The sequence below is a fragment of the Triticum urartu genome, chromosome 6A (assembly GCF_056163025.1).
Source record: "Triticum urartu cultivar PI428250 chromosome 6A, HENAU_Tu73, whole genome shotgun sequence".
Classification (NCBI taxonomy): Eukaryota; Viridiplantae; Streptophyta; class Magnoliopsida; order Poales; family Poaceae; genus Triticum; species Triticum urartu.
In genome coordinates, this window is record NC_141878.1 from 545922315 (window position 1) to 545994403 (window position 72089).

Genomic DNA, 72089 nt, shown 5'->3' on the forward strand with positions numbered 1-72089 from the left:
GATGAGGCCGAGCAGTTCACTCGTCCGTGCCCTAACTTGGCGACGGAGGAGACCTACGGCGACGGCGGAGAGGATGATGTCCGCAGTCGGTGTGAAGACGGCGTTGGAGAGGTTGCGGCAGCAAAGCGCTTCGTCGCCGGCGTCGTCGAGAGCTAGCGGTGGCGCTAGGGTTCGTGCGAGGGTGGAAGAAGAGATAGTTACCGCTGTGAGTGTGTATTTATAGGCACAAGGGCGGCACTGTGCTATTACACAGGTGCCCCTAGCGATTCGCATCTGAGGAACGCGTGGCCAGTTTGCGGAAGTTTGGGGTTTGTTCCACGTCCCACGCACGCCTGGATTGTCGGGTGGTCGTTCCTGCTTCTCCGGATTTTATGTGGAGGAATGAGCATTGAAAACGGACTTTATGGTTGTCTCTATATCTTCTGCTGACAAGGACGCAGTGAAGACATTCGACAGTTTCAATAGAATGCATATGACTTAGAGAGATAGAGTTTGAGATAGAAAGCATAGAGAAGTTGGGGTCCGATCACATTCACTTAGTTCAAAAAATTCAACACGAAGATATAGCTATAAGTGAATGTTGTAGAGGACAGAACACTAGCATATATATATATATATAATCAACATAGTGAAGATAATCATGAAAATATGTTGAGTTCGAAGCCAAACCAAATGTGAAGACATTGCAAGGTAACGCCATGAGTGAAACACTTCAAAATAGAACGTTTGGTGGTGGCGTTACCCACCGTATAGGAAGTATTAGACCAAGACACGGCGCACAATTATCGTGGCGCTCCGAAGTCAAATTCCACATTAATGTATTCACACTTAGAATGTATGCCTTCATTGATTGAAGATATACTTTACTTTGTGTGTTGCACATCTAAGTCATCATATGTATAAGTGTTAGGATGTGTGCCTGATCACAGGACATTTGAGGATTCCAGGATATTTAGCTCACACCGTAACTTGCAAAACCTCTTCTCATCCAAGGGCTTGGTGAAGATATCTGCCAATTGCTCTTCAGTGTTGACGTGTATTATATCAATGTCTTCCTTCACAACATGATCTCTGAGAAAGTGATGACGAATTTCAATGTGCTTTGTCTTCGAGTGCTGAACTAGGTTGTTGGCAATCTTGATGGCGCTTTCGTTGTCGCAGTAAAGTGGCACTTGCTTCAGATGAATGCCATAGTCCTTGAGTGTTTGCTTCATCCATAGAAGCTGAGCGCAGCAAGATCCAGCAGCAATGTATTCAGATTCAGCAGTGGAGAGAGATACACAGTTCTGCTTCTTTGAAGACCAACATACAAGTGATCGTCCCAGAAAGTGACATGTGCCTGATGTGGACTTGCGATCAACTTTGTCACCAGCATAATCAGCATCCGAGAATCCAACCAAATCAAACTCTGAGCCCTTTGGATACCATAATCCTATAGTTGGGGTGTGAGCCAAATATCGAAGAATTCTCTTCATAGCTAAGTGATGCGGCTCCTTTGGTGCCGCTTGAAATCGAGCACACATGCAAACACTAAGCATAATATCTGGCCTAGATGCACATAAATAAAGTAAAGAACCAATCATGGAACGGTATACCTTTTGATCGAACTCTTTACCATTGTCGTCAGGACCCAGATGATGTTTGGCTGGCATTGGTGTTGTGAAGCCTTTGCAGTCTTGCATACCGAACTTCTTCAGGCAATCTTTGAGATACTTCTCTTGAGATATGAAGATGCCATTGCGTTGTTGTCGTATTTGAAGACCAAGGAAGAACTTCAGCTCCCCCATCATGGACATCTGATATTGCTCTTGCATCATATATCCAAACTCTTCACTGTACTTCTGATTGGTGCAGCCGAAGATAATGTCATCCACATATATTTGGCACACAAACAGTTCACCATCATATGTCTTCGTGAAAAGAGTGGGATCTAGGGAACCAGGTATGAAGCCTTTGCTCTTCAGGAAGTATTTGAGTGTGTCATACCAGGCCCTAGGGGCTTGTTTGAGGCCATACAGTGCCTTGTTGAGCTTGTATACCATGTCAGGATGTTTTGGATTTTCAAAGCCAGGCGGTTGTGCAACATACACTTCTTCTTCAATCTTGCCATTGAGAAAGGCACTCTTCACATCCATTTGATATAGAAGTATGTTATGATGATTTGCATAGGCCAGCAGTATGCGTATGGCTTCAAGCCTAGCCACAGGAGCAAATGTTTCATCGAAGTCAATGCCTTCCACTTGAGTATATCCTTGAGCAACGAGACGAGCTTTGTTTCTGACAACTTGACCATGCTCATCTTGCTTGTTGCGGTATATCCATTTGGTGCCTATTATGTTGTGCTTCCGTGGATCAGGACGCTTAACCAGTTCCCATACATTATTCAGCTCAAACTGTTGAAGCTCTTCTTGCATTGCTTGAATCCATTCAGGTTCCATGAAGGCTTCTTCAACTTTCTTGGGTTCTGCAATTGAGACGAATGCGAAGTGCCCACAGAAATTTGCCAGCTGAGTTGCCCTTGAACGAGTGAGTGGACCAGGTGCATTGATGCTGTCAATTATTCTGTCAATCTGCACTTCATTGGCAACACGAGGATGTACAGGGCAAAGACTTTGCTCTTGCGGATCTGTGTTGTTGTTGGGAGGAATATCTTCAGGCTGAGCATTGTCTTCATGTTGATCAGGTGCTGAGATGATAAGTTCTTCTTCAGGATGAGCTTCAGAAGGTATAATCTCTCCAGTTCCCATTAGCTTGATTGATTCACTAGCTGGAATTTCATCTAGCACATTTGGCAGTTGCTCTCTTTGTGAACCATTTGTCTCATCGAACTGCACATCCACTGTTTCAACCACTTTGTAATGAAAGAGATTGAAGACTCTGTAGGAGTGCGAATCCTTTCCATATCCAAGCATAAAACCCTCATGTGCTTTTGGTGCAAACTTTGAGGTGTGGTGTGGGTCCTTGATCCAGCACCTTGCGCCAAATACTCTGAAGTAACTGACATTTGGCTTCTTGCCAGTTAGGAGTTCATAAGATGTCTTGTTCAGAAGCTTGTGAAGATAAACACGATTGATTGTATGGCATGCAGTGTCAATGGCTTCAGTCCAGAACTTTCTTGGAGTCTTGTATTCATCTAGCATCGTTCTGGCCATCTCAATGAGTGTTCTGTTCTTGCGTTCGACGACGCCATTCTGCTGTGGCGTGTACGGAGCTGAGAATTCATGTGTGATGCCCAAGGTATCAAGATATGTATCAAGGCTAGTGTTCTTGAATTCAGTGCCATTGTCACTTCTGATGTGCTTTATCTTGGCGCCAAAATTGTTCATAGCACGATTGGCGAAGCGTCTGAAGACATCCTGCACTTCAGTCTTGTAAAGGATTATGTGCACCCAAGTATATCTAGAGTAATCATCAACAATGACGAAGCCATAGAGGCAAGCAGTAGTAGTAAAAGTTGAGTAGTGAGTGGGACCAAAAAGATCCATGTGAAGCAGTTCGAAGGGTCGAGTAGTGGTCATGATTGTCTTCGAGGGATGTTTTGCCCTCGTCATCTTCCCTGCTTCACAAGCACCGCATAACTGATCTTTCTTGAACTTGACGCCCTCGATGCCTATGACATGCTTCTTCTTCGCAAGGGTGTGGAGGTTCCTCATGCCAGCATGCCCAAGCCTCCGATGCCAAAGCCAGCATTCTGAAGCTTTTGCAAGAAGACATACTGCAAGTTGTGGCCCTGCTGAGAAATCTACCACATACAAACCATCTTTCTGATATCCTTCAAACACTAGAGACTTGTCAGATTCCATTAGTACAAGACAACGATATTTTCCAAATATTACGACCATGTTCAAATCGCAAAGCATTGAGACAGACATTAAGTTGAAATCAAGGGATTCAACAAGCATGACTTTATCCATGTGTTGATCCTTTGAGATTGCAACTCTACCTAGACCCAATACCTTACTTTTACCAGTGTCAGCAAATGTGATGTGGCTCTTGTCGCATGGACGTAAGGTTGAGTCCATAAGAAGGCTTCTTTTGCCAGTCATGTGATTTGTACACCCACTGTCAATAATCCATTCTGAAGACTTTGAAGACGCTGGTGTCGTACCCTACAGTGCAGTTAGGGGGATAGGCTTCACGAAGAGAATTGTGAAGCAAAAACATTTGACGAACCAGTGGGTTATGAAAACTTAGATCCAGATTAGGACTAATAGGGAGAGTGGCATGCGATTCAGGAACGAAGTACATAATGATGCCATTCGGGCATTTTATCTTGCGCCCTACAAGATTTTTAAGGTCCCCAGCAATAGCGTCAAAAGATTTTGTTTTTCTGCTGGAGACCTTTCCCTGCAAAAGAGAGTTAAGCTTTCTTAACCACCCACATCTTCAAGGGTGGCTTAGAAGCAATAAGTCTAAGTGCAGCATCTGAGAATTTTGGTTTTGGAGCCCTAGCAAACAGTCTAGCAGGCGGACAATAGTACTCATAAGAATAGGCAGAATAATTTTTGGTCATATGAACATGACGGTTTGATGAACCGCTCTCATATTCATATGCCTGAGTATGGTTTCCCTGCAAAACATTTGCGTTAGTGTGACTCAGGTGAGTCATCTATCTTCATGAAGCCTTTGGACTGAGGTTTGTCTTCTTCATGTGAGGTGTCATGAAGACATTCACAGGAAGATTTTCCAGACACTTTTTCGGAACCCAGATCTTCTTCATAGGCGGTCCATTCCTGCAGTTAGTACCAATGTACCTGGCAAACACTACACCATTCTGATTTTTAAACAGTACGTAGTTTGCATCAAAGGATTCATCAATGATAATGGGGTTAGCACAGGTGAAGCCAGATAAATTGGATGGATCTGCTGAAGGTTCCTTTGCAGCAACCCACTTGGTTTTGGGGTACTGCTCAGGTTTCCAGTAAGATCCATCTGCATTTATTTTCCTTACAAACCCTATACCCTCTTTCCTAGGGTTTCGGTTCAGAATCTGCTTTTTCAGGACATCACATAGCGTCTGATGCCCTTTAAGGCTTTTGTACATCCCTGTTTCAAGCAATGTCTTCAACCTAGCATTCTCATCAGCAATAGCAGTGGTATCCTCAGCAGAGGGGTTAGTTACCACATCAATAGTTGAAGATATTGCAACAGCAGTAGCAGTGGAACATTCAGCAACAGAAGTAGCATTATCACGCTCAATGCATTTAAGACATGGTGGTTCAAATCCTTCCTGAGCGGAACTGATCTGTTCGGCGCTAAGTGACTCATTTTCCTTTTGAAGATCTTCATGAGCCGCTCTCAATTTCTCAAGTTCTTGCTTCCTTTGAAGATAATCATAGGAAAGCTTTTCATGAGTTGTTGAGAGAGTATCATGACGATCTTCAAGTTCCTGATACTTAACGTGAAGATTTTTTATGTCTTCAATTAAGGATTCAGATCGAGTCATTTCAGCACCCAACAGATCATCGCTTCTGTCTAACAGTTTTTGAATATGTTCCATGGCTTTCTGTTGTTCAGTTGCAATTTTAGCAAGTGTTTTGTAACTGGGTTTTGAATCACAATCAGAGTCATCGTCACTAGATGTTTGATAGTGAGTAGTGCGTTTGTTTACCTTGGCACCGCGTGCCATGAAGCAGTAGGTAGGAGTGGAGTAGTCCTTGTCATTTGCATCGGTGTCGGTGATGAAGTCATTGTCTTCAGTGTTGAAGATGGACTTGGCGACGTATGCTGTAGCCAGACTTGCAATGCCAGAATCAGACTCCTCCTCAGACTCCACCTCTGCCTCCTCAGAAGCGGACTCCTCCTCTGAATCCATTTCCTTGCCAACAAACGCACGTGCCTTGCCAGATGAGCTCTTCTTGTGTGATGAAGACTTTGAGGAAGACTTGGAAGAAGACTTTGTGTATTTCTTCTTCTTCTTGTCGTCTGAGTCATATTCCTTGCTCTTCTTCTTCTTTCTGTTCTCATTGTCCCACTGTGGACACTCAGAGATGAAGTGTCCAGTTTTCTTGCACTTGTGGCATGTTTTCTTCTTGTAGTCATGAGCAGAAGCTTCATCATTCCTTGAGCTTGATCGTGAAGACTTTCTGAAGCCTTTCTTCTTGGTGAATTTTTGGAACTTCTTTACTAGCATTGCAAGTTCCCTTCCAATGTCTTCAGGATCATCAGAACTGCTGTCAGATTCTTCTTCAGATGAGGAAACAGCTTTTGCCTTCAAGGCACGAGTTCGCCCATAGTTTGGACCGTAGATATCTCTTTTCTCAGAAAGCTGAAACTCATGTGTGTTGAGCCTCTCAAGTATGTCAGATGGATCGAGTGTCCTGAAATCAGGACGTTCTTGAATCATCAGGGCTAGGATGTCAAACGAACTATCAAGTGATCTCAGCAGCGTCTTGACGACTTCATGTTTGGTGATCTCAGTAGCGTCGAGGGCTTGAAGCTCATTTGTGATGTCAGTGAGTCTGTCAAATGTGTGCTGGACATTCTCATTGTCATTTCGCTTGAAGCGGTTGAAGAGATTGCGAAGGACACTGATTCTTTGATCTCTCTGGGTTGAGATGCATTCATTGACCTTGGAGAGCCAGTCCCAGACCAGCTTGGATGTATTCAAAGCACTCACACGGCCATACTGTCATTTGGTCAGATGACCACAGATGATGTTCTTGGCAGTAGAGTCCAGTTGAACGAATTTCTTAACATCAGTAGCAGTGAAACCTTCTCCAGCCTTGGGAACGCCGTTCTCGACGACATACCATAAGTCGACGTCAATGGCTTCAAGATGCATACGCATCTTATTCTTCCAGTAGGGATATTCAGTTCCATCGAAGACGGGGCACGCAGCGGAGACTTTGATTATCGCTGCAGTCGACATAGCTAAAACTCCAGGTGGTTAAACTGAATCACACAGAACAAGGGAGCACCTTGCTCTGATACCAATTCAAAGTGCGTTATATCGACTAGAGGGGGGGTGAATAGGCGATTTTTATGAAAGTCTTCAAAACGTGGGAGTTATGAAGACAAACAGTGAAGATATGCCTATTACTATGCAGCGGAAGTTAGACTACACTAGAAAAGCCATGGTCAAGTATCAACAGAGTGAAAGCACAGTGACAAATAGCAGTAGTGTAATAAGGATCAGGTAGGAAGATACTATGAAGCCAAACAGATCATACACTCACGTTGTGAAGAAAAAAGATAGAACAGACACGCAATGACTTCACAATGAGTGATCAGTAAGTAAAAGGAAGTGAAGATGAAACCAGTGACTCGTTGAAGACAATGATGTGTTGGACCAGTTCCAGTTGCTGTGACAACTGTACGTCTGGTTGGAGCGGCTAGGTATTTAAACCTTAGGACACACAGTCCCGGACACCCAGTCCTGAACACGCAGCTCAGGACACCAAGTCCTCACCGTATTCTCCTTGAGCTAAGGTCACATAGTCCTCGCCCAATCACTCTGGTAAGTCTTCAAGGTAGACTTCCAAACCTTCACAGACTTCGTTCACCGGCAATTCACAATGTCTCTTGGATGCTCTGAACGCGATGCCTAACCGTCTGGGGATGCACATTCCTCAAGTGTAATAAGTCTTCAGATCACACAGACAAGAAGACTTAAGTGATGCCCAATGTTCTCTGGCTCTAGGTGGTTAGGGCTTTATCCTCGCAAGGAATTCTCTCTCTCAAAGGCTTCGAGGTGGGTTGCTCTCACACGACAAAAGCCGTACTCTCAATCTAAGCAGCCAACCGTTTATGGTTGTAGGGGGTGGGCTATTTATAGCCACTTGGCAACCCGACCTGATTTGTCCGAAATGACCCTGGGTCACTAAGGAACTGACACGTGTCTAAACGGTCAGATTTCAAACTCTCATGGCAACTTTACTTGGGCTACAAGCAAAGCTGACTTGTCCGGCTTTGGACAAGATTCGCTCTCAATGTCTTCACTCGAAGACATAGGTTTTTGGTTTAGGCATCACTTCAGTCATTCTGACTGGTTCTCCTGGACCCCACTTAATAGTACGGTGGTTCCTATGACTCAACACAAAAGAAAAAGAACTACGAAAGATCTAAGTCTTCGAGCTCCATAGGCTTCATAACGTGTCTTCTTTTGTCATAGTCTTCAATGTGAATATCTTCATATACCACCTTTGACTTCAATGTCTTCATACATTTTTAGGGGTCATCTCTGGTAGTAAAACCGAATAAATGAGGGACTTCTACCTGTGTTATCCTGCAATTCTCACAAACACATTAGTCCCTCAACTAGGTTTGTCGTCAATACTCCAAAACCAACTAGGGGTGGCACTAGATGCACTTACAATAACCCACAGTTCCATAGGATCGAAATCTGACTCTCCTGTACACCCCCTGTTCCCAAGGTTGTTCCTCGCGCGTGGCCTCGTATGTAATTCACGGGCCACCTTCCTAGTGATCTATTTTCGTAACAGACGCAATACTTAATCTCGTTGCTCTAGACCCCTTTCGCACTTGGTTCAGACGTCGAACCATTGCCTATCCGTTTGAAATTTCTCATGGTACCTTCTTACTTTGCTCTCGATATCTTATTAAGTTTCAATTCGAGAGATACTTATGCTTCTTCCCCTGAGTTAACCGTCTGATGCTCAATCCTGTTAGAATCCGTCCTTATAGAGTTTCCCCTCTTAACCTTTCGTAAGTACGGTGAAGGTCCTGAAGAAAGGACGTCGAATTCATCACGATGACCTGAAGCAGACAACTAAAGACATCAACGTAATGGACCAACCTCTTCGAGAAGAGCAACCAAAGACGAGAAGATCCGTTAGACCTTCGTAACCAGAACTTCCCCCCTTACACCCCTCTTAAATCTCGGGACGAGATTTCTTGTAGTGGAGGAGAATTGTGACGCCCGGATAATTAAGCTACAGTAAACCTCTGCTAAAGATGCCACGTCACCTCTGTTACTATCGCTAATCTCACGTTAGTTCAAAATGATTCGAAATCAAATTTGAATTTTTGTCAAACAACCAAAGTTTTAAAACATTAAAACAAAAATGTCCGGTGGGTTGCAACAATTCACTAACTAATTTTAATGAATAATCTAATATTATTTGGAATATTAAATTACCCCTAACCTATTTAGAACAGTACCCAAAACAGTCGATTTTAATCCATTGGTATTTAAGTAAAAATCAAATGAAATCATCTTGCCTCCAAACTTTTTGTGGCACTACTAAATAATGCTAGTATTTGTTTCGACAAGTTGCAAATTTTACAAAAGTCTTTGGTGGGCAAACAAATAGAGAACCGTAGCTAAATAAATTACAGAGAAGACTAAAGAGAAAGGCTCTCACTGTGCCCTTAGGCCTGCTAAGCTACAGTGTGGCCCAGCCCACTTGGAGTCTCTTCTCTCCTCTGTTCACAGAACAGAGGCGTGGAGGCCATCCGCGGCCTCCCCCTCGCTTTCAAGTGCTCCTCCAGCCCTCAACTCCCCCTCGGCCAAACCCTAGCCTCCCCACTCTTACCCCTCGCATTGTTTCCCTCGATCTCGAGCGCACCCGCAACGCCATCGCCATGGCCATCGTCGATCCCGCGGCCATCAAACTCCTCAGCGCCTAGGAGCGTGTCCTGCTGCTTCTTCTACGGCGACTACTTTGCCTACGAGGAGTAGAGCGACCGGATCCGCCCGAGCGCGGGCAAATCGGCCATCTTCTTCATCTACTGTCACCGCCCCTCATCGCCAAATTAGCATCACCCCTGCGCTCCTGCTCCTAAGCTAACACAGAGCCACCGTGTGCTCCTACGTAAGTGTCCGGTCCTTTCCTCTCTAGCCGTGCCTCGATCTTGTGCCCGTAGATAGCCTAGCAACTCACCGCGCCATGGCCGAGCTTCTGTCGCCGTCGTGTAGCTTGCCGCCATCGTTACAGTGCCTCATCTGACCGGACAAGCACACTGATGTGCTCAGTGCATCGCCTAGACATCGTCCGTGTCCGATGGTTGACGGATTTCCCCGCACAGCCCCGCTCGCCTCCTCCTGCTACTGCTTCTGCTGAAGCATGCCACGGCTGCAACTTGCTGCTGCCTACTGCCGATTCACCACGAACCGCGCCCCGCGCACTCCGGCGCCCCGCTCGCTCCCTGCACGTCGCTCGGGGCCGAGCCCCGCCATGCTTCACCCACGCCCCTGCTCCCCGCGCCCCGCTCGCTGGTCCCGCAGTCGCCGTCTGACTCGTCGCGCCCGCTTCGGCTGTCCCTTACGCCCTGCTCTCCCCTGTCGCGGCCGCCCGGAACTTGCTCCGCTCTGCCGCCGTCGCCTGCAGCTCACCTCCCGCTCGCCACCCACAGCGCTGCTGCCGCCGCTAGCCTCGCCCCTGCCACCCCCCATCCTCTCGCGACCGCGTCCGCCGCCACTACCGGCGGCCCCGGCGAGCCACCCCGCGCACGCCCTAACCCCCATCCGCTCCCTGGCCGTGCGCCGGTGTGCGCCACGCCACTTCCTGGCTCCTGCCGCTGGCTCTCTGGCAAGGGCTGCCGTGCTCGCTCGCGTGCGTGCCAGGTCGGCTGGGCTCTGCCCAGTAAGGCCGGCCCCTATTTGGACTTAGATTAGGATTAGTTAGTTTCTAATTAGCTTAATGGCAAATGACATGTGGGACCACTGCTAAATTAAAATAGATAATTAGAACCTGTTAAAAAATTTAGTGTATGACAAAGGGTCCCACTGGACCGTTGACTAGTCAAACGTGGACCAGTCAACTGCTGACTGGACAGTTGACTGGCCCCACCTGCAACCTCATTTACACTTTGGCTGGGTACACTTTTGGGTATCCTTATCCATTTAGCTATTTACTCGAATTATTAAACAAATCCAGGAAATCCCAGAATATAATTAAAAATTTTAAAATTCATAAAAATTAATCCATAACTCGGATGAAAAAGTGTTATACATGAAAGTTGCTCAGAACGATGAGACGAATCCAAACACGCGATCCGTTCGTCTGCCACATGCCCCTAACTACCTGAACATGCAACTTTTCCCCTCTGTTTCATCTGCCGAAAATGCTAAACCTGGGGAAACATTCCCGGATGTTATCCCCCTTCGCCGGTAATGTGTAGCACCGCGTTAGAACACGTCTAGCTCTGTCTGTTGTCCTGTTATGCTCTTGCTTGCTATGTATTTACTATTTCTCCCCCCTCTTCTCTCCGGTAGACCCCGAGACTACCGCTGATGCCGCTGTGTTCAACTACGTCGACGACGACCCCTCCTTGTCTGAGCAACCAGGCAAGCCCCCCCCCCCCCTTGATCACCAGATATCGCCTATTCTCTTCTATGCTGCTTGCATTAGAGTAGTGTAGCATGTTACTGCTTTTCGTTAATCCTATCCTGATGCATAGCCTGTCTTTGCTACTACTATTGTTACCTTTACCTGCAGTCCTATCTGCTTAGTATAGGATGCTAGTATTCCATCTGTGGCCCTACATTCTTGTCCGTCTGCCATGCTATACTATCGGGTCGTGATCACTCGGGAGGTGATCACGGGTATATACTATATACTTTATACATGATACATGTGGTGACCAACGACGAATCGGCTCGTAGGAGTACCCGCGAGTGGATCTTTGTGGCAGAGCGACAGGGCAGGTTGAGACCACCTAGGAGAGAGGTGGGCCTGGCCCTGTTCGATGTTCGCGGATACTTAACATGCTTAACGAGATCTTGGTATTTGATCTGAGTCTGGCTACTGGCCTATACGCACTAACCAACTACGTGGGAAAGATATGGGCACTCGGCGTCGTGGTATCAGCCGAAGCACTTCGTGACGTCAGTGACTGAGCGGCGCGCACCAGATTGGACCGCGTAACGTGACTTCCGTTGTACTGGAGGTTGCTAGGTCTGCTTCCGGCCGCCCTCGCAACATGCAGGTGTTCAATGGGCGATGGGCCCAGACCCCTGCGCCATAGGATTTAGACCGGTGTGCCGACCTCTCTGTTGTGCCTAGGTGGGGCTGCGACGTGTTGATCTTCCGAGGCCGGGCATGACCTAGGAAAGTGTGTCCGTCCAAATGGGATCAAGCATGTTGGGTTATGTGGTGCACCCCTGCAGGGAAGTTAATCTATTCGAATAGCCGTGATCTCCGGTAACAGGACGACTTGGAGTTGTACCTTGACATTATGATAACTAGAACCGGATACTTAATAAATCACACCCTTCCAAGTGCCAGATACAACCCGGTGATCGCTCTCTAACAGGGCAACGAGGAGGGGATCGTCGAGTAGGATTATGCTATGCAATGCTACTTGGAGGACTTCAGTCTACTCTCTTCTACATGCTGCAAGACAAAGGCTGCCAGAAGCATAGTCTTCGACAGGATTAGTTATCCCCCTCTTATTCTTGCATTCTGCAGTTCAGTCCACTGATATGGCCCTTTACACATATACCCATGCATATGTAGTGTAGCTCCTTGCTTGCGAGTACTTTAGATGAGTACTCACGGTTGCTTTCTCACCCCTTTTTCCCCCTTTCCTTTCTTTCTGGTTGTCGCAACCAGCTGCTGGAGTCCAGGAGCCAGACGCCACCGCCGACGACGACTCCTACTACACTGGAGATGCCTACTACTACGTGCAGCCCGCAGACGACGACCAGGAGTTGTTAGGAGGTTCCCAGGCAGGAGGCCTGCGCCTCGTTCGATCTGTATCCCAGTTTGTGCTAGCCATTTTATGGCAACTTGTTTAACTTATGTCTGTACTCAGATATTGTTGCTTCCGCTGACTCGTCTATGATCGAGCACTTGTATTCGAGCCCTCGAGGCCCCTGGCTTGTATTATGATGCTTGTATGACTTATTTATGTTTTAGAGTTGTGTTGTGATATCTTTCGTGAGTCCCTGATTTTGATCATACACATTTGTGTGCATGATTAGTGTACGATTGAATCGGGGGCATCACACTTATACCTTAAAATTTAGTGAGGGATCATCTTACAATGCTACTGCCGTACTAAGCAAAATAAGATGCATAAAAGATAAACATCACATGCAATCAAAATATGTGACATGATATGGTCATCATCATCTTGTGCCTTTGATCTCCATCTCCAAAGCACCGTCATGATCTCCATTGTCACCGGCTTGACACCTTGATCTCCATGGTAGCGTCATTGTCGTCTCGCCAACTATTGCTTCTACGACTATCGCTAACACATAGTGATAAAGTAAAGCAATTACATGGCGATTGCATTTCATACAATAAAGCGACAACCATAAGGCTCCTGCTAGTTGCCGATAACTTTTACAAAACATGATCATCTCATACAATAACGTATATCACATCATGTCTTGACCATCACATCACAACATGCCCTGCAAAAACAAATTAGACGTCCTCTGCTTTATTGTTGCAAGTTTCATGTGGCTGCTACGGGCTTCTAGTAAGAACCGTTCTTACCTACGCATCAAAACCACAACGATTTTTCATCAAGTGCGATGTTTTAACCTTCAACAAGGACCGGCCGTAGTCAAATTCGATTCAACTAAAGTTGGAGAAACAGACACCCGCCAGCCACCTTTATGCAAAACAAGTTGCATGTCTGTCGGTGGAACCGGTCTCATGAACGTGGTCATGTAAGGTTGGTCTAGGCCGTTTCATCCAACAATACCGCCGAATCAAAATAAGATATTGGTGGTAAGCACTATGACGATCACCGCCCACAACACTTTGTGTTCTACTCGTGCATATCGTCTGTGCATAGACCTGGCTCAGATGCCACTATTGGGGAACGTAGCATGCAATTTCAAAAAAAATTCTACACACACGCAATGATCTATCCATGGAGATGCATAGCAATGAGGGGAGAGTGTGTCTACGTACCCTTGTAGACCATAAGCAGAAGCGTTTCACAACGTGGTTGATGTAGTTGAACTTTCTTCGTGATCCACCGATCGAGTACCGAACGTACGACACCTCCGAGTTCTGCACACATTCAGCTTGGTGACGTCCCTCGCCTTCTTGATCCAGCAAGTTGTCGAGGAGGTAGATCAGTTTTGTCAGCACGATGGCATGGTGACAGTGGTGAAGTGATCCTCGCAGGGCTTCGCCTAAACACCGCAAAAAAATGACCGGGGGTGTAAACTATGGAGGGCGCCGCACACGGCTAACAATCGTTGTTGTGTGTTCTAGCGGTGCCCCCCCCCCTCATGTATATAGGTTGGAGGGGAGGAGAGGCAGCCAAGGTGGCGCCCCAAGTAGGAGGTATCCTACTTGGGCGCCTCCAAATTCGGCCTCCCCCTTCCATATTCATCCGGAAGGGGAAGGAAGGAGGAGGGAGGAGGGAAGGAAGGGGGAGGCCAAATTGCTCCCCTTCCTTTATCTCTTCCCCTCTTTCCTTCCCCCCTTATTTCGGCCTACATGGGGTGCACCAGCCCCCTAGGGGCTGGTCTGTCCCCTTCTTGGCCCATTAGGCCCATGTAGTTGCCGGGGGGATGCCTGGAACCCCTTCCGGTGACCCGATATGTACCCGGTACCCCCGGAACACTTCCGGTGTCCAAATATCACTGTCCTATATATAAATCTTTACCTTCCGACCATTTCAAGACTCCTCTTCATGTCCGTGATCTCATCCGGGACTCCGAACAACATTCGGTCACCAAATCACATAACTCATACAATACAAAATTGTTATCGAACGTTAAGTGTGCGGACCCTACGGGTTCGAGAACTATGTAGACATGACCAAGACACCTCTCCGGTCAATAACCAATAGCGGAACCTGGTTGCTCATATTGGTTCCCGCATATTCTACGAAGATCTTTATCAGTCGTACCGTAATGACAACATACGTTATTCCCTTTGTCATCGGTACGTTAATTGCCCGAGATTCAATCGTCGGTATCTTCATACCTAATTCAATCTCGTTACCAGAAAGTCTCTTTACTCGTTCTGTAATACATCATCTCGTGACTAACTCATTAGTCACTTTGCTTGCAAGGCTTCTTATGATGTGTATTACCGAGACGGCCCAGAGATACCTCTTCGATACTCGGAGTGACAAATCCTAATATAGATCTATGCCAACCCAACAAACACCTTCGGAGATACCTGTAGAGCATATTTATAATCACCCATTTACGTTGTGAAGTTTGATAGCACACAAGGTATTCCTCCGGTATCCGGGAGTTGCATAATCTCATAGTCGAAGGTATATGTATTTGACATGACGAAAGCAATAGCAATAAAATTGAACGATCAATATGCTAAGCTAACAGATGGGTCTTCTCCATCACATCATTCTCCTAATTATGTGATCCCGTTAATCAAATGACAACACATGTCTATGGTTAGGAAACTTAACCATCTTTGATTAACGAGCTAGTCTAGTAGAGGCTTACTAGGGACGCAGTGTTTTGTCTATGTATCCACACATGTATCAAGTTTTCGGTTAATACAATTCTAGCATGAATAATAAACATTTATCATGATATAAGGAAATATAAATAACAACTTTATTATTGCCTCTAGGGCATATTTCCTTCAGCAGCTGCAAGGAGAGCCGACCCCGTGTGCACGGCCATTCTAGGCCTCGTGTGTATGACCTGTCCAGAGAGTTTCTGGACACCCCGTGCGCACGGGCCCAAAATACTCCGTGTGCTCGGGCCCTCTCAATGTAGCTGTTGATAGCCCATGCGCACGGGCGTGTATCGTGGACACGGGGCCCCCGTGCGCACAGGCCCCACTTACCCCGTGCGCCCGGGCCCATCAGGAAGCTGTCCGAAAGCCACTTGTTTGGGCCTCCACTTTGTCCCCCTCCTCCGGCTACCTATATATTTCATACCTAGGTCATTTGTTAGGGTTAGCAAAGCACATGATATGATATTGAGAGCTTTGCTCCTATCTACCTACTCCATGGAGATCAAGACCTCATAGGAGAAGATCCCTAGTGGATTCAAGACCCCACCTAGGGAAGGATCTCTTGAGATCTCAAGACCTCATATCCCTTTGGGATTTGAGATGGACTTTATCATGTACCCATGCTCCTCTTGTTGTTTATGTACCTTTGTGGATCTTGTGTGGATTTGAGTCTAGTGGATGTGTAAGTGAGCTTGTTCTTGTGTGTTTCCTTGGTGTCCTTCGTGTTCTTCATGGGATTCCCCCTCCAATTCGTGAAAGATCTCCACTTAGGGTTCCACCCTACAACATCTTGGATCAGAGCTTAGGTTCTCACAAATTTGGAGTCTCCCCCCTTTGTTTTCTAGCCCAATTTTGTTTGATTTTGTCCCAATTGGAAAATCCCCACAAAAATAGGTCCAAAATTTTTATTGCAATTTGTTAGTTCTTGTGAGATTTTGTTGTGTTTGATCCACGATTTTGATGTTTGGCAAGTAGATCTTGGCTTTCCCCACCTCCACACCACGAATTCCACCACCAATTTTTGTTTTCCACCTCAAAAGTGAGCCACGAAATCGTGAAATTTCCGCCCACCCCGTGCCCACGGGCCCCAGACCCCGTGTGCATGCCCCCCTGAAAAATCTCTGGACACCCCGTGCCCAAGGACCTATACCGTACGCACGGCCCTCCAAGTTCAGCCGACAGCCCTTCGCTGTTTCAGCCATATCTTCCACATCCGGAGTCCGATTTTGACGTTCTTTAGCTCGTTGATTAGCTATTGACACCCCCATCCATCTAGATAGGTTCCAACATCATTTGAATCCATCAAAATGTTGACAATTTGGCATCTTTGCCTAGGCCCTCCACCATATCATCCGCAAAATTTTGTCAATTTGGCATCTTTTCGCAACCTAACCCATTTTGCTCCGCCAGCGCCGCCCAAATCAGCCCAGGGCCGCGACGGGAGTCACCAGCACACAGCCCACCGCGCCGGGCCACGCGTCCATGACTCTGCCGCCAGACGTCTGCCACCACGCTGACACGCCCTGCGCTTGTGCACCGCGGCCCGTGTCGGACGACTTCGAATGGGAGTGAGAAACCCCGCCGCCACCGCCGCCGCTGACCGGGCTTTGCCCGACGGCACACACCGGCGGCTGCAAGGGGAGAGAGGTTGGCCCGGCGGCGGCGCTAGGGTTAGCCCCCCAGGTCGCTCGCGGGAGCGACGCGGGAGGGGAGGGCGATGTTGTTTTGTTTAGTGTGAGCCTTTTGATGAAGTGTATCGCGGCCGTTCACGGGAAGGATCTATCTAGATGATTTTTTTTGACTATATACTGCAAGGCAACAGCCTCACAGCCCTTTATTAAAAACAATAGGTACGCTGTACAAAATTACAAAGGATAAAGAAAGGCTACTCACAGAGAGGGATTAGGGAAGGGAAGCTATCCAAGAGGTTAGTCTATCTCTATATTTACAATTGATTCTATGAGCTAAAAGAGAAATATCATGAATAAAATTCCTCCTCCAAGATCTGAAAGTGGGCAACTCATTTCTGAAGATCCTTCCATTTCTTTGGGTCCAAATATTCCAAGTAGCCGTAAAGACAACCTCGGTGAAAAAAGGCTGACCAAATTCCTTCCTGGCTGCGCAAGCCATTTCAAAAGTATTCTGGTTAGGGTGAACACTCCATGAGATGCCCAAATAATTCCAGACCCGTTGACTAAAGTTGCAAGCAAAGAAGAGATGATTAAGACCTCATCTTCTCTTAGATTTGGAAGAACTTTACCTTTATGCTTGTTTTCCTTTGATTGACCTTGTGTGCTTTTGGATCTCAACTATGTTGTTCTAGTAGATGTGTAATTGGGATGATGGTATTAGTTGTCGACTATACTAATCAGGCATGTACGCACTACATCATGGAATGGAGGTATTAGTTGTCGACTATACTAATCAGGCATGCAGTGTGCACACAGTCGCCATCTTCAGAACTCAGTCATTCACAGTTTCGCTCATGTCACGGCCACCGCCGCACAAGGCGATTACTGCAGCGCTGTCCAATGATTGCGTCGATCGATCCGTGCGACATTACCCTGCACGCTTAATTGGCGCGTACTCCATGCGGCAGTGAAGCATCAGTACTGGCTGTCGGGCGCGCCTTGTGCAGGACGAGGCTGCTTCCCGACGTGTCTGTCAGTCTGATTGTACCCATACAGTTACGAGCAGTATCGATCGATCGGCCCGTTCGATCTGGCCGGCCGGGCAACAACGTCACGCAAGGACGGCGATAACTGCAGCTTGTTAACCGAGATGCTCTTCTTGTCACCGGTTTCATTCAGTCACTTGATAGACCAATGAGGCCTACAAACTAGCCATAGGCTTCGTGTCAGCCTCAACCTTTCTGATATGGATGAGTGTTTGACAAAAAACTACCACATTAGGGTTGCCGTTCCACCGAATTACCACATTCAAAAAATGACTGATAACTATCAATTTTTTTTTATTTTGTGACTAAAAACTACCACTTTTGAAAAATGGCCGGTTTAAATGATTTAAACACGTTTATGACATGTGGGACCCATTCGTCAGGGCTGACGTGGCGACAAAGTCAACTCTGTTTATTTTGACCGTTACGTTGACCGTTATTACAAGTGGGGCCCACCTGTCAGCATCACTCTTCTTCCTCCTCCTCTTCTCTCTGGCATTTCCTCGAACACCTCGTGTGCATCCGGGTTTGAGCTCTGAACTCCTCCATGGCGACGCCCCGGCGCAGCACGTCACTGGTGTTGGTTGGGGACTAGAACGGCGGCGCAACCAAGGTGGCTGGAGCTGTGGAAGCGGCCGCCGAAGCTGACGGAATTTCCTCCGAGGCCGTCGGCGCCAGCAACCGACGCAGCTCCTCAACGATGGTCGCCTTGAGGATCTTGTGCTCGAGCAACTCGGTGCGCAGGCGTGACTCGCACTCTTGCGGCTCCTCGACGAGGCGCGTGAGCATGGCGGCATCCGGCGTCGTCTCCTCGCGTGCCGACTGCACCTGCATGGAGAACGGGAGACGAGCGATGAAGAGCCCCAGGAGCTCATGTGGGAACTCGGACCAAGGCCGATGCTTGAGCGTGCGCGTGCGTTGCCGTTTAATTCTTTGAACGAGAATTTAGTGGCCAGTGCTTGAGCGTGCGTGTGCGTTGTAGGTTCGTGCGAGTACTAGCTAGGTTGGTTCGTGCGTGCTGGTGGCGGTGGTCGCCGGCAGAGGTGACCTCGCCGGAGTGACGCGAGGGGGAAAGGCGGTCGCCGGAGTGGTTGGGCACTCGGGCTCTCCCGATCCAAACGGGATCGAGGCATAGGGAGAGGTGAGCGCCGGCAGTTGAGGACAGCGGAGGTGCCTTGCGAGTGCACATGAGGTGTTCGAGGAAATGTCAAAGAAAGAGAGAGGAGGAGGAGGAGGAAGAAGAAGAGTGATGCTGGCAGGTGGGCCCCACTTGTAATAACGGTCAACGTAACGGTCAAAATAAAGGAAATTGACTTTGGAGCCACATCAGCCCTGACGGTTGGGTCCCGCATGTCATAAACGTGTTTAAATCGTCTAAACCAGCCATTTTTCAAAAGTGGTAGTCTTTAGGGCCTGTTTGGTTCCAAATAAGTCACCAACTTATAAGTCGAAAAGTGAAAAAAGTGACTTATTTTACCAAACAGACCCGACTTATAAGTCACCCCAACTTATAAGTCATAAGTTGCTCCACCCCAATTTAAAACTTATAAGTCACCCCCTTTTGCGTGGGTCCCACCACCTGCATGATGTTGATTGGTGTGGAAAGGTGTGTCAGGTGACTTATAAGTCAGGTGACAACCAAACAGGCGTGACTTATAAGTCACTAGTTTTAAGTCACCTGACTTATAAGTCGGGTGACTTATTGAAACCAAACAGGCCCTAAGTCATCAACTTATAAGTCGAAAAGTGAAAAAAGTGACTTATTTTGCCAAACGGACCCAACTTATAAGTCACCCCAACTTATAAGTCATAAGTTGCTCCACACCAACTTAAAACTTATAAGTCACCCCCTTTTGCGTGGGTCCCACCACCTTTACATAAAAAAACAAGGTGGGAAGGTGTGGTCAGGTGACTTATAAGTCAGGTGACAATCAAATAGGCGTGACTTATAAGTCACTGGTTTTAAGTCAGATGACTTATTGAAACCAAACAGGCTCTTAGTCACAAAATTAAAAATCTTTGGTAGTTAATGTGGTAGTTTAATGGGACAGTAACCTCTAATGTAGTAGTTTTTTGTCAAATACTCGATATGGATCATCATATGATTTCACATGATGATGGATTCGATCGATCACTGGACCTAACCCTTCTAGGTAGCTAGTGTTAGTGTTACTATATATGTGCATGCATGTAGATCTTTCGATGTGCCTTTTACGGCATCTGGCAACAGTTGGCAAAGATCGCGTTACAAACATCTGTCTGATACAATCTCACTAGGACGCTATTGCATGCTGATGTCAAAGTTAGCTACTTTACTAGGGAGAAGATATCGAATCTTGCGGTAGCTGCCATGCATGCATGATGAGACAGAGCTACAGTGCCGCTCCTAGAAAGATCGAGGCGTGCAACCGCAAATAGTGTAAGACCGGCCCAATCATTCGCGAGCTTAGCTCATTGCTCATTCGTAGTACCCACCCTACAGCTTCAATCTTGATGCTGCTCTGTGCGCCTCCGGTACGCTCCCTGTGCCTCTGGGTGCGCATGCGTGATCCCCTTAAAACCCGTGCCACGTACGTATGCTATATGCAGATGGAGATCAGATCCATTGACCCTTCACGTTGTTGTGCATGCATGCATGCAAACAAATCTGATGGGCCAGATCGCCAGAGACACAGACGGCAGCCGAAGGCCGGCCCATGTCGGCCCTTGGCGCCGTCGGGAGCAACCGAAACACGCGCGCACCCAGCAGATCCATCGATTAGCGACAAAACTAACTGAACATTTTTTTAGCGATAAAACTAAGTGAGCATTAAGCACTGTACTGATGGACCTCCGCGGTTAAGAGCGGCACATGGGGCTCGCTGGGTACGTGGACAAAACTAACTGAGCAAGTAGGCATCGACGAGTTAACACATACTCCCTCTGTAAAGAAATGTAATAGCGTTAAGATCACTACTTTAGTAATCTAAATGTTTTTATATTTGTTTGGGAGTACAGTACAAACAGCAGAAACTAACTAGTTAATCAAGGGAGATGAATCAATCAGCACACTGACTCTCGTGGCACATCGTCCCCGCACTTTGACAGATCCATGCACATGCCACTCAGCAGCGTGGATGGTACCACCTGCTTAACCTTAACTACTGGTCAGTGCGTGCCTTGGCACCATCCAAGTACAGCGGCATGCGCCTTCCCCTCCTCTCCTCTGGCGCCGCTAGCTGGTCCTGGCCGGCCGGCAACCACTGCATGGAGCACGGTGGTGCTGCCGCTGCCGCTGCATGCCTGCTCGCTGCCGCCGCAGAGGCGGATGGACGTACGTACCTGCTCGTATGTGGGCAATGCCGCCCCAATTGGCCGCATGGCGCAGTGCCCCTATTTAGATCTGTCTAGAATAGCTCCACCGTACTTTCTGCATCGTTCCTCCGTCATGGACCCTGTCAGCCGGCCGTTTGCGCGGCCAGCATGCATGCAGTGGCAGGCACCACCATCGTCCGGAATGGCTTTCTCATTGGCTTGCACCACCGTCGTCGTGACATGTAGCTTGCCACTGGCTATAGTAGCAGTCAGATAGATGGCTGTGGATCGGGCGCAGTTTGCCTGTCCCCCTGGAACTCCCCATCTCCGGTCTGTGCCAAACAGTTTCGGCCCATTCGATCGGCAGTAGCTCGTAGTACATGCTTGCAAGCTAGTGCTGCACGGCGGCAGAGCAGCATGCATGCATCTATACCGTCATGTCTGCGTGCGTACAAGATGATATACTGTTGACGTTCCTCTTGCACAAAAAGTGTCTTAATTTGTGTGCAATGATTCATCGGAGAAATCGATCGCGTGGTTTCAGTTCTTGTCCGTAAGACCGCTCTATGTTGCCAAATCAGCGGCTTTTACATGGGATCCCCACTTTACGCCTTTTCTTTTTTTTTTAGGATCTGTCCCCACTTTACATCGATCAGATATATATCCCCGTCTCCACGTGTGTTATTTTACACTCGTTGTCATAGGCAGAGATACATGCATATCTGAAAGCCAGCTCCAAAAAGTAGGGTTGATTAGGAGTACTACGGCACTAGATCCTTAGTTTAACATTGATATATCTTCAAAATTGTCGACAAAAAAGATCAGCAATATTCATACAGTAAAATTGTCGACAAAAAAGATCAGCAATATTCATACAGTAAAATTGTCGACAAAAAAGATCAGCAATATTCATACAGTATGTATATAACATGTAAAGAAAAGACTTACATAACTGTGGAAACTAAATAGATAAATTATACCATGGATAGTACCGAATCAAGCCGACGATGAATGAAAGGGAGGTTTTTTTTTTGCGGGAAAAGAACTGTTGATATTTAGCACAGGGTTCTTACAGAAAGGTCCTGAGACAAAAACAATTACATTGAAGCCCCCAGCACCCCGTTGACGAAGACGACGACGAAAACGTATCGCCGGCGCGCCGCCACTGCTGCTCCACACAAGCCTTGGATTTGGAACAGACCCTCCGCGGACGGGAAGTCGACGAAGCTCAGCCCCGGAAGACCTCCATCCCGCATCGTCAAAGCCAACGCCCTACACCGCACCACCAGTTCGATTCAGAACTTCGAGATCCCGGATCCGTCGTCCCGCGGACTCCGGCGAGGGAAAAGTGCACCCAGCAGCTCCACCGAGCCCCGAGCACGGGGAAGACGGAAGATCGGCAGCGGAGCTCCTCGGACCTCCACCGCCGGAGAGGAAGACCTCCGTCTCAAAACGCCACTCCGGCCGCGCCGCCCACTCCCCAACGCCGCCGGCTAGCTCCCAAACCGAACCTACGCTATATACACGCCGCAGATCGGGGCCTCCCCATCCTCCCGCTGCCGGAGCAACCACCGAAGGGTGAGGAACCCGCCGATCTGGCGGCGGCGAGGTGGATCGCCCGGGGTCGCCCAAAAGTCGCCCTTTCTCTACTGTGGACGGGGAAAGGATAAGGCTCCAAGGCGCACAATGAAAGGGAGTTTGTTCCAAAAAAAAATAGTAAGACCCAAAATAGGGTAGCAGATTGTATGAAAAATTATAGCCGTATCGAGTGGGAAATACCCTTTGGTTCCTGGGTATATATACACCTCATATATGGGAATTATTTTAATAATTGAATAAAAAGTCAGATAAGTTTGGAAATTTATTTACAATAAACTTGACTTTCTTTTGCACTACTATATAAATTTTCACGAATACAAAACCAGCTTTGACTTCACTGCAAAAAACTAAAATTTATTTGCTATTATTGGTCACTATTCACACTATTTTAACCGAATTTTTGTATTTTTTGAAAAGAAGTCAACGAGATTTTATCATTTTGTGGACTTATTTTCTACCAGTAAAATAAAATGTCAAGTTATTTCAAAAACATTTTTCACAATTTGTTGACTTTTTATTTAATTACTAAATCATTTTTCCATATAAAGTGTATATAAACCCATAGACAAAAAGTTCCCCTCCCGTATCGAGTCATGTACTGCGGTATGGATGAGTAGATGTCCCCCAAGTTCTGAGGATTTATTACCTCTCTATTTTAACCCTGTGACTTTGGAATAAAACTGCAATATGATTCGCAAAATAAAAGTAACAATGTGACAGTGACACAATAATACTTGAAGTGATACTATTCAGAACATGTTTTTTTTATGAAGTTATGAATCAAATTCGGACTTCGAATTTTGTAACACAGTATATATGTATCATCTCTATGCGATGGAGTTTTTGCAGGTTTTTCCACAGCAAAGATGGACGGCGTGCAATTGTTGGGCGGAATTTCTTTACCCGGCCCATGCTTTTCACTAGCACACTGCGGGCCTTGCGTGCGTAATTCCGCCTACGTCCGAGTGCTGTTCGAACGCAGCTAAGTGCGACTTCTATACAGTTTAAATTACCGGTTAGCTGGTACAAGTAGCTAGTTTCATTATACTAACTCATAGTACATCTGTACATGTGTACGGGGATAATTGATGGCGGGCAATGCAGGATGTGATCAGGACGGTGTGTAGGAGTACGTCCGTGTCGGCCTGCTTGCCGGGACAACGAACGAGACACGAAGTGAGGACAAGAAACGTCTGCCGAAATTGAATCCTGCAAATCAAGTACCAGTACTGCCATCGCCGTACAATGTCAATGTGCAATGAAATTTACCCAGCGCTGCTCAAGGATACTGTGAATGACGTGGAAGGTGTGAATGTGTCATCATGTGCAATCCCTTGGAGAGGTTAATTAGGAGTGACTTTTAAGTTTTAACACATCTTACTTGGCATGGCGTGGCAATTGTCGAGGGGTGCACAAGGAAGACGGTGTTGCTTTCTTCAGAAACTAGCCTCTAATTTTCATTCTTGCACGGGAGCTCCTTTATTTTTAAGAGGGTTGCACGGGGGTTTTTGTTTTTTTTAGAAAAGGAGGATGACCTCCGGCTTCTGCATCTGGGAGATGCATATGGCCACTTTATTGATTATTTTCGAGAATCTTACAAAGTATTACAAACAATATACCTGAATCCACCATCTTGGCAACATATGCCATTACTCATATCCATATGATGAAGGGGTGCTAGCTGGGCCACTACCGAAACCACTCATCTAAGCCTAACATCAAAAGCCGGAAGCCTTGTAAGGACTGATTTTATATTACTATTTTTTTTGCAAATTAAAGAAAACTGTGAGACGTCAATGAAGAAATCAACCATGATTGAGGCAAGCACGAGTACATGGATGAGAACAGACATTCTGCCTGAGATTCCAATGCTCACAAAAAAGAACTCACGTCAATTATTATTTCTTGATCCTTTTAGCCATCCGCTCACGTGCCAATCTGGCGCGACTAAGTTACTACTATCATAATACTCATCTATAAGAGGAAGCCCAGAAAGTACATCGCATACCTGGCTTGGGCAGAGCACATGCTAAAAAGAGCCATCTCTGTGCAAAGCAATTCAGACAGACAGAGGTAGCTAGCATGGGGCCCGTGGGGGAGGAAAAACAATGTTGTGTACATCATGTATACGGGCCCATATACGGCAGTGTTGGCCCCACAGATTCTACATCTACCGTATGATGATGAACGAACCTTTGCGCCACATTTCCAGTTGCCAAATTTTTACTACCTCGCATGGTAAATTAAAGTGACATAATTTTGCTTCTTTTTCTTGAGATGGCATGCAAAATTTTAATCTTTGTGGGGGAGTTGATAAGCTCAATAAGTCCACATGGAAATTTTAATTTGTACTACCTTCTTGCTGCAAATTACAGGAAGCCATTTTGATTCCATAATAACTTGAAAAAAAACGGGGAGCAAGCAAGCTAGCTAGCTAAACTTGGATCGAGACGGCAAAAACGGTGGAGATTATTTAAGCTATTTTGAATCAACATGCACTTGCAACGTACTACTGCCAACTCACAAGAAGAAAGAAACCTAGAAAAATAAGAGTTACAAATGGAGGTCCAAGCTAAGAGCCTCCTGCTGCCCCAATTCACACCTACCTAGCTTCTCCGGCGACGTGGAGGAGCAGGACGACAAGGACGGCGACGAGGAGAGCAGGCTCATCACCACCTTCTCGTCCTTGCAGGTCATCACCTCCCCGGGCCGCACCACCACGGCCGGCGGCATGTCGGCTGCGGCGCCGTGACGGACGGCCGCGCCGAAGTTCTCCACGGCCGGCAGGGGCACCCTCCAGTGCCCCTGCGCGACGGGGCTGCCGTCGATGGGCTGCGACATGGAGCCCGGGCCGCCCCCGCCGTAGGGCCCCATGGAAGCGGTCGTCCACATCGGGTAGTGCGGCGGCGGCTGGTCGTAGCGGGCGGCGGCGGGGTGGTGGTGGTGGTAGTTGAGGAGGGCGCCGTACATGTGGTGGCCGCCGGGGACGTAGCGGTGCATGGCGAGGGAGGCCTGCAGGTGGGCCCGCTTGGCGTGCTGGCGCTCCCGCTTGTGCGCGTTCTGGTGCCCGCCCAGCGCCTGCGACGTCGGGAAGTTGCGGCAGCAGTAGTGGCACTCGAACTTCCTCGTCTCCCCGGCCGCCGCCCCAGACGCGCCGCCCTTGGCGCCACCGCCGCCGTTGCCCTCGGACGTGACGGTGCTCCCGTTGGTGGCGTCCGGGGAGCCGGCGCCGGCCTCCTGCTTGCGCTGCTGCTGCAGGAGGGCGTCGTTGTTGGAGAACTCACGGCCGAAGAGCCGGATGGTGTCCCTCGCCTGCTGCTGCTGCTGCTGCTGCTGCTGCGCCGTCGCGGCCGCCGGCCTGATGAACGGCAGCTGCGAGAAGGAGTCGACCCTGCGCACCTCCTGCGGCGTCGCCATGGACGGCGAGACACCTAGCCTGCTATGCTACGTACGTGAGCCCGGAGAATTCTTCGCGCCTAGCTAGCTTGACTTGGAGCGTCTCTCGTCTCTCTGTAGTGTTTGTGCGCTATGTGAGGAACTTGGCTACGAGTTGGTGCGGTTTTAAGGGGAAGGGCGCGCGATGCTTGTGAGGTCGGGCCGGAGGGGGACCATGCATGTCTATGTAAGGTCGGAGGCAAGGAAGGAAGGGCCAGCTTAAAACCTCTCGCTCTCTCCCATCCACCACGCCACCGCCAAGTACAAGACGCAGCGCCGCAGTGGAATGGCAGTCGCAGTTTGCCGCTAGCTGCTTGTGCAGTTGGGCACGCCTGGACCTGCCTAGCTAGCTTAGCTTCCTCGACTATCCTGCCAGCCGCAGCTGCATGCACGCCGGTCATGGTCAGCCCGGTGGCCGGGGCTAGCTAGCTAGCTAGTGCCTAGTAGTAGCCGGAAATAGCTCGATCATGCGTGTCCCAGGCGTGACATAACTCTCGGCAGATTTTGGGACTAGGTATACATACATATATGTACACACACGCATCGCATGCACGGGCAGCAGCTACTACTTACTGCTACTAGCTATGGGCTTAAAGCTAGGCTAGAGACTAGAGAAAACGGAAGGCGAATTTCATTTCATTTCTTTTCTTTATGTCTTTTAGGTCTAGGCTTTCATCTTCATGCACAATGATCCGTAGCTGTCAGTGCCCATCGACCGATCGACCGATCGAGTGGCCAAAGGGAGACGGGCGTACGTACGGGCTCCTGTGGCTCCGTCTACCTACCCATCGCCATCGTCCGGACTCCTTGCTTGTTCTGCACCGGGCGGCCTCTGGATTGGCCCTACGGTTGTTCTCTAATCTTTATGGGAGGTTGGCTTATTTAGGACACGCACGCATGAGATTTTAGATGTGAGATGAGAGTCGAGTCGACCGAGACCACACCGCGGAGGAGGTGCTACATGGAGTACGTGGTGGTCCTCCTGGGGACGGCGACGTGCCTCTGGCCGTGGCCTGTGCTCGAGCTCGACGCCTGCCCCGGCCTGCTGCACGCATGATGAGTTACTGCTGCAGCCGAGGCCCAACTTGCTCCTTTTTTCACCTCTTTATTTATTTACGCTAGCTTTTGCGGTGATGGCTCCGGCTCCGGCTCCATTGCGTATTTTGCATGCATGCACGGCATGGTAGATCGATGGATGATCGATTGATCTCGACGGCTGGCTGGTGAACAAGACAAGGAGAGGGTATATGTGCGCGTAGCTCCGTTTTCCCACTTTGTGACCTTTTCTTTTTCTTGATTGACAGCGCGGTTATAATAATTGCCGCCATCATCGGTGGCGCTTTGCACTGGGATCCACATGTTTAATTGTTGCTGGCTAGCTGTTCCTCTGACCATCATATATACAGTACGTAGATCCAGCTTTGCTCCTTCCACTCTCCCTTTTGCGCTCTCTTTTTCGTTCAGCCTTTTGCAAGCTTTATCTCTTATACAGATCATGTGGTATACGGGTGAGCAGCCTAAATCTCGAAAACACACAAATCAATAATCCTACATGCATATGGACAATTTACAGATGTTTTAGATACTCCTTCCAGCTAATCCCCCCCTCCCAGCTTGAATTTCACCGGGGAGGGCCCTTCCCTCCCGGATTTTTCAATCGTATTCCTACACGTCAATCAGTCCGTTAAACCAGTAGGGAATCCCGTTTAAGTCTACCATTAGGGAGCGACTACAAGTCAGTCAATGCTTGATATGCCGTTGGTTTCTTATCTAAAGATCAAAACATTTAGATCAGAACCAACTCTACGCATAATTGAATCGACTCATCCTAATTATGAGTTACACCATCAGCCCAGCCCAGAAAACTCTCCCTCATCCCGCACCTCTCCACCTATCTCGAAAACACACAAACCAATAATCATATGTCCACAGACAATGTATAGATGTTTCGCATACTCCCCCCCCCCCCCCCCACCCCACCCCCGGCACCCCTCCCACCTTGAATTTCACCGGGGTGGGCCCTCAGCCTATTTTAATCCTAAATCATCACGTCAACAACTCGCTAAATACATAGCGAATCCTGCTTAAGTATACCGTTAGTCCGCACAAAAATCTTGGACCCCAATAGCGTGTTGACATGTCTTCTGGGAGGTCATCGGAGAGAACTATCGCCCCCCAGCCATGTACTCCCTTCGTTCGGAAAATACTTGTCCTAGAAATGGTTGTATCTAGACTTGTTTTAAGTCTAGATACAACCATTTCTAGGACAAGTATTTCTGAACGGAGGGAGTAAGAACGAATGAACACTTTCATTCGATAAAAAAAAACTACTCACATCAAACGCTCCAGAATTGTCTTGCAAAAACTGATACCATGTTGTTACATAAGGATTTGTCATGTTCTAAAGTAAATTTTGCCATGCTGCAGGAGACATGTGTTTTCGGGGATTTGCCATGATTACAACATGAAGAATTGCTAGCCTGAAAAATGGTGAAATTTTCCATGCTGGCTGAAGAGAATTGCCATGCTTTATCGAACGAAAAGGTGGGAATTGCCATGCTCTAAAAACAGAATGTGTCATCTCCAAATGTGCTCCATCTTGGGAGAACCAATTACTGTCGTCACTCGTACTTCATTGGGCGGGTGCGTTTGAGGCAAAAGCTTTAGGATTTGTTCATGGGATCCGACGTGCATGAGGGCGTTCGCGGGGAATCCTTCAAAATCTGACATCAGAGTTTTAGCATTTGGGAAAATATATTAGGAAACTTCATACATACAATGACATTTTGCCTGATTTTTTGTGTGAAAGATATTTTGCCTGATAATGAACTCGAAAACGACTTTAATTGCATTCATATACATATATTTGATGGTGAAAAGCTGTCATCGTTAGTAACTACTGGAGCTAGTGCAGCCATGCTAGTATTAGGTTTTGCTCCCTTGCTCCTCCAGGATGCCGATTTTAACTGGCTGTATCCGTGCCAACTCAAAAAAGTGGGAATTGACATGCTTCGTGGAACGAAAAAGATGGGAATTACCATACTCTAAAAACAGAAAATTTCGCCTCCGAACGTGCTCGCTCAGAATGCCATCCTAGGAGAACCAATTACCGTCATCGTTCGTACTTCGCTCGGAGGGTGCGTTTGAGGCAAACACTTTAGGATTCGTTCGTGGGATCTGACGTGCCTGAGAGCGTTCGCTCGGAATACTTCAAAATCCGACGTCAGATTTTTAACATTTGGGATTTTTTTAGGAAACTCCATTTTATACTATGAGTTTTTTGCCTGGTTTTTTAGTGTGAAAGATATTTTGCCTGATAATGAACTCGAAAAGGACATTAATCGGAGTCATACACATATATTTGATGGTGAAAAGCTGTCATGGTCAGTAACTCCTGGAGCGATTGCAGCCATGCTAGTAGCAGGTTTTGCTAGCTCCCTTGCTCCTCCTGGATGCCGATTTCAACTGGCCCTATCCGTGCCAACTCAAAAAAGTGAGATGCGAAATAAATATCTCTGTCGTTGTAGTTCATCTAGTAGCTGTTCCAATAGGAACGTGAAGTACATGGCTCACCAAGTAGCCAGAGAGTATATCTATAGTTTCTTCAACTTGTGACCAATCGATCGATGGGGCATTGATGTCCCGATCGATCGGAATCGGACAGACATCAATAATCTCATATGTTTTCAAGCTTGTAGGGCGCGTAAATTGAAGCCGTGAATGACGTACGTACCGTGCGTGCTTGTTCCAACCCCAACCGCGCGCTATGTTTTCCGAACCAGCGTGTTATCTTGAAGAACTAGGTCCGTTTGGACATAAGTACATGGCACCAAACATGAGCCAGTACATGCATGTGTCTCGCCTTGCTCGCGACAAGTACGTAATGGTGACACCGATGAGATCTCCTCCTTTGATTTCATTGCTGCTGGTACTTACGTACGTACGTGCAGACCTCATGTGTGTGTTTCGGTACACCTTGCCTGTAGTATTTTTCTCGCGTCCGTAGCACGGTAAAAATATCAGTGCATGCAACATGGTACGTATCTCAAGTAGATCTAATAGACAGAAACACGAGCCAGAGCATCGAATTTTTTGAGCATCAGTACAGACACAAGCGCGCATACAGATGCTCAATTAGTAGTTTATTAAAGTAGTCTTAGAGTATTGCATACACATTTCGTATAGAAAGACCGGCCGGTCCGGTCCCACCGGTCAGGCACAGCATGCAGAACGAACAATTTAAGAAAATGCAGACGAGGGGAGTACGTACTACCCTACTGTGCAAACGGAGGGTGGTTGATGCGGTCGACACACAAAGGTGGAAACATTTATGTAGATCGACGTGCATCTGGGGCATGGGCACCATACCATGTACCGAGTTCCAGTACCGGTACCAGCTCGGGCGCCAGTAGGCTACAGTTGTGGCCACAGCGGCGTGACGGCGACCCGACGTACCGCCCCTCCCCCTGCAGGCCGGATGCGCGCCGCTATCGCGCACGGCGACGACGTCGATCGCGGCCCACCCCGGAGATCTTGCATGCGTCGCCAAATATTCTCGACCGGGACGTGTCGATCGCGCCGCGCAGACAAGGTCGACCTCCTCCGTTTTTTACACTCACTGGTCACTCACGCGTTTTGCTTCTCCCCGGCATGCCTTTTCACATGTGCATGGTATGGTAAAAAAGAGTTGCACGCACGCACGTACTGGCCGGACGGCGACAGGTCAACCGAACAGTGGAGTGGTCGTGGACGGGTGGAGAAATATGCACGTCAGCTAGGCTAGGCTGGAAAGAACTGCCTGAAAAGTACGTGTGCCGTGTGGGCAAGTTCACCTCAAACCTACTGTTGCTACTGCAGAGCTGCGATGGGGTTTGCAGTCGTCGCAGCAGCGGCGGGGCGGGGCGGGCCGGAGAGTTGTGGTGGTGGCGTCGATCGCCGGCGACGTAATGGTCACATGTAAGGGCATTTTCAGCCGTTGGCCCTTCAGAAGGGGCAAAAAATCGTTCTTTGAGGGCGCACCGACGCTAAACCGCGCACTGGGGGTGTGATGCCCCTCAGTCGTGGCCCCCTACGGATTTTTAAAATGTTTAAATTCGGCGCAAACACAACGCAAACATGTTCGAGTTCGTTCAAATTTAGACATATTTTTTTTAAAAAAAAAAACTACCGCGGGCTATCCCCGCCGTCTCCCTCGCCGCCCGCCTCGCCGCCCGCCCACGTGGTTCTACATGCCGAGGAGGCTGTAGAACCGCATGTAGTCACCGCCGCCGCCGCCGTCGTCGTCGTCGTCGCCCCCACCGACGCCTCCGCCGTCCCTGCTGCATCCCTCCCCCGGTTGGCGCGGCGAGTTGGACGGTCCGGGGGCGTCGTTGTCGTCGTCGCTGTCGAGGATCACGATGCCGTGCTCGTCCTTGCGCCAACGCTTGCGGGCGGCGATCTCCTCCAGGGCCCGGCGCTGCCGGACCATCTCGTCGCGGAGGTAGTCGTCCCGCGCCCACCGCAGGGCGTCCTCGTCGGAGAAGCCACGCCGGGCTATCTCCTCGTACTCCACGGGGAGGCCGGGCTCCGGCTTGGGCTCCGGCTTGGGCTCGACGAGGACGAAGCGGCCGGTGGGGGAGGCGTTGTCGCCGATGCGGACGCCGGAGCTGCGGGTGCGCGCGCTGACAGGCGTGCCCTGGGGCTCCGGCTTGACGGGACGGAGGTGGAGGCAGGGGGAGCCGCCGGACGAGGAGGAGGACCCCCCGGTCTCCATGCGCCTCGAGGTCCAGGAGCTTCCCCGGCGGCATGGGAAGGACGGGGGAGCGGGGTACTCGAGGCGCGGCGTGTTGCCGCCCTCGATGTACTCGAAGACGGCCTCCAACGTGCGCCTGGGCACGCCCCACCACCGACGCCGGTCGACGGCGTTGAGCCTGCCGGAGGGCTCGACGCCGTTGGTGGCCTCGAGCTGCTCGGCATGACGGCGGCGGAAATAAGGCTCCCAGAGCGGGCTGCCGGGGACGTACAGTGGCCCCTCCCTCGCCGCACGCGGCAGGGACAAGCGGATGCGTGTGATCTCCGCACGCCGCGCCGCGCCGGTGGGTATCGGGGGCACCGGCACGCCGCCGGCGCTGATCCTCCACGCCCCGGGCACCCGCATGTCCGGCGGGACCGGGTACTCGGCCTCGAAAAGGAGGCGAGCCTCGTTCTCGTGAAGATGGCGGCGACCGAAGCCGTTCGCCGCTGCGCCGTCGCCTGAGAAGCGCTCGGCCATGGGTGTGATGAACTGGAGACGGCGAGAGAGAGGAGAGGGAGGAACGACAACGGCGAGAGAGTGCGAGTCGCCGAGTACGCTGGGGCGCGTCTTATATAGGCCGAGGCGCCGCCCGTGCGCGAGCCGCCGTGAGTACGCGTGGCGGGCGAGGGAGGGCGACGGACGCGCGTCATCCGGTCTTCACTGCGCCGCCCGTGAGGCATCAATGGCGCAGGCTGACAGGCGCGGCAGCGCGACAGCTTTGACATTGATTCGCCGCGGGAAACGAAGCGATGAGGACAACAAAGGGGCGAGAAGAGGGTAGAGTCGCTGACGCGGCGGGTCCGCGGCTGTTTCACGCCAAAACAGTTCGCCCCGGCGCCCCCGGACGCCCCCCAGCGCGCCGGATTTAGCCTGGGTCCGTCGGCGCTGTTTTCGGCTCAAGTCGACGAAAATCAAACTTCTGAAGGCGCGACTGGGCCGATTTTTCAACGCTGGTGTAAAAAAACGTCTTTTCTGAAAACGCGGCTGGAGATGCCCTAACTCTCCGGAAAAGGACATGGCATGCATGTCATTTTCGGGCGGGCGACGGAGCTTTCTCCGCTTTCTGTGGTTCTGCCGCACAGCCTGTCTCTCTCGTCCGCCCGCTCGCCCGCTGCCTCCAAAGATGGCAGAGAAGAGAACATGGCGTGTACATATGCCTAATTTTCACTGCGCACGCAGGACATGCTTTTATTTGCACCACAAGTCTTATTCATTTTTGGGCTGTGCCCGTACGCTGAGTGATTGTCGCAGTGTGCAAGTGGTTGTTCAGGGTTGCCGACGGCCATTTGTCACAACACTTACTGTCTTCATATTCGAGTTCATCTTCTTGCTTAGAGCATCTACAACCGGACCTCTTAAATGCGCCTCATACGTCCGGGGGAGGGGGGGGGGGGACCGGTCACTATCCGAAACTCGTCTCCTCCGTCGGACCGGTGGCGCCGCGTGTCACAACTCCGGCGGGCCACGTAGTGCATTGTCCAGCTATTTAAGTTGACCGGCGGCACCGAAACCCTATCATCCATCCACATTTTCCTTCTCCTGTTCGTCGCCGTCACCACTTTCTACTTCACCTGCCGCCTAGTAGCCATGCCCCCACACCACCGGGTCAGAAGCAAGCCCTTTCTGACGATGAAGCGCCGACTCGAGCATCTAGAGCAGATTCGGGCTAGACGCAAAGCCCGGATCACCACGGGGCTACCTCCGGATGCAGTGGATGCGGAGAAGGAGTTGGAGGAGGAGGAGGAGGGGGAGGAGGATGAGCCGAAGGATAAGGACGTGGGGGACGCTGGCGATGGGGATCTGCAGACGAAGCAGCAGGCCATCCTCGATTCCTTCCGGCCGAAGTCGACTGCGAAGGAAAGAAGCCCTCGCCGGCAGGAGATGAAGGCGCAAGAGGTTGTGGAGGAGGCAGAGATGTTCGCCTACATGGATGAGGTCGAGTAGGAGGAGGATGAGCCGGAGCCCTCCTACCCGCCCGTCCAGCCAACGTCCGGCACCGTTATCGTGAACATCTCCGACGACGAATAGTAGGTAGGGTAGTACGTAGATGTAGTAAATTAGTACGTAGGATTTCTTTTGCATGCTTTGTATGGATCTAGAGGATGAAATATGAGAGAGGTGGATGCAAAGTGGCTAATTTAGACGTGCCCGTCAGTGCACGCGGACACGCCCGAGCGCGTCCGTGGATGTTTGAGGGGCCGGATTTGCAATGTTCGGATGTAGATGCTCTTAATATTTTTTTATAATAATAGATAGACATATGTCATTTTCTACCTTTTTTGGGTGTGGAAGAATGGCCCTGTGATGTGGTAGGAGTATCACAGGAGTTGCCGTCGGCCAGTGGCTAGTAAATGGTCACATCAGATGCCAAAGCAAGCCAGGGGCGGCAGTCCGGAACAACCATCGAGTTCCAGCCCTATTGATGGAGCTCCCTGTCTCCTTTAGCTTTTTAAGACGGGACTTTGGATGCCGCAGCGCTCGCCGCTTAATTGGGACCAAACATGCCGCAGCCAATCACTCCCCGATTGGTGATCATAACCATGGCCAGCAACCCCCTTTGCATAAAAGGCGAGGCATGCACAGCACGACACTGCCTACGACTTCACTCGCCTTTCCATCCACGGCGCGTAGTAATATTCAACTCACATATCCACTGATTTTCCACGGAAATATTTTGGTGCTCCATGCGCTGTCCCTCTCCTGGAGAGCACGGCGGCCATATAAAAGTTGACCGGAGGTTTTTGGCGCAGAGGATCTCATCTGGTGGTGTGGTGATGCAGATACTCCATATGGTGACAAGTGCAGGGCCGCGTCAAGCTGTGAATGCAGATAGGGAGGGGGGTAGGCTTTTTGGGTGGTGTTCTCCTCAAAGCATAAATATGGGTCTGATCTTGCTGTCGGGCGGCAGATCTCTCCACTACCACTCGACTCTTCCTACCTAGGACCACCTCAGCTTGTCAGAGGCTGCATGCACGTCAGTCAGTGATCGGTGGCGAGATTCAACTGCAAAGAGGTGAGGTGTGGTGGGTGCTGCGTGCTCACATGATCCACGGAGCTACGGGGAGATCGGATTGTTGGAGATATTTGGTTAGGCCGACGTGCCTGATTGGTTGGGAAGGGCCGTTGCGTTGTGGCCTGGGGGTCAGGGGTGGGGTTGAAGGTTCCTGTCAGTGACTGATACGTACTATTGGCATGCTTTTGTTGTTGGGATTCATGTCTTCATGCCTAACTGTACCAAACGCAGGAATGCTTGAAATAAGATGAAATGCTTCCTTTCTTCCTTTTGGAGATAGAACGTATCCTAGGTGTGACGAATTAAGAATGACTAGAGATTGAATTACTGGAGTATATAATATGCAAATACTCGCTAGATACACTCCTTTCAACAACAGTTAATTCCAGACGGAGGTTGTAGTGGGGTAACGCATGTATTTGCGCGGTTAAATTTGTGGCATGTTTATCATTCCTATTTCTGCTATCCCTGCATAATTTGAAGAAGAGAAAAAAAAACAGTGGCAAGAGTGGGTAGAGCTTGTACTACTAGTGAAGCATGTTCCGAGATAAAGTCACTGCTTTCCACGTCCTAGTCAAGCCTGTGAGCCGTACTTACCCGCCTCCATCCAGCACGGGAACGGGGCTGCCCACGTAAATTCCCTTCCCCGAACATCCATCCAGTTGCACGCAGTACAAGTGCACCGAGCTCGGGGACCAAACAAAAGGGTTGGGCAACCAACTAGCTAGACCTCAGCGGTCGACCGAGTACCGGCCGGCATCCATCCATCCATCCATCCATCGCAAGTCGGCACCATCATGTTCTCCCTCTCGATCGATCGAACCAGCACGTCCTGACGTCCACTCGACGACGTGTGCGCCGTAGTGCGTCGCTCGGCTGGCTCGATCGAATCCGCCATCGACTGCCCTTACCCTACGCGCGCGTACGTGCGTGCCTCCGGCTGGCAGTGGCAGGGGAGAGTCGCCGGCCGCGCGGCCACAATCCACGGGCACGTCGGCACATATTACCACGTACGCACGCACGTCGGAGCGGGCGAACGGGCGTCCAGAACGCTGTAAATTCTCCGAGCTACTACCACGTAAGTTGGGTCGTACCGCTAGTATAGGTCGGGCCGTTGCGCGTACGGTGGAATCGGCATGAATGTGCATATGCTCTAGCCCGTGAACCCACCTGGCCGCGAACTACCGGGAATTCATAGCTGTTGGGAATGGATGTCGATGTGAGCTATGCGTTCTGGAAAGTACACGTCGATGGTTCCCCGGAAAAAAAGGAAGATGGTCCTCAAAAGCTATCAGTGGTAGTACGTGTTTGAGTGCTGTGCTGTAACGTGGTGCGTACGTGGAACAAGCGACATGGCAAGCGCCTCATCGAGCGAAGCGTCAAGCGCGCGTTAGGTTTGTAGTACCACACGAAGCTTTGCTCCATCGACGTTTATCAGAATGACAGCGTGCAGGTGTTAATTTCGTTTAGGACATCCGAACAAGGCAGCGAGTAATACTGTGCAACTGCAGTTTTTGGGCAGCGTCCTTGAGTTTTTCAGCACACTAGCTAATTCAATTGGTTAGGTGGTACTGTAGGTAGCAACACATGTGAACCGGTCTGTTCTGTTGAACGACCCCGTATGCTACGGCCATTGCTTAAGAGCACGTAGCTTTTCTACAAGATGGCATTGAGGGCACTACGGGCATCATTTATACGTGCGGTCCCGAAGGTAAAGTCATATCGCCATTCCCCTACTTCCTCTGTTTTACTACTTGCACTCCATGCATGGTACCCAAAGGGGCAACCACACATGCATGTAGCAAACACAAAAAGGCAAGGATATAGGACCACAGCTAGTAGTAGGTCTCTTGTACAAATTGCATTACTCCCTCCGATTCAGATGAATTGTCGCTGCTTTAGTTGTAGTAATCAGCGACAATTAATATGGATCCAAGGGAGTGCCAAATTCTGAATTATTCTTTTGTGTCATGTATTGAAATTGCATCTAGATCATTATTTCCCCTACAATATCATCAATGGAGTACTTGTCTTGCTTACTCGCTCCGTCCATGAATAAGTGTACTTCTAGCTTTTGTCTTAAGTCAAAGTTTTAAAACTTTGACCAACTTTATAGGGAGTAGGGCGTTTTGGTGCCCAGGCTCATCTGCACCGGGTTAGAAAAAAATTCATAAATTTTTTAAAAGAAATTCAGAAAATTCCAAATAAAATTTGTATGGTAGACAATTTGATGCGTGAGGCCCGCCCCAAATTTCAAGTCATTTGGACATATGAGAAGCTCTCAGCAAAAAAGACAAATCGGACCAAAACAGTACATGAACAGTAAACATTTTTACAGACCCCCAATTTTTCTTTTTTGCTGAGAGCTGCTCATATGTCCAAATGACTTGAAATTTGGAGCGGGCCTCACGCATCAAAATGTCTATCACACAAATTTTATTTGGAATTTTTTGAATCTTTCTAGTATTTGTTTTGATTTTTTTTGTCGTCGCGGGTGCAGATGAGCTCGGGTGCAGAAATGGACTTTCGCATTTATGACACTAAATTAGTATCACTAGATTCGTTTTGAATTATAATTTCATATTATATCAATTTTATGTCATATATGTTACTACTCTTTTGTATATATTTGGTCAAAATTTTAAAACTTTGACTTAGAACAAAGGCTAGAAGTACACTTATTCGCGGACGGAGGGAGTAGTTTATAGAAAAAAAAACAAAGTTTTAGTCCCTCAACTATTGCATAGGTCTAAGTTTAATTACCATTACAATATATCGTCATAAGTCTTGGCTCGTCACATGTCCAAACAGTATAATTCAGTACATTTGGTCCATTGCTCTATTGAAAGTGGTTGCCGGGATGAAGTGATGGCAATTTCACACGTGGCAGCCCAATCAACACAAAATCAATAATAATTTAGAGAAATGGTAAATTGGCAAACCTAAATATTTAGTAAACCGACTAAGATTTTAGGAATATTAAAAATTTAAAAAATAGAAATATTTCAACCAAAAAATCTTGAAAATTGGTTAACTTTTGCAAAACCATGGATTTCCAGTAAAGTAACATAGGTTTTATTTCTAAATTTTCATCAAAATTGCCGTATTTTCCAATACCTTTGAACTCAACTACAAATCTGACTTCAGTTTTTTTTTACCATGGCTAATCGAACATTTTTTATGGCAATTTATGTTTGTCGAGGTGGCAAGTTTAGTTGGCAATCATGGAAAATCTGCCTTAGTTTATCTTTTTGCCAGGAAATTGCGATGTTTGCAAAGTAAATTCTTCATCCTCACACCAACATAAATAGCCATAAAAACTATGATTTGCCATGCTTAAAAACCTGGAGTTGGGATTTTAACATTACCAATACCTTTTGAAATAAACCTCTATTTCGGTATTTCCTAAACTTGATAATATCTTCTCTTCTATCTTCATATTACCTACATTTTTGCAAACCTTCCTTTTTACAAAATCTTTTTAATTTTTTTTCAGTATGCACTTTTCCCCATATAAGTTCCATACAAATTAGAGAATGTAAAATATATTTCCACCCAAAATTATGTTAATTGGTTTCATTTGCAAAAAAACCCTTCAAGTTATTCGTTTTGTTTTAGTTTTCCTTTCTCATTTTCATGCTGACTTGGTTGCTACATGTAAGAATGTTCCACGACATGGTCGATAAAATTACTTGCAATGGAATGAAGGAACAAATTTAGATAGTTTACACACTTGAGGGACCACGAAATTTTGAAAACCAAAATTTAGGATGCAACAAGAATCGAGGGGCGCTGGCACATAGCATGCATATCTGGCGGGCCAAAACCCTCATCTATGTCGATTATTTTACCTCCAGTCACAGGTGATGGGCCAGCAGATTGTACCCATCAGGGGGGGGGGGGGGGGGGGGCAACTCCAACCATCATGTGCCAGATTTTAAATCATTCTTTTGTGTCATGTATTGAAATTGCATCTAGATCATTTTGTTTTGCATCTAGATCATTATTTCCCGAACAATATCATCAACGGAGTACTTGTCTGGCTTACTTTATAGAAAAAAACAAAGTTTTAGTCCCTCAACTATTGCATAGGTCTAAGTTTAATTACTAGTACATATATTACCACAAGTCTTGGCTCGTCACATGTCCAAACAGTATAATTCTGTACATTTGGTCCATTGCTCTATTGAAAGTAGTTGCCACGATGAAGTGGGGGGGGGGGGGGGGGGGCTTTTTCGGTAAAGTGGTTGCCGTGATGAAGTGATGGCAATTTCACACGTGACAGCCCAATCAACACAAAATTAATAACAATTTAGAGAAGTGGTAAATGGACAAACCTAAATATTTTGGTAAGTTGACTAAAGATTTTAGCAAAAAAGCCCGTGCGTTGCAACGGGAAAGAAAATAACACACACTCTTAACCCAATAATCATGACTCAAGACCTTAATAGGCCCGCATCTTTTAGTTTCACATGGCATCACATTTGTGTTGCCGACAGTAACCTCGGTGCTCACACAATTAAAACGCGTTTGAATGTGGTCAGTCCTAAGGTCTCTCTCTCTCGCGCACGCGTGCACACTCGCTCGAAATAATATGAAAAATATGTTGTTTTCCCTGCAAGATTTTTCATAGGTCTGCATGTCTGGTTCTTGATGTTTTTTTCTCTCACACTGGTTTTAATAGATGTTTATTTGCAATTAGAATCACTGACTGTACGAAAGAAAAACGGACTATGCACTATAGATTAAGTTTGCACCAAACATAATATTTTAGAAAATACTTAACAGCTAAAAATAATATCATATTTAGATTCTACATATTTTTAATCAAATTTCATATATAATATGTTAAAATCGAAGTTACGGTTTAAAAGATATGGATAGTTTTGTTTTACATAAACTGTGGATTGATAACCAAAACGTCAAGGGTTTCTTTGTGTAAACGGAAAAAAACGTTTCGGCTGACTTAAAACTGGACGGCAGGCTGATTATCTAAAATATCAGGGGGTTTTCTGGGAAAATAAAAAAACGGTTCGTTTGTAACTTAAACGTGTACTGCGGGTTGATTTAGAGAAAACTGGGGGGTTTATTTGTAAAATGCACGACGGACGACCAGAAACAGTTCCTGCTTTATTAGTAGGTAAGATTAAAAATTAGAAAAAAAACAAAAATACAAAAAATTCTTGAAATTTGGTTAATACAAAACCATGAATTTCCCGTAAAGTAACAAACATTTTATTTCTAAAGTTTCATCGAACTAGCCATATTTTTCCAATAACTTTAGACTCAACTACAAATCTGACTTCAGATTTTTAACCATGGCTAATCAAACATTTTTTATGGCAATTTATGTTTGTTGAGGATGGCAAGTTTAGTTGGCAATCATGGAAAATCCGCATTAGTTTATCTTTTTACCGGGAAATTGTGGTGCTTGCAAACTAAATTTGTCATCCTCTCACCAACATAAATAGCCATAAAAAACTCTGATTTGCCACGCTTAAAAACCTGAAGTTGGGATTTTAATTACCAATACCTTTTGGAATGAACCTCTATTTCCTAAACTAATGATATCTTCTCTTCTCTCTTCATATTACCTACAATTTTATTTATCATTTTTGCAAATCTTCACTTTTACAAAAAAATATTAAAATATCTTCAGTATGCAGCTCCGTCAGCTACTTCAACTGGTCATTCAGAGGCGTCGGGTGCTCCGGCACGAGAAATTGTGACCAAAACAACTTCTCGGCCGAGTTCCCCTCCTGGGCTCGGAAGAATTGTGCGGCATCGGTGGCACTCTTCGGAAGATCCGCAAACGCGCCTGGAGAACTCCACACTTGGGTGAGCAAAGCATACCTGTGACCTCCAAAGATACTCTGCAAAAGAAAGAACTTACCACCCGCTATCTGCCCCGCCTGATGGATCTCTTCGCGAGCACTACGGGACTCGATCCACGCTTCTTTGGCATCTTGAAGAGCCTTGGCAAACTCGGACGATTGGGCCGAAGTCTTCTCCTCCAAGGTTTCGCATTTGTTGATGGCATCCTTCAGCTCCTGCTCAACTTCGGCCACCCGAGCTTCGTGTTGGTGGCGGGCAGCTTGCTCGGTCTTTAGTTCAGTAGCCACTTTGTCAGCGGCTGCCTTATTCGCCTTCGTCTCTTTCTTGGCCTGGGCGAGGGCGCCTTTGAGGGTCTCGACCTCGGCTGCGCCATCTGCGATCATAATCAAAGCATTCAATGAGTTAACCTCTAAATATACATATCACTTCTAATATAAAAAATAAATTCTTTATCAACATTGTATGCATACCTTGCGTCTCGTCGAACTGCTTATTAATGCGGTCGAGTTCCTCATCAGCCACCTGAAGCTTCTGATTGAGGTCGGAAACTTCTGTGGTAGGATATCAACACAGTATGTTACTTTCCCGAATACTATGTGGATCCTCTGTCCGGTTTCTTCTATACCGGACAGAGTCTCAGGGGCTACTGTCTGTATATAGGATTAGTCTTCTATATAAAAGGTATTTAGAACATTACATCGCATACCTCAAAGCCTGTTAGTAGGCTGCAGAAGGCTTCATTCAGTTCGTTTTTAGCGGACTAAACCTTCCCCATAACCGCACCCATCAGGGTGCGGTGCTCCTCCACAATGGAAGCACTTTGCAGTGCTTCCTCCAGAGCGTTGGGCGCCTCCGGATTAGCGGAGGCTGCCGATGGAGCTGACGCTCCTCCCCCCTCTTTCGAAGGGGGCTGCTTGTCCGATCCCGGAGCCGTGTTGGTCTCCAGAACGGTGTTTGGCTGGGGCCTGAATTGTTGGGGGTCCCCACCGTCGGTCATCATAGGGGTCGCCTCCCCTAGGTTTTCGACGACCGAGGTATTAACCTCGGGCGCTCTCTCGACGGCCTCATTCGCCCCCTGTCAGCCAGGAGAGGCCCTTCGGGGCGACACTTCGGTGTCCTCCACGGCGATAGGCGAGGGGGCTCGAGGCGGAGTGTCACTCTCTGCCATCTTGGGCGGCAGAGAATTCCCCTCCGATAATGGAGTTTGCGGGAGCTCACGAGGAGGTCCGAAAGGCTAATAGACAAAATAACTTATATAATGGAAGCAAGGAGACCGAAGATAAACAGTAGGTTTCTGAATACTAATGATTCGGCCAGGGGATTCACCCTAGGAGGTCTCTTGGGGACTAGTTCGGACTCTGAGTCCGAACTGTCTGAGAGGACCACCTTCCCTCTCTTGGGTGCCTCCCCCTTCGGGTCCTCGGAGGCCGCCCTTCTTCTCCCTCCCCTTACGAGGGGAGTTGCTTTCCACCACCACCTCCTCCTCCTCTTCTTCCTCGTCTCCCTCGTGGGAAGAGAGGGCTTCGGTCTCTCCGGACACTATGTCTGAAGGACCATTGTGGCGGGGGCCTCCCTTGGCCTCCTTGCCTTTCTTCTTCTTGGCCTTCTTCTCCGGCGCCCGATAGGGCGCCGGGACCAGCATCTCAGTTAGCTGGGGTGTGTCTGAGTCTCAGGCAGCGCTGCCGGACAGTTGATCCGCTCCGCCTTTGCCATCCAGCCCCGTACGGAAGGCAGACAATATATTATATCTGAATTACTGACCGAATAGGTCTTCGAAAAATTATGCTTACCGCTGAGGCCGGGTTCTCGATGTCGAGTCCGATGTCTTCGGTCTTCATCAGCCAAATTTTCTGAGCCTTGAAGAGATGCTTCCATATATCTTCGTGCGTGGTGCCAAAGAAGCGCTTCAAGGTCCGTGGTTCCTCCGGACTGAACTCCCACATGGGGAAGTGATACGTCTCCATCGTATCTACTTTTCCAAACACTTTTTCCCTTGTTCTAGACTCTAACTTGCATGATTTGAATGCTACTAATCTGGACTGACGTTGTTTTCAACAGAATTGCCATGGTGTTATTTTTGTGCAGAAATAAAAGTTCTCGGAATGACCTGAAAATCAACGGAGAATATTTTTGGAATATATAAAAAATACTGGCGAAAGAATCAAGGCCAGGGGCCCACACCCTGTCCACGAGGGTGGGAGGCGCACCTACCCCCCTGGGCGCGTCCCCTGCCTCGTGGGCCCCCCTGGTGCTCCACTGACCTCAACTCCAACTCTATATATTCACGTTCGGGGAGAAAAAAAATCAGAGAGAAGGATTCATCGTGTTTTACGATACGGAGCTGCCGCCAAGCCCTAATCTCTCTCGGGAGGGCTGATCTGGAGTCCGTTCGGGGCTCCGGAGAGGGAAATCCGTCGCCATCATCATCATCAACCTTCCTCCAACCTCCATCACCAATTTCATGATGCTCACTGCCGTGCATGAGTAATTCCATCGTAGGCTTGCTGGACGGTGATGGTTTGGATGATATTTATCATGTAATCGAGTTAGTTTTGTTAAGGTTTGATCCCTAGTATCCATTATGTTCTGAGATTGATGTTGCTATGCTTAATGCTTGTCACTAGGGCCCGAGTGCCATGATTTCAGATCCGAACCTATTATATTTTCATGAATATATGTGAGTTCTTGATTCTATCTTGCAAGTCTATAGTCACCTATTATGTGTTATGATCCGTTAACCCCGAAGCGACAATAATCGGGATACTTACCGGTGATGACCGTAGTTTGAGGAGTTCATGTATTCACTAAGTGTTAATGCTTTGGTCCGATACTCTATTAAAATGAGGCCTTAATATCCCTTAGTTTCCAATAGGACCCCGCTGCCACGGGAGGGTAGGACAAAAGATTTCATGCACGTTCTTTTCCATAAGCACGGATGACTATATTCCGAATACATGCCTACATTACATTGATGAATTGGAGCTAGTTCTGTGTCACCCTATGTTATAACTATTGCATGAGGAATCACATCCGACATAATTATCCATCACTGATCCATTGCCTACGAGCTTTTCACATATTGATCTTCGCTTATTTACTTTTTCGTTGCTACTGTTACAATCACTACAAAACCAATACCATTACTTTTGCCACCGTTACCACTACTATCATATTAGTTTGCTACTAAATACTTTGCTGCAGATATTAAGTCTTTCAGGTGCGGTTGAATTGACAACTCAACTTTTAATTCTTGAGAATATTCTTTGGCTCCGCTTGTGTCGAATCAATTAATTTGGGTTGAATACTCTACCCTCGAAAACTATTGCGATCCCCTATACTTGTGGGTTATCAAGACTATTTTCTAGTGCCGTTGCCGGGGAGCATAGCTCTATTCTTTGAGTCACTTGGGATTTATATCTGCTGATCACTATGAAGAACTTGAAAGATAAAGGAATCAAGATTTTTTCCTGAACTACGAGGGGAGGTAAGGAACTGCCATCTAGCTCTGCACTTGATTCACCTTATAACTTGCGACACCTACACCTGCTTTTCATTCTGATATGTCGCATATTATTGATGATGCCACTTCTGCTTTGCATGATACTTATGATGAAACTACTTCTATGCTTGATAATATTGTGCCATTAGGTGAATTTCTTGATGAACAACTAGCTAGGGTTAGAGAGAATGAAATTATTGAAACTAATAATATCGATGAAAGTGATGATGAAGATTCTCCCCCTAGATATGAATTGCCTATTGTTCCTGAGGGTTATGTTATGGATGAAGAAACTGCTAGACTTCTTAGCTTGTAGTGATAGATATGATCTTAAGAAATTATTAGCTAAGCTTAAAGAAAAATCTCTCAATGCTAGAATGAAATATGACCCTGCTTTTGCTACTTCACCTATCTTTATTTCCGAAAAGGATTATGATTTCTCTGTCAACCCAGAGTTAATTACTTTGGTTGAATCTGATCCTTTTTATGGCTATGAATCTGAAACTATTGTGGCACATCTTACTAAAATAAATGATATAGCCACCCTGTTCACTAATGATGAGAAAACTCGCTATTACTTTATCCTTAAGTTGTTTCTGTTCTCATTAAAGGGTGATGCTAAAACATAGTTTAATTCTCTTGATCCTGGCTGCGTGCGTAGTCTCCAGGATATGATTTATTACTTTTCTTCTAAATATTTCCCCACTCATAAGAAACAAGCTGCCTTAAGGGAAATATATAATTTTGTGCAAATTGAAGTAGAGAGTCTCCCACAAGCTTGGGGGAGGCTTCTCCAGTTACTTAATGCTTTGCTTGATCATCCTCTCAAGAAAAATGAAATACTTGATATCTTTTATAATGGACTAACTGAAGCTTCCAGAGACCACCTGGATAGTTGTGCTGGTTGTGTTTTCAGGGAAAGAACTATTGATCAAGCTGAATTGCTATTGAATAACATGTTGAGTAATGAAAATGATTGGACACTCCCTGAACCAACTCCTAAGCCAATTCCGAAGAAAAGGGGATTCTATTTCTCAGTTCTGAAGATATGCAAGAGGCAAAGAAATCTATGAAAGAAAAAGGTACCAAAGCTGAAGATGTTAAGAATTTACCACCTATTGAAGAAATACATGGACTTGATAACCCGACACAGGTAGTAAAGGTAAATTCTCTCTATAGATTTGATAAATGTGAAATTCCATCTACTAAGTTTGCTAGCCAATGCTTGGATGAGTTTGATAATTTTATGGTTAAAAAAAGACTTCAATGCTTATGTTGGTAGACAATTGAAATGTAATGCTTATATGATTGAACACTTGAGTGATTATATGTCTAGAGTTAAAGGTGAACTTAAACTCATTAGTAAACATGCTTCTATGGTTACCACTCAAGTAGAACAAGTACTTAAAGCTCAGAATGATTTGCTCAATGAATTAAATAATAAGAAAAATGATAATGCTGTTAGAGTTATGACTAGAGGGGGTAAAATGACTCAGGAACCTTTGTATCCTGAGGGCCACCCCAAGAGAATTGAGCAAGATTCTTAGAGAATTAATGTTGATGCACCTAGTTCTTCTTCCAAGAAGAAAAAAAATGATAGAACTTTGCATGCTTCTAGTGAACCTGTGGTTGACACACTTGAGAATCCCAATGATATTTCTATTTCTGATGCTGAAACACAATCTGGTAATGAACATGAACCTAGTGATAATATTAATGATGATGTTCATGTTGATGCTCAACCTATCAATGACAATGATGTAGAGATTGAACTTGCTGTTGATCTTGATAACCCACAATCAAAGAATCAACGTTATGATAAGAGAGACTTCGTTGCTAGGAAGCACGGTAAAGACAGAGAACCATGGGTTCAGAAACCCATGCCTTTTCCTCCTAAACCATCCAAGAAAAAGGATGATGAGGATTTTGAGCGCTTTGCTGAAATGATTAGACCTATCTTTTTGCGTATGCGTTTGAGTGATATGCTTAAAATGAATCCTTATGCTAAGTATATGAAAGATATTTTCACAAATAAAAGAAAGATACCGGAAGATGAAATTTCCACCATGCTTGCTAGTTATACTTTTAAAGGTGGAATACCAAAGAAACTAGGAGATCCAGGAGTACCAACTATACCATGCTCCTGTTGGGGAACTCAGTAATTTCAAAAAAATTCCTACGCACACGCAAGATCATGGTGGTGCATAACAACGAGAGGGAAGAGTGTCATCCACGTACCCTCGTAGACCATAAGCGAAAGCATTATGACAACGCGGTTGATGTAGTCATACGTATTCACGATCGACCGATCCCTAGTACCGAACGTACGACACCTCCGTGATCTGCACACGTTCAGCTCGGTGACGGCCCGCGAACTCACGATCCAGTAGAGCTTCAAGGGAGAGTTTCGTCAGCATGACGGTGTGAGACGGTGATGATGATGCTACCGGAACAGGGCTTCGCCTAAGCATCGCTACGATATAACCGAGGTGGATTATGGTGGAGGGGGCACCATACACGGCTAAAAGATCAACTGATCAACTTGTGTCTCTTTGGGTGCCCCCCGCCCCCGTATATAAAGGAGCAAGGGGGGAAGGTTGGCCAGCCTTGGTGCGCCCCAAGGAGAGGAGGAATCCTCTTCCTACTAGGAAGAGGATTCATCCTTTCCTAGTCCAACTAGGAAGAGGGAAGGGGGAAGGAAAGAGAGGGAGAGGGGGAGGGAAAGAGGGGTCGCGCCCCTCTCCCCTAGTCCAATTCGGACTCCTCATGGGAGGGGGTGCACCACCTCCTGTGCTGCAGCCCTCTCTCCCCCCTCAGGCCCACTAAGGCCCAATACTTCCCCGGGGGGTCCCGGTAACCCCTCCGGCACTACGGTTTTCTTCGAAACCATCCGGAACACTTCCGGTGTCCGAATCTAGCCGTCCAATAAATCAATCTTTACGTGTTGACCATTTCGACACTCCTCGTCATGTCCGTGATCACATCCAGGACTCCGAACTACCTTTGTTACATCAAAACACATACACTCATAATACCGACCGTCACCGAACTTTAAGCGTGCGGAGCCTACGGGTTCGAGAACTATGTAGACATGACCGAGACTCGTCTCTGGTCAATAACCCATAGCAGAACCTGGATGCTCATATTGGTTCCTACATATTCTACAAAGATCTTTATCGGTCAAACCGCATAACAACATACGTTGTTCCCTTTGTCATCGGTATGTTACTTGCCCGAGATTCGATCGTCGGTATCCCAATACCTAGTTCAATCTCGTTACCGGCAAGTCTCTTTACTCGTTCCGTAATGCATCATCCCGCAACTAACTCATTAGTCACATTGCTTGCAAGGCTTATAGTGATGTGCATTACCGAGAGGGCCCAGAGATACCTCTCCGACAATCGGAGTGACAAACCCCAATATTGATCCATGCCAACTCAACAAACACCATCGGAGACACCTGTAGAGCACCTTTATAATCACCCAGTTACGTTGTGACATTTGGTAGCACACAAAGTGTTCCTCCGGTATTCGGGAGTTGCATGATCTCATAGTTATAGGAACATGTATAGTTATGGAGAAAGCAATAGCAACAAACTAAACGATCATCGTGCTAAGCTAACAGATGGGTCAAGTCAATCACATCATTCTCTAATGATGTGATCCCGTTAATCAAATGACAACTCATGTCTATGGTTAGGAAACATAACCATCAGTTTGGTTTGGCCTACTAGATTGATCTTTCTTGCAATGGGAGAAGTGCTTACCTTTGGGTTCAATCTTGCGGTGCTCGATCCCAGTGACAGAAAGGGAACCGACACGTATTGTATTGTTGCCACCGAGGATAAAAAGATGGGGTTTATATCATATTGCATGAGTTTATCCCTCTACATCATGTCATCTTCCTTAAAGCATTACTCTGTTCTTATGAACTTAATACTCTAGATGTATGCTGGATAGCGGTCGATGTGTGGAGTAATAGTAGTAGATGCAGAATTGTTTCGGTCTACTTGTCTCGGACGTGATGCCTATATACATGATCATACCTAGATATTCTCATAACTATGCTCAATTCTATCAATTGCTCGATAGTAATTCGTTTACCCACTGTCGGGGATATATCCCGCGATATGACCTGGCCGGAGATATGACCCGGCTGGGACTTGATGTTTCATTGGTGACCCGACAGACTATAAGCCGGCAGGAACAGTTAAGCATTGTAAGCTGGCAGACACAGTCATGTAACTCGGCAGACACAGTCATGTAACCCGGCAGACACAGTCATGTAACCGGGTAGACACAGTCATGTAACCCGGATAGTTAAGCAGACAGTTAAGTCAGATGGTTAAGCTGGACAGTTAAGCTGGACAGTCAAGCCGAACAGTTAAGCCAGACATTTAAGCCAGATTGTAAATCAACAGTTAAGAAGCCCAAAACGTTAGAAGCCCATGGAGAGAAGCCCATGGAGAGAAGTCAGAATAGTTAAGTCTAAGTCCGAGTTGGACTCTACATGTAACCCGCCCCTTCAACATATATAAGGAGGGGCAGGGCACCCCAAGAGGGACAAGTTGAATAATCATTAAGTCTAGACACAACCAGACGAGCCGGAGTTACGGCGACTCCCTCATGATGATAATGAGACCTAGCCACAAACAACATGTAGGGTTGTGATACGTCTCCAGCGTATCTATATTTTTGATTGTTCCATGCTATTATATTATCAACCTTGGATGTTTTATATGCATTTATATGCCATTTTATATGATTTTTGGGACTAACCTATTAACCTAGAGCCTAGTGCCAGTTTCTGTTTTTTCCTTGTTTTAGAGTATCGCAGAAAAGCAAAATCAAACGGAGTCCAATTGACCTGAAACTTCACGGAACTTATTTTTGGATCAGAAGAAGCCCAAAAGACTTGGAGTCCACATAAGGGAAGCTTCGAGGAGGCCACGAGGTAGGGGGGCGCGCCCTCCACCCTCGTGGGCCCCTCGTGGCTCCCTTGACGTACTTCTTCCGCCTATATATCTCCATATACCCTAAAAACATCCGAGAGCACAATAGATCGGGAGTTCCGCCGCCAGAAGCCTCCGTATGCACCGAAAGCCAATCTAGACCCGTTCCGGCACCCTGCGCAGGGGGAATCCTTCTCCGGTGGCCATCTTCATCATCCCGGTGCTCTCCATGATGAGGAGGGAGTAGTTCTCCCTCGGGGCTGAGGGTATGTACCAGTAGCTATGTGTTTGATCTCTCTCTCTCTCTCTCTCTCGTGTTCTTGAGGTGATACGATCTTGATGTATCGCGAGCTTTGCTATTATATTTGGATCCAATGATGTTTTCTCCCCCCTCTACTCTCTTGTAATGGATTGAGTTTCCCCTTTGAAGTTATCTTATCGGATTGAGTCTTTAAATATTTGAGAACACTTGATGTATGTCTTGCCGTGCGTATCTGTGGTGACAATGGGATATCACGTGATTCACTTGATGTATGTTTTGGGGATCAACTCGTGGGTTCCGCCCATGAACCTATGCATAGGGGTTGGCACACGTTTTCGTCGTGATTCTCCGGTAGAAACTTTGGGGCACTCTTTGAGGTTCTATGTGTTGGTTGAATAGATGAATCTGAGATTGTGTGATGCATATCGTATAATCATACCCACGGATACTCGAGGTGACACTGGAGTATCTAGGTGACATTAGGGTTTTGGTTGATTTGTGTCTTAAGGCGTTATTCTAGTACGAACTCTAGGGCTGTTTGTGACACTTATAGGAATAGCCCAACGAATTGATTGGAAAGAATAACTTTGAGGTGGTTTCGTACCCTACCATAATCTCTTCGTTCGTTCTCTGCTATTAGTAACTTTGGAGTGACTCTTTGTTGCATGTTGAGGGATAGTTATGTGATCCAATTATGTTATTATTGTTGAGAGGACTTGCACTAGTGAAAGTATGAACCCTAGGCCTTGTTTCAACGCATTGCAATACCGTTTACGCTCACTTTTATCATTAGTTACCTTACTGTTTTTATATTTCAGATTAGAAAAACCTTTATCTACCGTCCATATACCACCTGTATTACCATCTCTTCGCCGAACTAGTGCACCTATACAATTTACCATTGTATTGGGTGTGTTGGGGACACAAGAGTCTTTGTTATTTGGTTGCAGGGTTGCTTGAGAGAGACCATCTTCATCCTATGCCTCCTACGGATTGATAAACCTTAGGTCATCCACTTGAGGGAAATTTGCTACTGTCCTACAAACCTCTGCACTTGGAGGCCCAATAACGTTTACAAGAAGAAGGTTGTGTAGTAGACATCAAGCTCTTTTCTGGCGCCGTTGCCGGGGAGGTGAGTGTTTGAAGGTATATCTTTAGATCTTGCAATCGAGTCTTTTAGTTTCTTGTTTTATCACTAGTTTAGTTTATAAAAGAAAATTACAAAAAATAGAATTAAGTTTGCCTCATACGCTTCATCTTTTAAATATCTTTCGTGAGTATGATGGAAAGGAAAATTGTGCCAAAGTGTTAGAAGAAGAATGCGTTAAAATGTTTGGCACTAAATATTTGAATGATGAGCATGATTGCAATGTTGTTAGTATGAATTCCTTGAATATCCATGATGCTAATGATATGCAAAGCCCACAAGCTTGGGGAAGCTATGTTTGATGAAGATGATATTTTTTGTCCCCCAAGTTTTGATGAGCAAATTTATTATAATGAAAGCATGCCTCCTATTTATGATGATTATATTGATGAAAGTGGATTTGGAGAGGTCATGACTTTATTTAGTAATGATTCCACTATTTCGGAAGAGGTTCCAATTGATTATGTGAACAAAGTTGCTATCTATGATGATTATTGTGATGATACATATGCTATAAAAAGTAGTGATTATATTTATAAAACTTGTCATGATTATGATTACCCTTTTTCTGAACATTACTCTTCTAATGTGGAAACAATTTATAGTATTCGAGTTTCTTATGATACTTCCACTATTCCGAATGAGAAGAATCTTGCTTATGTGGAGAGTAGTAAAATTTCTATGCTTATAGATCATGAAAAGAATGCTTTAGGTGCTCGTTATATTGTTGAATTCATTCATGATGCTACTGAAAATTATTATGAGGGAGGAATATATGCTTGTAGGAATTGCAATAATATCAAGTTTCCTCTCTATGTGCTTAAAAGTTTTGAAGTTATGCTTGTTTTGCCTTCCTATGCTAGTTGATTATTGTTCCCATAAATTGTTTGCTCACAAAATACCTATGCATAGGAAGTGGGTTAGACTTAAATGTGCTAGTCATATTCTTCATGATGCTCTCTTTATGTTACGATTCTTATCTTTTATGTGAGCATCATTGAAATCATCATGCCTAGTTAGGGGCGTTAAACGATAGCGCTTGTTGGGAGGAAACCCAACTTTATTTTTGTTCCTTGATTTTTCTCCTGTTTAGTAATAAATAATTCATATAGCCTATGTTTATATGTGGTTTTATGCTTTTAATTAGTGTTTGTGCCAAGTAGAACCTTTGGGAAGACTTGGGGAAAGTCTTTGCGATCATGCTGTAAAAAATAGAAACTTTAGCGCTCACGAGATTGCTGACATTTTTTATTGGAGAGTGATATTTAGTTAATTATTTTTGCAGATGATTAATAGAAAAATTACTCAGGTCCAACAATTTATTTTAGAATTTTATGAGTTCCAGAAGTATACGTTTGATACAGATTACTACAGACTGTTCTGTTTTTGACAAATTCTGTTTTCTATGTGTTGTTTGCTTATTTTGATGAATCTATGAGTAGTATCGGAGGGTATGAACCATAGAGAAGTTGGAATACAGTAGATATAATACCAATATAAATAAATAATGAGTTCACAACAGTACCTAAGTGGTGATTTATTTTCTTATACTAACGGAGCTTACGAGTTTTCTATTAAGTTTTGTGTTGTGAAGTTTTCAAGTTTTGGGTAAAGATTCGATGGACTATGGAATAAGGAGTGGCAAGAGCCTAAGCTTGGGGATGACCAAGGAACCCCAAGGTAATATTCAAGGACAACCAAAATCCTGAGCTTGGGCATGCCCCGGAAGGCATCCCCTCTTTCGTCTTCGTTCATCGGTAACTTGGAGCTATATTTTTATTCTCCACATGATATGTGTTTTGCTTGGAGCGTCATTTTATTTTATTTAGTTTTGCTTGCTGTTTGAATAAAATACCAAGATCTGAAATTATTAAATGTTAGAGAGTCTTCACATAGTTGCATAATTATTCGACTACTCATTGATCTTCACTTATATCTTTTGGAGTAGTTTGTCATTTGCTCTAGTGTTTCACTTATATCTTTTTAGAGCACGGTGATGGTTTTATTTTGAAGAAATAGATGAACTCTCGCGCTTCACTTATATTATTTTGAGAGTCTTTTAGAACAGCATGGTAATTTGCTTTGGTTATGAAACTAGTCCTAATATGATGGGCATCCAAGAGGATATAATAAAAACTTTCATATAAAGTGCATTGAATACTATGAGAAGTTTGATACATGATGATTGTTTTGAGATATGAGGATGGCAATATTAGAGTCATGCTAGTTGAGTAGTTGTGAATTTGAGAGATACTTGTGTTAAAGTTTGTGATTCCCGTAGCATGCACGTATGATGAACCGTTATGTGATGAAGCCGGAGCATGACATATTTATTGATTGTCCTCCTTATGAGTGGTGGTCGGGGATGAGCGATGGTCTTTTTCTACCAATCTATCCCCTTAGGAGCATGTGCGTAGTACTTTACTTCGATAACTAATAGATTTTTGCAATAAGTATGTGAGTTCTTTATGACTAATGTTGAGTCCATGGATTATACACACTCTCACCCTTCCACCATTGCTAGCCTCTCTAGTACCGCGCAACTTTCGCCGGTACCATAAACCCACCATATATCTTCCTCAAAACAGCCACCATACCTACCTATTATGGCATTTCCATAGCCATTCCGAGATATATTGCCATGCAACTTTCCACCGTTCCGTTTATTATGACACACTTCATCATTGTCATATTGCTTTGCATGATCATGTAGTTGACATCGTATTTGTGGCAAAGCCACCATTCATAATTCTTTCATACATGTCACTCATGAGTCATTCCACATCCCGGTACACCGCCGGAGGCATTCATATAGAGTCATATCTTGTTCTAAGTATCGAGTTGTAATTCTTGAGTTGTAAGAAAATAAAAGTGTGATGATCATCATTATTAGAGCATTGTCCCAGTGAGGAAAGGATGATGTAGTCTATGATTCCCCCACAAGTCGGAATGAGACTCCGGAGGAAAATAAATAAATAAAAGAGGCCAAAGAAGCCCAAATAAAAAAAGAGAATAAAAAAGAGAGAAAGGCCCAAATAAAAAAAATAAAAAATGAGAGAAAAAGAGAGAAGGGGCAATGCTACTATCCTTTTACCACACTTGTGCTTCAAAGTAGCACCATGATCTTCATGATAGAGAGTCTCCTATGTTGTCACTTTCATATACTAGTGGGAATCTTTCATTATAGAACTTGGCTTGTATATTCCAATGATGGGCTTCCTCAAAATGCCCTAGGTCTTCATGAGCAAGCGAGTTGGATGCACACCCACTAGTTTCTTTTGTTGAGCTTTCATACATTTATAGCTCTAGTGCATCCGTTGCATGGCAATCCCTACTCACTCACATTGATATCTATTGATGGGCATCTCCATAGCCCGTTGATACGCCTAGTCGACGTGAGACTATCTTCTCCCCTTTTGTCTTCTCCACAACCACCATTCTATTCCACCTATAGTGCTATATCCATGGCTCACGCTCATGTATTGCGCGAAGATTAAAAAAGTTTGAGAACATCAAAAGTATGAAACAATTGTTTGGCTTGTCATCGGGGTTGTGCATGATTTAAATATTTTGTGTGATGAAGATAGAGCATAGCCAAACTATATGATTTTGTAGGGATAGCTTTCTTTGGCCATGTTATTTTGAGAAGAAATGATTGCTTAGTTAGTATGCTTTAAGTATTATTATTTTTATGTCAATATTAAACTTTTGTCTTGAATCTTATGGATATGAATATTCTTGCCACAAACTAGATGGATAAATATGTTAGGTAGCATTCCACATCAAAAATTCAGTTTTTATCATTTACCTACTCGAGGACGATCAGGAATTAAGCTTGGGGATGCTGATACGTCTCCAACGTATCTATAATTTTTGATTGTTCCATGCTATTATATTATCAACCTTGGATGTTTTATATGCATTTATATGCCATTTTATATGATTTTTGGGACTAACCTATTAACCTAGAGCCCAGTGACAGTTTCTGTTTTTTTCCTTGTTTTAGAGTATCGCAGAAAAGGAAAATCAAACGGAGTCCAATTGATCTGAAACTTCACGGAACTTATTTTTGGATCAGAAGAAGCCCAGAAGACTTGGAGTCCACGTAAGGGAAGCTTCGAGGAGGCCATGAGGTAGGGGGGCGCGCCCTCCACCCTCGTGGGCCCCTCATGGCTCCCCTGACGTACTTCTTCCGCCTATATATCTCCATATACCCTAAAAATATTCGAGAGCACAATAAATCGGGAGTTCCGCTGCTAGAAGTCTCCGTAGCCACCGAAAGCCAATCTAGACCCGTTCCGGCACCCTGCCGGAGGGGGAATCCTTCTCCGATGTCCATCTTCATCATCCCCGTGCTCTCCATGACGAGGAGGGAGTAGTTCTCCCTCGGGGCTGAGGGTATGTACCAGTAGCTATGTGTTTGATCTCTCTCTCTCTCTCTCGTGTTCTTGAGGTGATACGATCTTGATGTATCGCGAGCTTTGTTATTATATTTGGATCCTATGATGTTTTCTACCCCCTCTACTCTCTTGTAATGGATTGAGTTTCCCCTTTGAAGTTATCTTATCAGATTGAGTCTTTAAATATTTGAGAACACTTGATGTATGTCTTGCCGTGCGTATTTGTGGTGACAATGGGATATCATGTGATTCACTTGATGTATGTTTTGGTGATCAACTCGCGGGTTCCGCCCATGAACCTATGCATAGGGGTTGGCACACGTTTTCGTCATGATTCTCTGGTAGAAACTTTGGGGCACTCTTTGAGGTTCTATGTGTTGGTTGAATAGATGAATCTGAGATTGTGTGATGCATATCGTATAATCATACCCACGGATACTCGAGGTGACACTGGAGTATCTAGGTGACATTAGGGTTTTGGTTGATTTGTGTCTTAAGGTATTATTCTAGTACAAACTCTAGGGCTGTTTGTGACACTTATAGGAATAGCCCAACGAATTGATTGGAAAGAATAACTTTGAGGTGGTTTCGTACCCTACCATAATCTCTTCGTTCATTCTCCGCTATTAGTGACTTTGGAGTGACTCTTTGTTGCATGTTGATGGATAGTTATGTGATCCAATTATGTTATTATTGTTGAGAGGACTTGCACTAGTGAAAGTATGAACCCTAGGCCTTGTTTCAACGCATTGCAATACCGTTTACGCTCACTTTTATCATTAGTTACCTTGCTGTTTTTATATTTCAGATTACAAAAACCTTTATCTACCGTCCATATACCACCTGTATTACCATCTCTTCGCCGAACTAGTGCACCTATACAATTTACCATTGTATTGGGTGTGTTGGGGACACAAGAGTCTTTGTTATTTGGTTGCAGGGTTGCTTGAGAGAGACCATCTTCATCCTACGCCTCCTACGGATTGATAAACCTTAGGTCACCCACTTGAGGAAAATTTGCTACTGTCCTACAAACCTCTGCACTTGAAGGCTCAATAACGTCTATAAGAAGAAGGTTGTGTAGTAGACATCAGGTTGTTACTGGATGATGTTTCCCGGGGCCCGAAGCTGTCTAAATCTTCATCTTGCGAGTTGCATCTCTCGATTCCGATCAACCCCTTCAAGCTACCGCATAGATGCGTTGGCCTCACGACTAAGTCCTCACACTAGGACATCTACAGTGACGTTTCCACGACAGTTGGCGCCCACCATGGGGTCCGCGCACGGTGGTGTTGAGTTTTTGGAGGGAATTCCTCAGGAGTCGAGATGTTCGCAATTCGTCGGATGGAAAAGAGCCGGCATAGAAGATTATACATCAACTCTGGTTTCGTCAGATTGCTATTGAAAAAGTTTTAATATCAGATCAAAGTCGAAAGGCAACTTCGACGGCGATGGCACACACGCCCGTCCTCTGTCCTCTGTGCAAGAGAGCGAAGGATCGTCCAAACGTCAAACAGGGACGGCTACGATGGAAAATTTGGGGTGACACACATGATGAAAACAAGATCCACGATGCCCTAGGACTCGCGCTTACTTTTCTTGTGTTATGGGATGATGAGGATCATGAGTCGCCAAGACTCTTCAGAAGTTCTGCCGTCGGCCGGTCGGGTAATTCAACTGAGTACAAATCTAAGTCAGATTGAGCCTGGCTTACAACAAAGTTCACGGAAGGTGCTGAAAAAAACGGACTCGCTGGACCATCCACGAGTCGGAAGCAGATTCTCCACTGGTTCGGACTTCTCTGTTGACCCGCTCCGTTGACCTGCCATGTTGACTATCGTGGTGAGCCACCACCAACGCCTCTGTCCTCTGGCCACAACCAGACCTACTGCTGCCATCCACCTCCTGCTGCTATCGGCCTTTCAACACGTCGTCCATTCGCCGGCAGGCCCCCATGGCCAAATGCCTCGAGTTGAGCCGCCGGCTGCGATCGTTGCCTCCGCCTAGTTAAAACCGAGGCCTTAATTAGCCGGGAAGCCGTCGGCTACCTCTGTTCCACACCACATCAACCACAACTGCCCAGAGTTGGCCCTGCATCGCCTTCAAGCCGCTGACACAGCCGTATCGAGCTGCCCCAGCGGAGTGGCCTCGCCTTCGCTGCCGCGGGCCTGCCCTTGCTACCGTTGCAAGCCACCACCTCCGCCGCGGTCGGCCACAAGCCCTTGCCACCGCGCCATTGAGCCGCCCCGGGTCAACCCGCTTCTGCTGTGGCCACTGCCTGTTTCGCTCTACTTCGGGCTGGCCTCGCTGAGTCGCCGTGTCGAATCGCCAGCTTGCTCACTCGCCGCCTCTCCTCTGCTGTCGCCGGCCCTGCGAAGCCGCCGGCCGTATTCTCCGACGTACCTCTAGCTCCTTTGCCTTACATTGGGCATGTGAAACCTGTCCTGGGAATCAGCTTCTCCCCTAATGGTTAACTCATTGCAAGCTACAAGTGAAGACGATTTCTGTTGAATATAGGATTTGAGGATCAGACAGATGTTAAGGATCCGGTTCTACAGAAGCCGTACATGGGGTAATTAGATGGAGTACGACAGGGACAAGTCATATCAACCAATGCGGGTTAAGACGTGCCACTATGAGAAGCAAATCCAGAATACCAAAGGTTCATCAGTGCTAAGTCTACGCACATCCAAAATATTATCAATCAAGACAGATAAGGAGAAGTGCCAACCTCTGCTCGCTACTGATGTTTCGTCTGCGGCTGGACAACACCAAGACGGTGCCTCATTCATAAAGTGGATATGGAGCTCGCGCCAGTGTCATCCTATGTCGGCCTCTGTTCATGCCGCGCTAACTACCGATGATCATGTCTACTACAAATGCGCCGGGTCAACTGGTGCGGTCCTACTTGTTGTGGATATATAAGGATCAAAAGGAATTCAACAAGCAATACTAATAGGGGATTCACGGATGCTACGGTCATTTGTCATCCGGACAAATCAGGTGATATTCATCTAAGTATATTTTCTTGACACATTGTTTTTTATCAAAGAACAATTACTTTGGTCCACAATATATTTTGTGCAGGACAATGATTCATTATAAAGGTGGTGCCATCATCATGCGCTAGCGTCCGCACCCGCTTGTTGTTGTACGGGTGTGCGCGAGCCGCCGCCCGTGCAACTTAATCTACAACAACAACAACAACGTATCCGGCTCACCCGTCCGCGCCGGTTTATAACACCACAGATAAGTCACCCGTCCGCCCTCGCGGCCGATTCTCCCGTCTGCACCGGCTTACAACGTTGTGGCCGTTTCACGCGTCCACACTGGCTTACAACACCACAGACGACTCATCCGTCCACTTTTGCGGCCTGGTTCATGCGTCCGCGCCGGCTTACAACGCCACGGCTGACTCATCTATCTGTGCTGCCTCTGATGCTGTGGTCGTTTTACTGTTCGCCCTGCGGTCCGGCCTATTCAACATGCCGGGTTGACTAACGGACACCGCTGAGGATCATAAATACATCAGGTGATGTCTTTCCAGACTATTTTAAATAGCATGTATCAAATTTTTTATTTTGAGAACAATTACTCCGGGTTATGATATTATTCATGCAGGACATTTGGTCACTGCAATAGCAGTAGCGACTCGCCCGCGTCCATACTACCTCTAATGTTGCGGTTGTTTTTTATGTCTGCCTCCGCGGTTTGGTGTATATCAACATAATGCGGCTAACTTGCCCGTTCGCACGGTTCACCGTCTCACTTCATCGTGGTGGTCAACTGATCATCAACTCTGTGGCAGATAAATTCTTGCCTGATATGTCAGGTAAGATCCATCCAGTATATTTTTATTGCTTTCTTTAAAAGAGCAATTACTCCGGCTTGCAAGTTCTCCAGTGCAGGGCAAGTTATATCACTAAGATGTAGAATGACTCATACCGGTTTGTATCACGGTCAAATATGGAGAATCTCAAGACAACTCCTCGAGTCGCCTTAAGACTTGGGGGCTACAATGGCATGACTCGGTAAAATTGGCCAGTATTAATAATCAAGAACTCTGGGTCATTGGAGAGAAAAATAACCCGGCCCCGGAGGCTACTACTTTATTGGCGAATATTTAAAGGCTGTCAGAAAATTTCTAGCTTAAAAAAAGGATTCCGGTTCAAGGGAAATTTGTCTCCCACAAAGCGCTAAATCTCTCAATATCTGGTTTAAAATCCGGCTCAAGGTAAACCTGCCTCCCACAAAGCTTTGAAGCTCTCAATATCCGGTTTGAAATTCCGGTTTAAAAAGAATTCATCTCTCGCAAGTTTGAGTTTTTTTCAGAAAAAATTACAGGGACCAAAGAGAGTTTGTTGCACAGCACAACTCAAACATAGGCACCCGGCGAGCACAGCTCAGAAATATATCACTTGTGGGCTTCTGGCTTATTGAGCTAAGCTATGATTACCCTTTGATCTGGCTCATAGCCATAGTTACAGGTCATTTGGGGGCTTCCTGTTCAAACATAGGTCGTATTCGAACCAAAGAGAACATAACTGTCGGTACCCTCTTGATCGGCACACTGCCAAACTCACTAGGGGCCTTCTTGATCGTATTCGAATCATAGCTTAAACCCTTTTGGGTCTGACTTGTATTGTATTCGAATGAGGGTCGTTAAAAACCTCTCAAGGTCATTTGGGGGCTTCTTGTTCAAACATAGGTCGTATTCGAACCAAAGAGAACATAGCTGTCGGTACCCTCTTGATCGGTGCAACGCCAAAGCCACTAGGGGCTACATGATCGTATTCGAATCCTAGCTTAACCCCTTTGGAACAGTTTACTGATCGTATTCGAATTAGAAGCCTCAAATTCTTCTTTCTATTTTGCTTAAGTTTTTTGAAAACAGTTTTTTGGGTTTTGTCTTGAGACTTTTTGTTCATATCTGAAGCATATATGTGGTTTCGATTAACCCGGCTTGACTTTGGATGATAAGTCGCCATATATGACAATCATAAAACATATGGAAGTTTTTGGCTTCTAAAGATTGGGTTATCACCCTTACTGCACAGGTATCCTAAACCAGCAGTACAATTCAATATCACAGGAACCGGTTTTTCAAACTGGGTTATACTATTCAAATCTTTAATAGCCAACATGGCTGGATTTTTATTATGGTTATCAATAACCAATATTACGATTGAGGTTTTCAAAGTCGCTTCAGCGCAATGGATATTATTTTATCAATGGATATAATTTATTCTACAATGGAAGGAATAGTCCTGAGTCACTGCAGGCTTACGACCCGACACTTGGGGGCTATATTATTCAAATTGAGATTACATCAAATATGCAAGTCCCAGGTCAATGCCAGCATGCACCATGGCACTTGTGGGCTAATGTAAAGTCATTTTTTGATCAACTTATTGAAGACCCGACTCATCCCATTGTAAATGAGCCAGCCCTTGGGGGCTACTAATTGCTCTTGTCAATAATTCAAGGTACACAAGTCTTAATCCATTATATTGAAGGGTCCACTTGCTCAGTTGGTAAAGCACAAAGCTCTTAACCTTGTGGACGTGGGTACAAGCCCCGTGATGGGGGTTACATCATATGATGTTCTTTTCCAAAAAGTATATATAAAGTCCCAGCTCAATATTATCTTACTGAGCCGACCGTTGGGGGCTACACATTGCTATTTAGATCTACATGATCATATTTATAAAGTCCCTGCTCATTATTGCATAATGACCCGGCCCTTGGGGGCTACACTGGTTGAAGTTTTTATGAGCATACGGCAATTACAAGTCCCAGGTTGCTGCAAGCATGACAACCCGACACTTGGGGGCTACATATGTGGAATATTCAGTTTTGATTAGTGACTGAGATGGACAATCTGGATTTCTTCAAGGTTGCATCATTTATATTGAAACAAGTCTTAAGCTATCACTATGTTTCTCCTCTTAAGACTTGGGGGCTACAGGTAATATGGATATGAGGGAGACAAATCTTCAAAATTCTCAGTTTTGACCCGGCGTCGACAACAATTATAACTTGGCATTATCTATTTATAACCCGGCAAGTCTTTCATCTTTAAGCCGGTTGAAGGTCACATGACTATTTCAAAGACCAATATTTTTAAGCATTGGGAGCTGAGTCAAATGAATTATTCTTCATAGTCTTTCTTTGTGAGAAACCAACATCAGCAAATTGATTATGAAGTTGGCTATTGACCCGGATTTTCTGGAAGAAGGAAATGACAAGGACTTAAAGATGTTCAGGTGCCGGCTTACAAGAATATTTAACCCGGAGCATAACCTATTAAAATTGTTCTTGTGTTTTGTTTACATGATCAGTTTAACATGGATAAATCCAAATTAAACTGGGGGCTAATGTCGGGGATATACCCCGCGATATGACCAGGCCGGAGATATGACCCGGCTGGGACTTGATGTTTCATTGGTGACCCGGCAGACTATAAGCCGGCGGGAACAGTTAGTCATTGTAAGCTGGCAGACACAGTCATGTAACCCGGCATGCACATTCATGTAACCCGGCAGACACAGTCATGTAACCCGGCAGACACAGTCATGTAACCCGACAGACACAATCATGTAACCTAGCAGACACAGTCATGTAACCCGGATAGTTAAGCAGACATTTAAGTCAAACCGTTAAGCCGGACAGTTAAGCTGGATAGTCAAGCCGAACAGTTAAGCCAGACAGTTAAGCCAGATTGTAAATCAACAGTTAAGAAGCCCGAAACATTAAGAAGCCCATGGAGAGAAGTCAGAATAGTTAATTCTAAGTCCGAGTTGGACTCTACATGTAACCCGCCCCTTCAACATATATAAGGAGGGGCAGGGCACCCCAAGAAGGACAAGTTGAATAATCATTAAGTTTAGACACAACTAGGAGAGCCGGAGTTACGGCGACTCCCTCATGATGATAATGAGACCTAGCCACAAACAACATGTAGGGTTGTTACCGAATGATGTTTCCCCGGGCCCGAAGATGTCTAAATCTTCGTCTTGCGTGTTGCGTCTCTCGATTCCGATCAACCCCTTCAAGCTACCGCGTAGATGCGTTGGCCTCACGACTAAGTCCTCACACTAGGACATCTGCCGTGACGTTTCCACGACACCCACCGTAATACTTATGCTCTTGAGAGAAGCCACTAGTGACACCTATGGCCCCCGGGTCTATCTTCCATCATATTAATCTTCCAACACTTAGTTATTTCCTTTGCCATTTATTTTACTTTGCATCTTTATTTCTCTTTATCATAAAAATACCAAAAATATCATCTTATCATATCTATCAGATCTCACTCTCGTAAGTGACCGTGAAGTGCTTGACAACCCCTTTATCGCGTTGGTTGCGAGGTTCTTATTTGTTTGTGTAGGTGCGTGGGACTTGAGCGTGATCTCCTACTGGATTGATACCTTGGTTCTCAAAAACTGAGGGAAATACTTACGCTACTTTGCTGCATCACCCTTTCCTCTTCAAGGAAAAACCAACGCAGTGCTCAAGAGGTAGCAAGGCCCAGTGCAAATTGCTGTTTTTTTGCCTATTTCAGTGTTTCATAGAAAAGGAATACCAAACGGAATCCAAACAGAATGAAACTGCCGGGAGAGTGATTTTTGGAACAAATGCAATCTAGGAGACTTGGGGTGGACATCTAGGAAGCATCGAGGAGGCCACGAGGCAGGGAGGCGGGCCCAGGGGGTAGGTGCGCCCCCACCCTCGTGGGCCCCTCGTGGCTCCCATGACCGAGTTCTTTTGCCTATGTATACTCATATACCCTGAAAACATCCGAGAGCACCACGAAACCCTATTTCCACCGCCGCAACATTCTGTACCCAAGAGATCCCATCTTCGGGCCTTTTCCAGAGCTCCGTTGGAGGGGGAATCGATCACGGAGGGCTTCTACATCAACACCATAGCCTCTCCGATGATGTGTGAGTAGTTTACCATAGACCTTCGGGTCCATAGTTATTAGCTAGATGGCTTCTTCTCTCTCTTTGGATCTCAATACAAAGTTCTTCTCGATCTTCTTGGAGATCTATTTGATGTAATTCTTTTTGCGGTGTGTTTGTCGGGATCCGATGTATTGTGGGTTTATGATCAAGATTATCTATGAACAATATTTGGTTCTTCTCTGAATTCTTTTATGTATGATTTGTTATCTTTGCAAGTCTCTTCGAATTATCAGTTTGGTATGGCCTACTAGATTGATCTTTCTTGCAATGGGAGAAGTGCTTAGCTTTGGGTACAATCTTGCGGTGTCCTTTCCTAGTGACATCAGGGGCAGCAAGGCACATATTGTATTGTTGCCATCGAGGATAAAAATATGGGGTTTATATCATATTGCTTGATTTTATCCCTCTACATCATGTCATCTTGCCTAATGCGTTACTCTGTTCTTATGAACTTAATACTCTAGATGCATGCTGGATAGCGGTCGATGTGCGGAGTAATAGTAGTAGATGCAGAATCGTTTTGGTCTACTTGTCGCGGATGTGATGCCTAGATATTCTCATAATTATGCACTTTTCTATCAATTGCTTGACAATAATTTGTTTACCCGTCGTAATACTTATGCTATCTTGAGAGAAGCCACTAGTGAAACTTATGGCCCTCGAGTCTATTTTCCATCATATAAGTTTCCAATCTATTTTACTTTGCAATCTTTACTTTCAATCTATATCATAAAAATACCAAAAATATTTATCTTATTATCTCTATCATATCTCACTTTTGCAAGTGGCCATGATGGGATTGACAACCCCTTTACCGCGTTGGTCGCAAGGGTCTTATTTGTTTTTGTAGATGCGAGGTGACTTACGTGTAGTCTCCTACTAGATTGATACCTTGGTTCTCAAAAACTGAGGGAAATACTTACGCTACTTTGCTGCATCACCCTTTCCTCTTCAAGGGAAAACCAACGCAGTGCTCAAGAGGTAGCAAGAATGATTTCTGGCGCCGTTGCCAGGGAGATCTATGCCAAGTCAAGTCAAGTCAAGACATACCAAGTACCCATCACAAACTCTTATCCCTCGCATTACATTATTTGCCATTTGCCTCTCGTTTTCCTCTCACCCACTTCACCCTTGCCATTTTATTCGCCCTCTTTTTACGTTCACCTCCTTTTCGCTTGCTTCTCGTGTCACCGTGTGTCATCGTGGCTAATCCTTCTATCATTGTTAGTACCCCCGATCATGAAGTTCTTAATTTTAAACAAAGGGAGGGAGAAAATTTAAAAGATGCTTGGCATAGAATTTGCAATGCTCAGAATAGATCTACTAGGAAGAAATCCACTTCCTCCCTTCTTCGCAATTTTTATGTAGGCATCACTCCTTGGAACAGATATATTCTTGATACCATTACCAGAGGGAATTTATTGGGTAGCCATACTTTTGATTCTTATAATGCTATGATAGATTTGTTTGGCCCACCACCTCTTTTGGTTAATGGAACTATTTTAACTTTGGAACATGTGATGCAAAGGCTTGAAATTATTGAAAATAAAGTTGCCTCTGTGGAGTTGATTGAAAATTTGGATAAAAAGATCCACAACCAAATCACCCAATATGGATCTACCGTAGGAGTTACTCTGAATTTTTTAAAAGAAAAATAACCTATAGTTAACAAAAGAATAGATCAAGATTCCACAAGAATTGGTAAACTTGAGGATATTATTACCAATTTAGGGTCTGCCTTTTCATCCGTGAAAAATACTCCAAATCCTCCTACTACCAAGGTTGCCAAATTAATGTATGTTCCTAAAAATAAGGGTGAATCTTCTAGTAAGTAAAATGCGGATCTCAAATCAATAAGTGTTCACCCCAACTTCTTCGCTATCATTAAGGAACCTTCACTACAAATGAATTTCTTGATTAATTGCCTAGGAGATTGATCATTAATAAAAAGAAGGAAACTCCCAAGGGTTATAAGTGTTCTATTGAAGAATTGCCTACCAAAGATGATAATACCTAGATCTATTCTTGTTTTTATGCCTAGCTAGGGGCGTTAAATGATATCGCTTGTTGGGAGGCAACCCAATTTTATTTTTGTTTCTTGCTTTTTGGTTCTGTTTAGTAATGAATAATTCATCTATCTTCTATTTATATGTGGTTTTATGCTTTTAATTTGTGTTTGTGCCAAATAGAACCTTTGGGAAGACTTGGGGGAAGTTTTTGCGATCTTGCTGTAAAAAACAGAAACTTTAGCACTCACGAGATTTTCTGCCATTTTTACTGGAGAGTGAGATTAGGTAGATTCTTTTTGCAGATGATTAATAGACAAATTTATCACGTCCACCAATTTATTTCAGAATTTTTGGGGTTACAGAAATATTCGAAACCTACAGATTACTACAGACTGATCTGTTTTTGACAGATTCTGTTTTTCGTGTGTTGTTTGTTTATTTTGATGAATCTATGGCTAGTATCGGGGGGTATGAACCATAGAGAATTTGGAATACAGTAGGTTTAACACCAATATAAATAAAGAATGAGTTCATTACAGTACCTTAATTGGTGGTTTGTTTTCTTATACTAACGGAGCTCATGAGATTTTCTGTTGAAGTTTTGTGTTGTGAAGTTTTCAAGTTTTGGGTGAAGATTTGATGGATTATGGAATAAGAAGTGGCAAGAGCGTAAGCTTGGGGATGCCCAAGGCACCCCAAGGTAAAATTCAAGGACAACCAAAATCCTAAGCTTGGGGATGCCCCAGAAGGCTTGGGGATGCCCCAGAAGGCATCCCCTCTTTCGTCTTCGTCCATCGGTAACTTTACTTGATGCTATATTTTTATTCACCACATGATATGTGTTTTGCTTGGAGCGCATTTTATGATTTGAGTCTTTGATTTCTAGTTTACCCCAATCATCCTTGCTATACACACCTTTTGGGACAGACACATATGAATCGGAATTTATTAGAATACTCTATGTGCTTCACTTATATCTTTTGAGCTAGATAATTTTGTTCTAGTACTTCACTTATATCTTTTAGAACACGGTGGTGGTTTTATTTTATAGAAATTATTTATCTCTCATTCTTCACTTATATTATTTTGAGAATCCTTTAGAACAGCATGGTAGTTTGCTTTGGCTATAAAATTAGTCCTAATATGATAGACATCCAAGATTGGTATAATAAAATCTTTGATAAAAGTGCATTGAATACCATGAGAAGTTTGATACTTGATGATTGTTTTGAGATATGAAGATGGTAATATTAGAGTCGTGCTAGTTGAGTAGTTGTGAATTTGAGAAATACTTGTGTTGAAGTTTGCAAGTCCCGTAGCATGCACGTATGGTAACCGTTGTGTAACAAATTTGAAACACGAGATGTTCTTTGATTGTCATCCTTATGAGTGGCGGTCGGGGACGAGCGATGGTCTTTTCCTACCAATCTATCCCCCTAGGAGCATGCGCGTAATGCTTGGTTTTTGATGACTTGTAGATTTTTGCAATAAGTATGTGAGTTCTTTATGACTAATGTTGAGTCCATGGATTATACGCACTCTCACCTTTCCATCATTGCTAGCCTCTTTGGTAGCGTGCATTGCCCTTTCTCACCTTGAGAGTTGGTGCAAAATTTGCCGGTGCATCCAAACCCCGTGATATAATATGCTCTATCACACATAAACCTCCTTATATCTTCCTCAAAACAGCCACCATACCTACCTATTATGGCATTTCCATAGCCATTCCGAGATATATTGCCATGCAACTTTCCACCGTTTCATTTATTATGACACGCTTCATCATTGTCATATTGCCATGCATGATCATGTAGTTGACATCGTATTTGTGGCAAAGCCACTATGCATAATTTATCATACATGTCACTCTTGATTCATTGCCCTTCCCGGTACACCGCCGGAGGTGTTCATATAGAGTCATATTTTGTTCTAGTATCGAGTTGTAATCACTAAGTTGTAAATAAATAGAAGTGTGATGATCATCATTAATAGAGCATTGTCCCAAAAAGAAGAAGGGAGAAAGGCCAAATAAAAAAAGAAAAGTCCTCCCAAAAAGAGAAAAGAAATAAAAAGGGACAATGCTACTATCCTTTTTTCCACACTTGTGCTTCAAAGTAGCACCATGATCTTTATGATAGAGAGTCTCTTGTTTTGTCACTTTCATATACTAGTGGGAATTTTTCATTATAGAACTTGGCTTGTATATTCCAACAATGGGCTTCCTCAAATGCCCTAGGTCTTCGTGAGCAAGCAAGTTGGATGCACACTGATGACCCACAAGTATAGGGGATCTATCGTAGTCCTTTCGATAAGTAAGAGTGTCGAACCCAACAAGGAGCAGAAGGAAATGATAAGCGGTTTTCAGTAAGGTATTCTCTGCAAGCACTGAAATAATAGGTAACAAATAGTTTTGTGATAGAATAATTTGTAACGAGTAACAAGTAACAAAAGTAAATAAAGTCCATCAAGGTGGCCCAATCCTTTTTGTAGCAAAGGACAAGCCTGGACAAACTCTTATATAGAGAAAAGCGCTCCCGAGGACACATGGGAATATCGTCAAGCTAGTTTTCATCACGTTCATATGATTCATGTTCGGTACTTTGATAATTTGGTATGTGGGTGGACCGGTGCTTGGGTACTGTCCTTACTTGGACAAGCATCCCACTTATGATTAACCTCTATTGCAAGCATCCGAAACTACAACAAAAGTATTAAGGTAAACCTAACCATAGCATGAAACATATGTATCCAAATCAGCCCCTTACGAAGCAACGCATAAACTAGGGTTTAAGCTTCTGTCACTCTAGCAACCCATCATCTACTTATTACTTCCCAATGCCTTCCTCTAGGCCCAAATAATGGTGAAGTGTCATGTAGTCAACGTTCACATAACACCACTAGAGGAGTGACAACATACATCTCATCAAAATATCGAACGAATACCAAATTCACATGACTACTAATAGCAAGACTTCTCCCATGTCCTCAAGAACAAACGTAACTACTCACAAAGCATATTCATGTTCATAATCAGAGGGGTATTAATATGCATATAGGATCTGAACATATGATCTTCCACCAAATAAACCAACTAGAATCAACTACAAGGAGTAATTAACACTACTAGCAACCCACAGGTACCAATCCCGGACTAGGAGACAAGAATTGGATACAAGAGATGAACTAGGGTTTGAGAGGAGATGGTGCTGGTGAAGATATTGATGGAGATTGACCCCCTACCGATGAGAGGATCGTTGGTGATGACGATGGCGATGATTTCCCCCTCCCAGAGGGAAGTGTCCCCGGCAGAACAGCTCTGCCGGAGCCCTAGATTGGTTCCGTCAAGGTTCTGTCTCATGGCGGCGGAGTCTCGTCCCGAAAGGTTGCTTATGATTTTTCTTCGGACGAAAGACTTCATATAGAAGAAGATGGTAACCGGAGGACCAATAGGGGGCCCACGAGGTAGGGGGGCGCGCCCAGGGGGGTAGGGCGCGCCCCCCACCCTCGTGGGTAGGGTGTGGCCCCCTCTAGAACTTATTGCACTCATTATTTTTTTATATTCTGAAATTGACTTCCATGAAGTTTCAGGACTTTTGGAGCTGTGCAGAATAGGTCCCTAATATCTGCTCCTTTTCCAGCCCAGCATCCCAGCATCCTAGCTGTCGGCATTTTCCCTCTTTATGCAAACCTTGTAAAATAAGAGAGAATATGCATAAGTATTTTGACATAATGTGTAATAACATCCCATAATGCAATAAATATCGATATAAAAGCATGATGCAAAATGGACGTATCAACTCCCCCAAGCTTAGACCTCGCTTGTCCTCAAGCGAAAGCCGAACGAAAAATATGTCCACATGTTTAGAGATAGAGGTGTCGATAAAAATAAAATACGGAGATGAGGGCATCATGATTATTCTTAGAACAACAACTTATATAATTCTTGTCATATGATCTCTTATGCTAGAGTAACAATTCAATCACAATTTCAAGTATGAATCATAAACTTCATTGAAAACTAACAAACTATAATCTCAGTCATTGGAGCAATTGCAATTTATCATAACATAGGAAAGAGTCAATATATAAGAGCTTTTCAGCAAGTCCACATACTCAACTATCATATAGTATTTCACAATTGCTAACACTCACGCAATACTTATGGGTATGGAGTTTTAATCGGACATAGAGAAAGATAGGGGCTTATAGTTTTGCCTCCCAACGTTTTACCTCAAGGGTAATGTCAACAATAATAGTTCATGAAAACTCACATCCAATTAGCCATATATACCAGGATCTTTCCAACATGTTGTGCTTGCCAAAAGATAAGATTTAAAAAGGAAGGGTGAAGATCACCATGACTCTTATGCAAGGTAGAAGATAAAAGTAAAAGATAGGCCCTTCGCAGAGGGAAGCAGAGGTTGTCACGCGCTTTTATGGTTGGATGCACAAAATCTTAATGTGAAAGAGCGTCACTTTATATTGCCACTTGTGATATGAACCTTTATTATGCAGTCTGTCGCTTTTATTTCTTCCATATCACACGATCGTATAAAGCTTATTTTCTCCCAAACTAATAAGTCATACATATTTAGAGGACAATTTTTATTGCTTGCACCGATGACAACTTACTTGGAGGATCTTACTCAATCCATAGGTAGGTATGGTGGACTCTCATGGCAAAACTGGTTTAAGGGTGTTTGGAAGCACACATAGTATCTCTACTTGGTGCAAAGAATTGGCTAGCATGAGAGGGAAAGTCAAGCTCAACCATGTTGGATGATCCATGACAATATAATTTATCTCAGATGTAAGAAAACATAACCCATTATGTTGTCTTCCTTGTCCAACATCAACTCTTTAGCATGTCATATTTTAATGAGTGCTCACAATCATAAAAGACGTCCAAGATAGTATATTTATATCTGAAGACCTCTCTTTCTTTATTACTTCCTATTAATTGCAACGATGACCAAAACTATGTTTGTCAACTCTCAACAGCTTTTATTCATCATACTTTTTCTATGTGAGCTCATTACTCTCCATAAGATACAAATGATCTCTTTTATTTTATTCACTCAATATCATGGCAAAATAATCAAGCCCTTGACTCAACACTAATCCTTGTTATATGTAGCTCACGGACTCGATTAGATAGAAGGATCATAAAGCAAAACTCACAACTAGATCATACTAAAACTTTATGCTACTAGATCAAGATATTACCAAAAGGATCGAACTAAGAAAAATGGTAAAGATAGAAGTGATGGTGATACGATACCGGGGCACTCCCCCAAGCTTGGCAGTTGCCAAGGGGAGTGCCCATACCCATGTGATTATATCTCCTTTTTTGTTGGTGAAGAGGGTGTTGGTTTTGTTGATGGCGTAGGCTTCTTCCTTAATTTGCGCTTGAGGACAGAGTTTTGATCCCTTAGGTCATCCATCTCCTGCTCAAGGCTTAATATCTTCTTGCATAATTCATGTTTGTTTTCCTGCAAGAGGCGAAAAGGGATAAACTCGATCTTAGGTTTCTTTGCTCTATCAGGGAGGCTTGACTTTTTGAACTCCACATGCATGTCCCCAGGTTGAGGTAATGGGACTTCATCTTCATCTGAACTCATCTCCTCCTTTCCCCTGGGTTCATAGTCCTCTTCTTCTTCCGTGGTCCAACCACAATGCTCCACGTCCCCATAGACCTTAGGATCTACAAGATAATTAGCCACATAGCTTTCTCCTTCCAAATCCTGGGACGACATATTGCTCTAATCTGTAGAAGAAACAGCTCGAAACAAGAACAGACGATTTTTGCGTGATAATGTGGTCAAAACTTTCGGGAGATTATATAATGAATTTTTACCGACCAAAATACGTAACGTGTAAGAAAACGGAGTCCGAAGAGCACACGAGGTGCCCACGAGGTAGGGGGGTGCGCCCAGGGGGTAGGGCGCGCCCTCCACCCTCGTGGAGGCCTCATGTCCTTCCCAGACTGCTTCTTATTTTTCTATTTTTCTAAATATTCCAAAACGGAGAAATATTGCCATAAAAACTGTTTTGGAGTCGGTTTACTTACCGTACTACATACCTATTCCTTTTCGGAGTCTGAAACGTTCCGGAAAGTGTCCCTTATGTATTCCTCCAGGGTTATGGTTTCAATAACATTGGTTTCAACATTTATGGGATTACCTGGGATATAATGTTTAATTCTTTGACCATTCACCATCTTCGGATTTGTGCCTTCGAAGTTGTTGATTTTTATGGCACCGGAATGATAGACCTCCTCGATAACGTAAGGACCTTCCCATTTAGAGAGAAGTTTTTCCTGTAAAAAATCTTAAACGAGAGTTGTATAATAATACATAATCACCTACATTAAACTCACGCTTTTGTATTCTTTTGTCATGCCATCTTTTGACTTTTTCTTTAAACAACTTGGCATTTTCGTAGGCTTGGGTTCTCCATTCATCAAGTGAGCTAATGTCAAATAACCTCTTCTCACTGGCAAGTTTGAAATCATAGTTGAGCTCTTTAATTGCCCAATAAGCCTTATGTTCTAGTTCGAGAGGTAAGTGACATGCTTTTCCATAAACCATTTTATATGGAGACATACCCATAGGGTTTTTATATGCAGTTCTATAGGCCCATAATGCATCATCAAGTTTCTTGGACCAATTCTTTCTAGATCTATTAACAGCCTTTTGCAAAATTAATTTGAGTTCTCTATTACTCAATTCTACTTGACCACTAGACTGTGGGTGATAAGGAGAGGCAATTCTATGATTACCATCATATTTAGCAAGCATTTTACGGAAAGCACCATGAATAAAATGTGAACCAACATCAGTCATTAAATATCTAG

The 72089-nt window shown here is 45.4% G+C and overlaps 1 protein-coding gene across 1 annotated transcript; it reads right to left on the reverse strand.

Moving 5' to 3' along the window:
- Positions 1 to 25388: 25388 nt before the first annotated feature.
- Positions 25389 to 26699, reverse strand: LOC125514895 (zinc finger protein GIS). The gene has a single exon (XM_048680268.2). It carries the CDS (start codon positions 26356 to 26358, stop codon positions 25495 to 25497), a length of 864 nt encoding a protein of 287 aa, XP_048536225.1. The 5' UTR covers positions 26359 to 26699; the 3' UTR covers positions 25389 to 25494.
- Positions 26700 to 72089: the final 45390 nt, after the last annotated feature.

Coding starts and splice junctions, on each gene's coding strand:
- LOC125514895 (XM_048680268.2), bottom strand. CDS start 26,358: ATGGCGACGCCGCAGGAGGTGCGCAGGGTCGACTCCTTCTCGCAGCTG.